Source organism: Micromys minutus (genome assembly GCF_963924665.1).
Source record: "Micromys minutus genome assembly, chromosome: 1".
Classification (NCBI taxonomy): domain Eukaryota; kingdom Metazoa; phylum Chordata; class Mammalia; order Rodentia; family Muridae; genus Micromys; species Micromys minutus.
Window position 1 is genome coordinate 70,122,578 of NC_137969.1, and position 58,010 is coordinate 70,180,587.

General features: G+C 41.1%; 2 protein-coding genes and 2 pseudogenes across 4 annotated transcripts; 3 read left to right on the forward strand and 1 right to left on the reverse strand.

Moving 5' to 3' along the window:
• Window positions 1–5,384: 5,384 nt before the first annotated feature.
• LOC308421506 (destrin-like) lies at window positions 5,385–5,870 on the forward strand. Its single transcript, XM_080917908.1, has one exon. It carries the CDS (start codon window positions 5,400–5,402, stop codon window positions 5,844–5,846), a length of 447 nt encoding a protein of 148 aa, XP_080774034.1. The 5' UTR covers window positions 5,385–5,399; the 3' UTR covers window positions 5,847–5,870.
• An 8,964-nt stretch (window positions 5,871–14,834) lies between these two features.
• Window positions 14,835–34,941, reverse strand: CD48 (CD48 molecule). Its single transcript, XM_080919959.1, has 4 exons — window positions 34,596–34,941; window positions 23,570–23,872; window positions 20,500–20,766; window positions 14,835–15,525 (listed from the first exon to the last, which is right to left on the reverse strand). The coding sequence occupies exons 1-4, from the start codon at window positions 34,666–34,668 to the stop codon at window positions 15,446–15,448; spliced, it is 723 nt and encodes a 240-aa protein (XP_080776085.1). The 5' UTR covers window positions 34,669–34,941; the 3' UTR covers window positions 14,835–15,445.
• LOC308429294 (prostaglandin E synthase 3-like) lies at window positions 34,923–35,976 on the forward strand (annotated as a pseudogene). The gene is made up of 3 exons: window positions 34,923–34,978; window positions 35,036–35,318; window positions 35,676–35,976. The product of its transcript is annotated as a prostaglandin E synthase 3-like (transcript).
• Window positions 35,977–38,141: 2,165 nt separating this feature from the next.
• Window positions 38,142–39,100, forward strand: LOC308429363 (dnaJ homolog subfamily B member 6-like; annotated as a pseudogene). Its single transcript has 2 exons — window positions 38,142–38,744; window positions 38,785–39,100. The product of its transcript is annotated as a dnaJ homolog subfamily B member 6-like (transcript).
• The last annotated feature ends 18,910 nt before the right edge of the window (window positions 39,101–58,010 follow it).

Sequence of the window (58,010 nt, forward strand, 5' to 3'; positions counted from 1 at the left end):
TTCACATTTTATCCCTGTCTCCCTGCCCTTAATCCTCAACAGGTTTTCTGTCCAGCAGTACGTGCGGCTCTATCATAAGGGACGTTAAAATTCGTGATGTTCCTCGAGGCTAGCTTCCTCAGCAGGAATGAAATCTTGCATGAAGACAAGAGCTGTCTCTCTGTGTGTTCAGTGTAGAATGTAACTCCACTCACAGCAGGTGCTCGGGAAGTACAATGGACCACAGTTTTGAACAACTAAATGATTGAATTTGGTTGGGTGAGAGTCAGCATCCGGGAGCTTTTTTTTCCACTCTGCTGATTGGGTGGGAGTCAGCATCTGGGAGCTTTTTGTTCTTTCTGCACGTGAGGACCCTGTCACGTCTGTGGTCACTACTTAAGGACGTTTGGGGCAAATCCCTCGGTTTCACTTCTATCACTTTCAGTAATTTAACAGTTCAGTGTAAAACTCCCCTGTGCCTTTTCCTGTCACTACTGTAATGGGAAAGAGGGTGTGATCTGGTCTCCCCACTCCCCTCTCCTTTACTGCATCGACTTGAAGCTTCTCAGATGATGTAGGGCAAAAGGTGAGGACCAGACCGGGTTTGGATTTTGTTATCTGGCCCTAACCTCTCTACATAGTCCCCAAGGCTTTGAATTTATTCAAGGGAGCCAACAGAGGGCAGCACTGCAGAGTTTATCTGAGCTGCGTGAGGACCTTCCGTTCCGAGGCTTCTGGACCTTTGTATCCTCTTAGCACATAGCCCAGCCACTTGAGTTCATTGAAGGTTAAACTGTTTGAGTGGCTCATTTTGTTTTATAGCATTGAGAATAGCACCGAGGGCTTTGCATCTGCTGTGTAAGTGCTCCACCACTGAGCTATCCCTCCAGCCTCGTCTACTAAGTATTTTGCTTGGTTTTTCCCATTACCTTGGAGTTTATTTAAACTAAGAAAAGGGCCATAATGTTTTTATGCCATGTATTCTTGCTTTTTTAATATAACAATTGTGACAAACAACAGAAAAAATGAAAGGAAACTACACTTGGGATCTGAAGAGATGGCTCAACAGTTAAGAGCAGTTGCCACTCTTGCAAAATACCCAGGTTTTATTTCCCAGAATTCACATGGTGGGTCACAGCAATATGTAATTTATGACACCAGTTCTAGAATTTCTGACAACCTCTTCTGGCCTCTGAGGGCACCAGGCAGGCTGCCTTGGCAAGCACTGCCTCTAGGGTAGACACAGGTTACAGGGTGAGAGCAGGCCCCTTCAGTCTTCACTTCTAGACCTTACTGGTTCTGCTTCCTAAGCCATTTCCTCCTGGTAGGTTTTGATCTTACAGACACAAAAGGCTGGGAACACATGAGAACGAGGCTTGGTTTTTTACCCTGAAACTTCTGGGGCGGGGGTGTGTTATTGCCTTAACACAAATAGTAGATTTCTACTCTAGTTTCATCTCACTCTACCCAAAGCAACATAGAGAAGGGAAGGGTTTATTTCATCTTAAAGTCTCAGTCCATCCTTGAGAACAGGCTGGAAACTCAAGACAAGAAACTGAAGACAGAAATCATAGAAGAGCACCACTTGCTGGCTAGCTCACTGGCTCACTCCAGCTTATGCTCAGCTAGCTCCTTATACAGCCGAGGAACACTAGCCTTAGGGGTTGTACTGTCACAGTGGACTGGGCCCTCCTACATCAATTGTCAAGAAAGACAATCACAAACAAGGCCACAGGCTATCCTGATAAAGACAATTTCTCAACTGAGACTCCTTTTCAGGTGAGATTCTTGGCAGTTTGACAGCTGCTAATGAGGGCAATGTCCCCGTGTCTGTGAGGTACACATTGTGTATACAACAACACATTGTTGGTATGCATGAGAGCCTATAATAAGCATGTCACATATGGCCTCATGTTCAGAGGAATGCTGCACTTGAGTTAATGCTCTGTTGACACCATCTGTAAATTCCCAATCATTTCAACCTGTGTGTGTGTGTGTGTGTGTGTGTGTGTGTTAACATACATTCATTAGGATAGTGAAGCATGCATTTGAGAGGAAAACATACATGAAAGATGTTGTCTCATTCACATACTACAGCATTCATCCCCTGAGCACAGCATTCTCTCGAGCTCACAGTATAGGGGAGTTCATTTACACTCAAGTGAGGTTAAATCAACCCCATTCCAGAAACTATTTGCCTTTATTGATTATTAAGTATAATGTGTAGTGGGTTTGGTGGGGGGTTGAGGGATGTTTTGGTTTGGTTTTGGTTACCATTTACAATTTTATTGTAAAACACAAATGCATATATAAACTAAAAAATATGAATTGGGTAATTTAAATGATTTCATTTATAAACTAAATGTTTTTCTATTTACATTTAAACAAGCATTATGATATATACAGTAAAATTTATGATAGTGATTTAAATTTTAGAGTTTTGTTAATAATAGTATTAAGTGGGGAACATAAAATATCTCAAGAACAAACTTCAGAAGAAAAGGAAACATTTTTAATTTAGATTTTAAATAGTTTTTTTTCTGTATTTTCAACAAGGGGCTTACATTTTTATTTTGCACTGAAGAGTAGAAATCCTGTGTGGGATGATGAGAACAGGAGAGGGTAGGCAAGGGCTGATGCTTATGGCCTGGGCCACCTAAGGTACGGATCTTCCTCGGATTTGCAAGATATCAGAATGGGTAGAGATGTAGTTCTTGGAGAGGGATGCCTGTGTCACCCTCTGAGGAGCATGCTCATTTGTGATATAAAAAGGCATTTCTTTTCTCATTACCACTTTTCTAAAGTGTGTCTTTTCATCCTATTCCTCCTCTCTCACCAGGAAAACTGGGGTGAGAAAGAGGTGCTATATCCAGACAGGAGGCTGAGATAGCCCGATTGAATGAGGCTGTCTGCTGCCTTAAGGAGGCTGGGATAGTCCATCTGCTGAAATCTGAGGTTGGAAAGGAATCATAGGATGGGCTGAGAAAGAGAGCAGATACCTTAAGCAGCATAGGCCAACTTCTGGTACCAAAGTCCAAATTTTATTGCTTGCATTTGCAGTGTGGATGAGGTAGCTGCTTTCCAACCAGCATTTCCAACCAATGTTCCTTGCATTATATCATTCTGTTTCCCAGACTGCCACATCAATGCCACACTGTTGACGAGAAGCAATCACACGACTATAGCTCATACAAAGAGAAAAGACATTTCTTCTGTTGACCAAGAAGAAACAACATAGTTTGGCGATCCAGTAGCATAGATGTTGACAATCAGGTATGTGAAGAAGGGAAGTGAAGGATCCCAGAGTCTGCACAGAACACACACAAATTGTCCGTACAAAGGAGATTTATTACCCTGGAGGAGGAACAAATGTGGGAGCTGCCTCTGGACCAGGCAAAGACAGCAGCAGGTGTTTTTACAGAAGTGGTTTTTGAGGAGAAAAGAGGGAAGTTTGTGCTGGGATGAGTTGGTAAGTCCTGATTGGACAGTGTAGCCAAAGAATGAATTTTGATTGCTGGCCCTTGATGTTTTGATAGTTGGATCTTGGTGATCAGGCTCAGGAATGAGTCAGTGGGCAAATAAGGGAATAGTCCTTAGAGGCAAGCTTTAGCTCCACAGAAAACTTCCTATGAGACAATACACAGCTATTATATTATCCTAAAATTTACAAAGAAAACAAGGAACAAGTCACCTCCCCAAAACAAAACAAATCAAAAACCAGAAATCAGCACCTAGGTCTATAATCATCTGAATTCCAGGTACCCAGATACCTGCATAAAAATACAATAAATAACAAACACCCAGGACAATGTGTCTCCACTAGATTCCAAGCAACCTTACCACAGCAGGCCCTGGCTATTCTAACATAGCTGAGGCACAAGGAAAAGATGGTAGAGATCCTTAAAGAAGAAATGAATGAATTCCTAAAGAAACCAAAGAAGACACAAACAGTGGGAGGAAATAAATGAAACTATTCATGACCTGAAAACAGAAATAGAATCAATCAAGAAAACCCAAACTGAGGTAATTCTGGAAATGAATAATTTAGCAATTTGAACAGGAACTGCAGAGGCAGGCTTAACCAACAGATTACAAGAAATGGAAGAGAACATCTCAGATACTGAAGACATAACAGAAGAAATGGACACATTAGTCAAAGAAAATGTTAAATCTAAATTTTGTGCCTGACACAAAATTGTAGGCATAATGGTTGTGAAGCTGACTTTTAATAAGGGTCCAACCCTTAATAAGGGCTCTAGCCCACCACCTAGTAGAGGTAGTGGAAGAGAAAAATTATTAGGATAGAGCAGAAGTTGACCTCTTTAGCAATAGTCTTTAGGGGGTGAGCTCAATCTTCTTCTTTCTCCTCCACCTCTTCTTCTTCTTCTTTTAAGATTTATTTATTTATTTTATGTATATGAGTACACTGTAGCTGTCTTCAGACCCACCAGAAGAGAGCATCTGATCCCATTACAGATGGTTGTGAGCCACCATGTGGTTGCTGGGAATTGAACTCAGGACCTCTGGAAGAGCAGTCGGTGCTCTTAGCCACTGAGCCATCTCTCCAGCGCAATCTTCTCTGGCAACAGTTCTGTCCTGTAGCAAACACCAAATACAACCTAGCAGCTGCAGACCAGTCCTCTGGGCATGCAGATGACACACATGAACTGGCAGCTATGGACCATTCCTTTTAGCACAAACTAGCAGTTGTAGTTCAATCCTGAAGGCTCACCAACCAGCTGAAGGTGAGGCCACAGAAGTGGCAAGCTACCACAGCAGCCTCACGAGCAGTTCTTGGGTGAGCTCCTCTCAGGGGCAGCATATAAGAATAGTGAGATGGAGAAAGCCAATCCAGCGCTCAGTGCTCACCTCCCACTGTCTGCGGGGTCATATTTATACTCCTTTCCCCTACCTGTCTGCTTTAGCAAGACATCCTTTCCCCTGTGTGCCCCAGCAAAACATCATTTGACATACTAAATTTCCAAAGAGACTAGAAGTTTCCACTTTACAAAATATTCAAGAAACCCGGGACACGGTCATCAAATCTAAGAATAATGGTAATAGAGGTAGGAGAAGAAACCCATCTCAAAGGCCCAGAAAATATTGTCAACAAAATCATAGGAAATTTTTCCGAAAGAAGTACAAGAAATATATAGAACATCAAAAAGTTTACATAATAATCTTTTGGAAAATCCCCTTTCATACATAATAATCAAAACACTACACATACAGAACAAAGAAAGCATATTTAAAATGGCAAAGAAAAAGACCAAGTAGCAGTCTGTCCGGAGTTCATGCCCGCCCTTAGTAAGCTCGAGCTGCCGCGTCCGCCCTGCACTTGCTCTCCCGTTTTTGCTATCCTGAGGAAGAAGGCCTCAGGAGTTCAAGTTGCAGATGAAGTATGTCGCATTTTCTACTACATGAAAGTTCGGAAATGCTCCACACCTGAAGAAATCAAGAAAAGAAAGAAGGCTGTCATTTTTTGTCTCAGTGATGACAAAAAGTGCATAGTCGTTGAAGAAGGCAAAGAGATCTTGGTTGGAGATGTTGATGTTACCATAACTGATCCTTTCAAGCATTTTGTGAGAATGCTTCCTGAAAAAGATTGTTGCTATGCTTTGTATGACACTAGCTTTGAGATCAAGGAGTCCAGAAAAGAAGAGTTGATGCTCTTCTTGTGGGCGCTAGAACAAGCAACTCTGAAAAGCAAAATGATCTATGCAAGCTCAAAGGACGCCATCAAGAAGAAATTTCCAGGTATAAAGCATGAGTATCAAGCAAATGGGCCAGAAGACCTCAATCGGACTAGTATTGCAGAAAAACTAGGAGGCTCCTTAATTGTAGCTTTTGAAGGCTCCCCTGTGTAGACTATCAGTCAGTGCCACGAACTGAACGCTTCCGTATTTAACACTAGCCTTTTACTATAGAAGTAAAGCAAATATATTAGGCCAGGATCTCACTGAGGGGAATTTGTCTTGTCATCTTTTAGAGTAAACTAAAATTTTTTATAGTTTCTACAAACACTACCCTACATAAATCTAGCCTCTAAAGTTTCATTGGTGTGGAATTAAATTCTTACTGGCCAAATGCCTATTTTCTTGAGGTGACTTGTAAAGATTTTGTTAAGCTCAGGATTTTTAATAACACAGTTAACAAAATAGTACAAGGCAGTGTGACGAGAACCCTAATCTTTGCTAGCTTCCGAAGTCTCTGTTTAGAAAAGTGAATGTGATCTGTGTATAATTTTGACCCAAATTCTCTAGTTTTCCTTGACTTAAAATAATGAGATAATTTTCTTTATAATGTGTACAACACCTAATCTATACTAACAGCAATAAGACTAAGCCAGGCAGTCTTAAAAATTATATCAGATGTGTCATGAGACTGTTTCAGACTTAAAATCCACGCAGATCTTGCAAGGCGCCATTGTACGGTGCTGGAATGCAGGAAGTGCCCTGCACCTGCCTCAAGAGGCTCCCTGGGCTGGGAAATGGCTTGGAGTGACGGTCTTAGAAATCATGGTATGTCCTTGGGAGAATGTTCAGTGTCTTGTAACAACTAATTAATTGCAAATTAGGGCTTGGTTGTAATCTACTTTATTAATGAAACTGACAAAGCAGTGTACTGATAAGCCAAGGTGCTTTCCATCTGTAATTTCTTCTTCAAAGCTGCTGCGTCTGGTGCAGTGGACTGTGGAAGAGTGTTGACTGTGTTTCCTCTGGGGCCTGGTGGGATGCAAATCCCTAGAGCAGTTTACCAGCTGTGTGAGATGGAAGCAGGTACCATGGATGACACAGGGGACTGCCCAACAACGCTTGGAAATGATTGTTAACATCATAGGCATGACACCGAACACTGTAGAGACGCACAGTCAGTTGAACTTAGTAGCAATGCTGGCTTTATGCAATAAAGGAAGCATCTGTAACAAAAAAAAAAGACCAAGTAACATGTAAAGTCAGAACTATGAGAATTACATTGTAGTTTTAGTAGAGACTGTAAATTCCAGAAGTGGCTAGACAGATGTGCTGTGGACTCTGAAACCACGGGTGCTATTCCTGACTATTATACCCAGAAAAACTTTCAATTGCCATGGGGGGGGGGAGATGAGATATTGCGTGTGCTCATTCACGCACGCATTCGCACTCACACACACATACATGCGTACACACCACTATTACCACCAACACCAACAACAAAATAAGAATCAACAAACAATGTTCATTGACGTCTCATTATCAATGGTATCAATTCCCAAATAAAAGACACAGACTAACAGAACGGGGGCAAAACCAGGATTTATCCTTTGCTGTATCCAGAAACTACACCTCAACATCAGGATGGGCATCCTCTCAAGGTAAAAGGATGGAAAATATACCAAGCAAATGGACCTAAGAACCAAGCTGGTGCAGCCATTTTGATACAAAACAAAACAGACTTCAAATGAAAACAAATCATAAAAGACAGGGAAGGACATTACATATTCAAAGAAAAATTCCACTGAGAGGACATTTCAATTCTTACCATCCCCTCCACACACATGTGTGTCACTTTCTCCAAAATTGACCATATACTCAGACACAAAGAAAGTCTCAAAAGGTACAAGAAAATTAAAATAACTCCCTGCATCCTAACTGACCAGCATGGATTAAAACTTACAAACTCATGGAAACTGAAAAATACTCCACTAAGTGAAAAACAGACCAAGACAGAAATGAAGGGTTAAAACTTTTTTTTTTAGAATTGAATGAGAAGGAATACACAGTATTCCCAAACGAAGGAGACAGAAAGAAAACAGCACTAAGAGGCAAGTTCATAGCACTAGGGGTGTGTGCGAAAAATCTGGAGAGATTGCAGAGTAGCAACTTAACAGCACACCTCGAATCTCTAGAACCCAAAGAAGAAAGTACACCCAAGAAGAGTAGGTGGCAAAAAATAGTCAAGTTAGGGGCTGACATTAATAAAATAGAAACAAAGAGAACAATACAAAGAATCAGTGAAGCAGAAATTGTTTGTTTGTTTTGAGAAAGCCAATGAGATGGATAAGCACTTATTCAATTTAACTAAAAGACAGAGAGAGGATATACAAATTAACAAAATCAGAAATGAAAAGGGAGACATAACAACAGACAATGAAGAAATCCAGAGAATCATAAAGACATATTAAAACCTATATTCCACTAAATTGGGAACCCTAAAATAAATAGATAATTATTCTTCATTTTTAATTTTTCCCTTTTATTGAAAATAGATTCTTTTCTAATATACCCTATGTTGTGAGAAAGATAAAGAAAGTGAAGAGTGGGGATATGTTCTATGAGGTGCAGTGTGGGGGTGCCTCTAACAGGTCCCTGTTGGGCATCCCTTCCCCAGAGGACCAGCCACATGGTGGTATAATATAGAATACAGTTTATTCAGGGCATGGGTAGAGGAGTTAAGATGGTAGTAGGAGCAGAGAAACAATGGGAGGAGAAGAGAAGGAAAGGGAGGGAAGGGGAGGGGAGGGGAGGAAATGGGAGAGGAGGGGAGGGAAAAGGGGGCTATGAGCACATGAAGAAGAAAGGGCAAGAAGGCAAGAGCAAGAAAGGAGCAAGAGAGTCAAGAGCAGAAAAGGGAATAGCAAGAGAGGGAGGAGAGGGCAAGAAGCCCCTTTTATAGTGCCAGGTAATTGTGGGGTGGAGTTTAGACAGAATCCTAACATCCTGTTTCAGATAGTTTTACCCAGGATGGTGGCTCATGCTCTGCCCCCTCCCATCTTTCCTTTTGTTCCACCTGGCTTAGCTCTGAGATTGGCTGTCACCAGCCCCAACCCAGCATTCTGTTTTACCTGCTTTTGCTCTTGGAGGGGTCAAGCTATCAGACCACTCCCAAGACCCTTGCATCTGTGGATCAAAGATACACACATAGTCTTGTTACCTTAACGTGCCTACTAGGCATAATTGCTGGGCACAGATATCTTCTGCTTGAAAATGCGTGCCCTTACCAATTTATTATCTCCATTTCTCCTTTCGCCCTAAACTAGTGACTTGTATCACCTAGCCCCTGCCAAACGTCCTTGGTCGTCTGCCTGTAGTGGAGGCGGCAGGCCCTAGCTGCCTCGGAGGTCTTGCATGATTGCTATGTCCTTCTTCCTCCAAAACACAGCAGAAAATCCCCTTTCCTTCTTTTGCATCAGCCTTTTCTCCTGGAACCTGGAAGTCCCACCTGTATCCAGCAATTTCCCCCTGTCCTTCTTTATTGATAAATCAAGGACCAACTGGGGAACAGGGTCATACCTACCCTCCCCTTACAATATCCTGATTATAGTTTCTCCTTCCGCTACTCCCAAATCCTTCCCACCGACCCTTCACTCTAAATCTACTCCATTTCTGTCTTTCATTTACAAAGAATAGGCTTCTAGGAGATAATAAACAAACATGAGAAAATGAAAATATAAGATAAAACAAAACCCCCTACATCAAGGCTGGACAAGGCAACCCAACAGAAAGAAAAGAGCTTCAGGAGTAGACACAAGAGTCAGAGACCCATGCAGAAAGCTGAGAGCTGTAATGAATATGTAGAGGACCTAGTGCAGACCCGCGTAGGCCCTGTGCTTACTGCTTCAGTTCCTGTGAGTTCATAGGAGCCTTGCTTGGTTGGCCTCATTCTAATGGTGTTCTCCATCCCCTCTGGTTCTCCCTGCCTCCTCTTCCATGGGGTTCCCTGAGCTCTGGGAAGAGGGATTTGATTGAGACATCCCATTTAGTCTCCCTCCCTCCCTCCCTCGCTCCCTCCCCTCTCCCCCCCCCCCCAACTCTCCTCTTTCGGGCTATGGGTCTCTGTTTCTGTTCTGGTTTGCTGCCAGAGGAAGCTTATCTGATGATGGCTAAACAAGGAACTGATCTATGCTTATAGCAGAATGTCATTAGGAGTCATCTTATTGTAACATTCCCCCCCCCCTTAAGGCCAGTGGTGTTTGGTTTTAATCCAGGTCTCTGGGTCATCCAGTCTCTGGCCCTTGGTCACACAAGCAGGACTCAGGCATGCAAATTAAGTCAAATCAGACATTGGTTTACTATCCCAAATTTTGTGCCACCATTGCTTCAGCCTATCTTGCAGACATGATAGACTGTAGGTCAAAAGTGTCGTAACTGGGTTGGTGTTTACACTTCTTTTTTGGTAACCTACAGAGTACCTTTCTGCACCAAAAACACCAGATCACAGGGACGGAGGTTCCATGCAGATGCCAGCTCAATTTCTCCATGTTAATGAGGTAAGTGGGTGTTGTCCTCCACGATGTCAGATTGTGGAGAGAAACCCATTCATTGCCTTAGCAACAGCCTGAGTTGTTCAGAAATTGCACTGGAACCCCTTAGCCAGCCACTCAGTTGAAATCAACCCAGACCCACTACGGAAAATCCCGTTTGGTGAGAAGTTAGCCAGTTAAGATTTTTGCATTTCCCACCAGAAAAGACTCCACCAGGATCACCCCCATGTACTTGAGGAGGTTCCCACTGCACTAGGTTTCCACACCATCCCTCAAATACTCATTAATTCCAGCCAGCTCTCCTCAACTTCTCTCCTTCAACCTTACATCCTATCCTCTTCCCCACAAGACACCCCTTCCATTTCTGTCTCCACTGCCGCTAGTCCACCCACAAAATCCATTCCATTTTCTCTCCTAAAGAGATCCATATGACCCCCACTAGCCATCCCCCCCCCACACCCAATTGTTCTAGGTCTACAGACTGCAGCTTGGCTATCACCTATACATGGCCAATAACTACAAAAAAAAAAAAAGAAAAAAAGAAAAAGAAATAAATGCACACCATATTTATCTTTCTGAGTCTGAGTTACCCCCTTGAGCATCCTTCTTAAGTTTCACTCATTTTCCTGCAAACTTCATGTCATTCTCTTGAACACCTGGCTAAGACTCCACTGTCCAAATGCACCATGTTTTCCCTATGCATTCTTCTGTTGAGGAACATTTAGGCTGCCTCTAGTCTTTGGGCGCAACAAACAGAGCAGCAATGAACAAGCATCCCTGTGGTAAGACAGAGCTTCCCTTGGGTATATGTCCAAGAGTAGTGCAGCTTGATCTTGAGGTAGATAAATTCCCAACATTCTGAGAAACTGCCATATTGATTTCCATAGTGGCTGTACAAGATTGAACTCCCACCAGCAATGGATGAGTGCTCCCCATTCCGCATCCTTGCCAGCATGCACTGACATCTGAATTATTAATCTGTGCCATTTGTGACAGGTGTAAGATGGAATCTCAAGGAACTTTCTATTAGCATTTCCCTGACAGATAAGAATATTGAACATTTCTCTACATGCTTCTTAACCATTTGAGTTTTCTCTATTGACAATTCACTGTTTAGACGTTGAGCAGATCTAGAACCTTCATCCCTACATTCTAGAGCAGTGGTTCTCAACCTTCCTAAAGTTGTGATCCTTATGTTTGGTGACTCCCAACTATAAAATTATTTTTGTTTCTACTTTATAGCTACTGTTATGAATAGTAATGTAAATATTTGTTTCCTAATGTTCTTAAGTGACCCCTGTCAAATGATTGGTCAACTTCCAACTAGATCATGACCCACAGTTGAAGAACCACTGTTCTAGAGTACTCTATAGGCTACCAAAAGGGAAACACAAGAGCAACTCAGCCACAAAACCTTTGATCTACAACCTGTCCCACCTACAAAATATGCTAGGGGAATGGTAATGAAAAGCTTGTGAGAATAACCATGGGTGACCAAGAACCAGATCCTAGATAGCCTGGAGATCTATGAGTAAACAGAATACTTCTGATCTAAAAAACAAAACAAAAAACAAACAAACAAACAAAAAAAAAAGCAAACCAATAGAATGACGCTTAATGGCCATCATCAGAGATGCTTCCTCTTGCAGCAGAATATTGTATTTGGATATGTATGTATGAGGATACAGAGATCCACAGCCACAGATTACACACACACAAGGGGTGGGGGAAAAGGGGGAGAGAGAAAGAGACAAACCTTGGAGCATACAGATCTTAAGTGGGATGTCTTCATCAAATTCCTCCCCTTGAAGCTAATGGTACCCTGTGAATGTGGAAGTAGGAAGAGTAAAAGAGCCAAAGAGGACAGAGGACATAGAACAAGTCTCTCTTAATCAGCTGAGCAAAAGTTACATGAACTTTCAGAGACTCAAGCATTAAGCATAAGGTCTGCATAGGTCTGTACCAGGTCCTCTGCATGTATATTATAGCTTTAATCTGGCACATTAATAGAACCCTTAAATGTGTGGATGAGTGGGTTTCTGATTCTTGTTTCTTCTCTTGGGGCTCTCTTTCTTCTGTTGGTTTGTCTTGTTCAACTTTGGTGTGATAGTTTTCGCTTCACCTTATTTTATTTTGCTATGTTTTGTCTTTACCTCTTTGAAGTCTGTTTATATTTTCTAATGAAAGACAGAAATAAAGAGAACTTGGATGGAAAGGGAAGTGGTGACTGAGAGGAGCTGAGGAAAGGAACACTGTAATTAAAACATATTGTATGTGTTTTAATTAGGGTTTTACAGCTGAGAAAAGATACCACGACTAAGGCAAGACTTATAAATGACAGCATTTAATTGGGGCTGGCTTAGAGGTTCAGAGGTTCTGTCCATTATTATCAAGTCAGGAGCATGGCAGCATCCAGGCAGGCATGATACAGGCAGAGCTGAGAGTTCAACATCTTCCTCTGAAGGCTGCTAGCAGAATATTGACTTCCAGGCAGCTAGGATAAGGGTCTTAATTCCACACTCACAGTGACACACCTACTCCAATGAGGCTACATCTCCCAATAGTTCCAATTTCTGGGCCAAGCATATACAAACCATCACATTCTACCCCCCCACACACCTGCCATAGACTTGTTCAAACATATGAGTCTATGGGCCCATATCTAGATATAGCAAAATTATAAAACACATTTAGTCCAACTTACAAAGTTTCTATAGTCTATAGCAGTCTCAATAATGTTAGAAGTCCAAAGTTCAAGGTCTCTTCTGAGATTCATCCAATCACTTAACTGTAATCCTCAAAGCAAGACAGGAAACCTGTTGGACAAACTCCAAACTCTACATCTCCATGTCTGACATTAAAACAGTCTTCAGATCGATCTCCAACTCCTTTTTCATCTTTGTTGACTGCAACAAACTTCTTTCCCTGAGCTGGTTCCACTCCCTGTTAGCTTTCCTCAGCAGATATCCTGTGGCTCTGGCATCTAGAACACCTTGGGGTCTCCAAAGCAACTTCAATGTTACAGCTTATTGTTTCAATGTCTGGGATCCATACATGATCTTCTGGGCTCCTCGAAAGAGCTTCTGTCACTTCTCCAGCTCTGCCCTCTGTAGCACTCTAAGCTCAGGCTGATCCACTCCACTACTGCTGCTGTTCTTAGTGATCATCCCATGGTACTGACATCTCCAATGCACTGCAGTCTTCCACTACAACCAGGCAACACCAATAGCCTATCATAGGCTCTCTTCATGGTCCCAAGCCTCAGCTTCTTTGCACTATCCCTTCAGTCCTGGGCCATCAGCTACAACTGAGGCTGCATCTTCACCAATGGCCTTCCATGGCCTTGAACAGTACCAAGCCCCAGCTACTCTTCATGACCCTTTCATGCCTTTAAAACAACAAGTACCACCTGGATGACTCTTACATATTACCAAGTACAGCTGCAGCAAGGGGTACAATCTTGACTATCTCTAGAATACAGCTTCTTTGTGATCTCACAAAACACTTTCCAGAAGATTTTACCTCGATGATGCTGGTCTCTTCTTAATCACCACTAATTTCTTAGCTCCAGCTAATCAACATCAATTGTCCCAGTAGTCCCTTCTATTTTTCACTCTAAAGCAGGAGCCACATGGCCAAAGCTGTCAAGTTCTGCTGCTTGCAGGAGCTGGAACAGGGTCCCCTTGTTTTATTACATTATCACTAGCTTTCTGCTTTTAAATTCCTTCAAAGCCTAAGCTTGGCTATCCTGGATCTTACTCTGTAGATTGACCTTTAACTAAGAGATCTTCAAATCTGTTTCCCAAGAACTGAGATTAAAGGTGTGATCTACCAAGCCTGGATTTAAGCTTTTCTTCACCTAGAACTTGCTCTGTTCTAGGCTGACCTTGAACTCAGAGATCTGCTAGTCTTTGCCTCCTGGGATTAAAGGATTGCACTGCCGTGTCTAAACCTAAACGTAGCTGGGTAAGATCTTGCCCCAAGGTCACTACTCCCTTAATTAAATTTAATATTCTTCAACATAGGATTCAGCTCCATTTCACTTCCTGGTGCTCCTTTAATATTTGAACCATGTGTTTTATATTTTTTTCCTTTGTCGGCTTGCTATGCTTGTTTAAAATGCTCTTCCTGAGACTTAACCAGAGAAAAATGTCTATGGTGGGTGTTTCTGAGACTTCCTTTGTCAGTGCAATTAATATAAATCTCTTGCCTGAGCCTCAAGCAGACTCTTCAGACAAGGGTGAAAGGTAGCCACATTCTTCACCAAAAACACCACAAAAATAGTCTCTAGGCCACATATTGAAATTCTCCACTGAAACCTCTTGGGCCAGGTCCATACAGTTCAAATCACTCTCAGTAACAAAGCCTTTGATATTCCTACTAGGATAGTCCATTAACCTTACTTAAAGAATTCCACTGCTTTTCAAATCCAAAGTCCCCAAATCCATATTCTTATAAACAAAAACATGGTCAGGCCTATCACAGCAATACCCCCAATCTCTGGTACCAACTTCTATTTTAGTTAGGGCTTTACTACTGTGAACAGATACCATGACCAAGGCAAGTGTTATAAAGGACAACATTTAATTGGAGCTGGCTTATAGGTTCAGAAGTTTGGTTCATTATCATCAAGGTGGGAGCATGGCAGCATCCAGGCAGGTATGGTGCAAAAGGTGCTGAGAGTTCTACACCTTCATCTGAAGGCAGCTAGCAGAATACTGACTTCCAGGCAGCTAAGATGAGGGTCTTAATTCCACACCCACAGTGACACACCTACTCCAACAAGGCTATACCTCCTAATAGTGCTACTCCCTGTGCCAAGCATATACAAACCATCACAGTATGTGAAAAGACTTTATTTTTAAAAGAGACATAAAAAATATTGGCATAATGTAGCCATATATTTTGGTAAAAAGAATGCATTTGCTTTTAATGTATGTAGGGAAACAACAAGGGTATGTAGAATTAGATGTTATCCACAGTTTTTACAAGGTTAATTTAAAATCTTTGTAAAGGGCTGGACACACAGACTAGTGGTGGAGCACTGTACAAGGTCCTGTGATTGTTCCATAGAGCATACATTCAAACCCTCACAGATGTTCAGTAACACACTTCTCTTTGTCACATAGAGCCAGAGCTGCTTCGCTGGTTAGAAGCACTTCTGGGGATGATGGCAAGATCCTGTGGCTTTGAAGTGTCCTTCTTGAGTGAAGCGAGATCTTGTCAGGTTAGCAGGATGCTGTGGATGACGGGTGCCATGATCACTAGCCAAGTTGCAATCCAATGTACTCCAGAAGATCTGGCTGAAAGAAGAAAATCCCAAACACTTAGAATTTGATCGCCGTGTTAAGAAGGCGAAGGACCCAGCATGGGAATGCACTTAAGCAAAGGGTTTCTCCCTGAACCTAGTCCCAGATGTTTGGGGAAATCCTCCTCCTTGCAAAAGCTCCACCTCTTCATTTGTTAAGATTTGGGAAATTCTTTAAAGGTCATTGGCTTGGCTGACTCTAGTGATGGATACTTACCCCAGTTTATCCATAGGACCAGGAAGGAACAAATCCCATACACTGCAGAACAATGAGATATAGCCATGCCAGGTGTAGATAGATGACCTTTAAAATGTCTGACTTTAGAGACAAAGGGACCACTTCTCCTTGTTTTTCTACCACACTAATCATTTGTACTAACTAGGACAAATGGGGAAAAGGTGACTAAAGGAAACCAGATACCAGTGAAGGGAGGAGAAGGAGAGGAGAGATCTGAGATCATCTGAAGGGATGACTGATAAAATGAGAAGCAGAATTGTCAGGCTTCCTAGGAAATTTTGGGCGGCAAAAGAATGTCAAGATTGGTTTAGCCTTCCTCAAATAGCTGGGAGGGTTGGTTTTATTTTCTCTGCAGCCATTTTTACTTTTAAAGAGACAGCATTACCCTCTTCCGGGTCTCGGAATGTTGTATCAACAGGAAATTGGCTTAATCGTGGTCTCCTAACCCAGTGTCTATCACACTGGATCTGTAGGGAGAGAGGAAACTAGGGGAGGATGAAAGTTGTGACCAGTCGGCTGAGAAAGTAACAAAAAAATAGAGGTCCACAGCCCATGTACAGAAACAGAGACAAAGAAGAGCCCTTCTCAGGAGAGTAAGCCCCGAGAAACACAAAAAAAGCATGTCTCCAGGACTCAGGCTCTCTGGAGATAAGTTATTATAGACGTTTCTATGATCAGAGTCTGTGCCCCAGTAACTCTAAGAACCTGACTCAACCACTCACCTTTAGTAAGCCAATTAAGAAGACCAAGCAATAGTGAAAGCTTTGGGAGGATTTGCTAAAGAAAACTACACTGGGAAGAGGGAAACAAGGTCCAGGAACATCCCCGCTATAACCCACACTCAGGTACTAATATGCAGTTTAGGTTTGCACAGAAGGCAAGAGGTTCACATAAGTAAGGAGTCTTAAGGTGTGGTTTTAATCTCTCCTGCAAGGTTTTAATCTCTCCTGCAAGGCGTTCTGGCAAGTTGTGATAACTGTGAAAACTCTTCCCTGGAGACAAGTCCTTCCTCTAGCAGCTGCCAGCCTTCATAGCCTTTTATTCTGCCAGTCAGATTCCTAGGGAAATTCCAATGTCTTGGGGTCTGTCTTAGTGTCCTAACACTGTGAAGAGACATTATATTCGTGGCAATTCTTATAAAGGAAAGCATTTATTTGGAGCTGACTTACAGTTTTTAGTGCACTATCAGCTTAGCAGGAAGCATGGCTGCATGCAGGCAGACATGGTGCTGCAGGAGTGTATATATGGCAGGCAGGGGGTGGGGGAGAGAGAAAGAGAGAGAGAGAGGGAGGGAAGGAGGGAGGGAGGGAGGGAGGGGGGGAGGGAGGGAGGGAGGGGGGGGAGGGAGAGAGAGAGAGAGAGAGAGAGAGAGAGAGAGAGAGAGAGAGAGGGAGAGAGAGAGAGAGAGAGAGAGAGAGAGAGAGAGAGAGGGAGGGAAGGAGGGAGGGAGGGAGGGAGGGAGGGAGAGAGAGAGACTGGACCTGGTTTGAGCATTTGAAACCTAAAAGCTCCCCTCACCCCACACCCCCATACACTTTCTCCAACAGGGCTGTTCCTCCTGATCCTTGTCAAGAAGCAACACTCCCTAATAACCAAACATTCAAATACATGAGCCTTTGGAGCCATCCCTCTTCAGAACACCACAGTGTCCATTGTTTTAATGGTCTGATAGCCAAGATGAGGGTTATAGTATCTCAAGCACTGTATTTGATTATTGTTTTCCCTCTTTTACCGTCTCCCAGACCTTTCCCCACCTCCCCACCCAGCCAATCCCATATCTTCAGTTTCTATCTCCTTAGAAAACAGGCAAACAAACCAGAATAAAAGGAACAAGCAAGCAAACAAAAACCCAACAAGACAAAGAAAAAGAGTGAGAAACACATAAAGACACATAAAACCATAACATATTAACAAAAGACCAGAAAAGGTTTTTCTTTAAATGCCCAGATAAATCAATCTCTCTCTCTCTCTCTCTCTCTCTCTCTCTCTCTCTCTCTCTCTCTCTCTCTCTCTCTCTCTCTCTCTCTCTCTCTCTCTCTCTCTCTCTCTCTCTCTCTCTCACACACACACACACACACACACACACACACACACACACACACACACACACATTCCAGAATACCACTGAGTTCATTTTGTGTTGGCCACCTACTGCTAGGCACGAGCCTTCCATTTATTATGGTTTGTAGACCCAGTAAGGCTTCACTGGAGAAAACTAAGTTTTCCTTTGCAAGTGGGTGACACTTGGAAATAGCTTCTGGGTTAGGGATGAAGGCTCATGTCCATTTCCCTAACAGTGCTGGGACCCCATACGGCTTGGACCTGTGCCGGCCCTGTATGTTGCCATGGTGTAGTGGCTTGAATATGCTGGGCCCAAGAAGTGGCATTATTAGGAGATATGGCCTTGTTGAATGGAGTAGTGTTACTATGGGCATGGGCTTTAAGACCCTTATCCTAGCTTTCTGTTAGCCAGTCTTCTGTTTGCCTTCAGATGAAGATGTAGGACTCTCAGCTCCTCCTGCACCATGCCCGCCTGAATGCTGCCATGATCCTTCCTTGATGAAAATGGACTGAACCTCTGAACCTGTAAGCCAGCCCCAATTAAATGTTGTCCTTTATAAGACTTGTCTTGGTCATGGTGTCTGTTCACAGCAGTAAAACCCTAACTAAGACACGTGGTCTCTATGAGTTTATATGTGCATCAATCCTGTTTTGTCTGGAAGGCATTGTTTACTTGGTGTCTTCCCCAATGGCTCTTAAATCTTTCTGCCTTTTCTTATGCAAGAGCTCCCTGAGACCTTATTCTTGAGGTAAAATATGCTTGCATCTGAAACAAATATCACAAATATAATATAAATAGGGCTACCATCAGGTAATTAGGCATAAGAGTAATTTTTTCCATAAGCCCTTGACTTTAGTTACTTTTGGTAGAAGTTACTCCCATTTTAGTTGTTGGCTTTGAGACAAGGTCTGGCTATGAAGACTACACTGGCTCCAAAGTACTTTATTCTCCTGCCTCCATCTCCCAAGTGCTGGGATTAGAGGAGACAACATGTTCCACTTTCAACAGCTACTGTTGAAATTACCTGTTCCAGATGGAGAGTACATTTGTCTCTTTAGAATATCTGTATGCTTGCCAGGAGAGTTATCCGGACATAACTTGGGTCACAGGAAAACATTGCTACTGCAGGCATGAGCCATTCTAGAAAACTGTGTATGCCAGGGCTGAAGGATAGTGCTTTTAAATATGGAGCATGGGGTAACTGGAGTTCTGGAGATTGTAAACAATGTCATTAAAGGGTTCCTCAAATCCAGTTGTTTCCAGAGTTAGAGGAACCCAAACTAATGTAGATGCTATTACTTTATCATTACTATTTATCATGTGAATAATTTGCCATTACCGGTGTTATGTAGATTGCATGGATCATTCATTTATTCCTTATAGCTTTATGAGAACGATTATTTTGTCTTACATTTGAGAAAACATGGCCTGGAGAAACTAAGCATCTTAGCCACTGATGTGACAGTTAAACTCAGTTGTCAATTTGGTGGGCTATGGAATCACCTAAGAGACACACATCTGAGAGTGTGTGTGTTAAGGTTGTTTCCAGAGCTATTTAAATAAGGAGGGAAGTTGTACACTAAATTCCATAAGCTGAGGACTCCAACTTAATGAAGGGTGGAAAGAAGGAAGCCCTCTGAGCACCAACATTCATCTCTCTGCCTCCTGACTGTGGACAATGATATGCAAAGCCATCTGACATCTCCTTTGCCGCGCCTTCCCTGCTGTGATGAACTGTATTCTTACCCATCCTATTTTATGTTGGTTTTGTATGGTGTAGCTGGTCTTAGCGACTCTGTGGGTTCTTCTTTTTGCCACCCTTTATCCCTTCCTGCCAATATTACCCACTAACACTAGATAGAAGAGAAAGAGAGAGAAGGAGGGGGGAGGCAGGAGGAGGAAGGGGGGAAGGAGGAAGGGAAGGAAGGAGGGGGGAGGGAGAGAGCGCTCTGAATCTAATACCACCAACCTCGACTCTCCAGAACTTAGCATTTATATGAAAAGTCCCTCTGAAAAGTTCTCAAATTCCAAACATTACACAGTTGCAGAAACTATCCAAGGCTGGCAAAACCATGCCTTTGCTAGAGCATGAGGCAAATCATAGTCAGCTGCTGTGGACCAGGACTGTATCAGGAGTGGTCCCAGATGTGACTGACTCTAAAATCTAGGACTTCAATGGTACCTGTGTAGGTCTGAATTAAAGGGGGGGTGACACTGTGTGAACAGGTGCTCCTAGGCAACACAGAGACATCTGAAGCATGACACCTAGAGTTTCTCTTCCTACGTTTATCAAGGAGCATAATGCTGGGACAGTCTCTACCCGTGGACAAGACTCTCGCTCCTATCCACCAGCCTCTTTCTCAGGCATCCGCCCTTCCTTACTTTCTTGCCGGGACTACTCTTCTACTTTTCTACTTTCCCTAATGGTCCTGATATCTCAGACTGCCCTATGGTTACTCAGGACTCAACTTTTAGGAAAGGTAAGGTGAGCTGGCTGGTAGGTAGCTGTAGAGTCAGACAGAAGCCAAGTCTCTCAAATGACAATGACACCTTCGAGATTCTCCACTACATCTTTGTCAGAAGGTAGAGTAGGAACCCCACACCTTTCTTCCTTCAAAAGAGACCAGTCATCTTGTGCCCACCTCAGCTCCCTGGGAGATAAATCTTACCCAGCGTACACGGTGGAATGAAGTACAGTGTGTCGTTCTCTCTGCTTACAGGATTGCTGACTTGGCAGGTGTAAAATGTAGACTTGTTTTGTGGGGTGATAGTGATTTCGAGTACATCTTCTGGACTCTTCTGGAGAAAGGGTCCCGAGTCCTTATACCAAGTATAGTCAACACGCTGGTCCTCTACCTTACATGATAGCTTCAGGTGACAGGAGTCAGTCAACACTTCAGTCTTCTCGATTTTTATGGAAGGCTTGGGTACAGGATCTGGAGAAAGTTTATTATAAGACAGTGTGTGTCTGTGCAGCATTTATGATGCTAAGGTTTAGCCAACAAACTACAAAGGGAGATAGGGAGGGGTCATAGTTGCCACTTAGGATGGCTGTGGACAAGAGACTCCTATAGATGGAGCCAGGGAGCAATTTTGTCTTCAAGTGGATGCTTTTTGGTGGTGATACTAAGGAAGATCCAGAAGGGGGAGCTCGAGGCTGTTATTTGCCATTAGGAACAAAGTGAGCTCATCTATGAGCCAAGTGCCCCTGGGGAGACCAGCTGGCTTCTGTATTTCCTGACTATCAGAGATCCTCGCCCAGTCCTCCAACAATAACCCACTTCAGCCACCAGTGAGCTACTCTGTCCCTCAAGAATTCTGGAGTTCAGATTCAGAGAGAATCCTAAAGGGCCTCGTCCTAAACACAGAGAAGCCAGAGGCTCTTCACACTGTCATTACAGAAAGCTTAAATCTATAAACCTGCCATCTTTGTCTCCATTGTGAATCAAAAGCTCATAAAGAAATTCAATTTGTTTAGTTTGCCCAGATTACATAATGCTTTTTTCTATGACTTTCTAAGTTCTTAATACATTTATTGGTTGCTTCAATCTGGTTCACCATGAATTGTTTCCCATGGAGTAGTCAGGGATCTAGCTTTACTTAAGCAGAAACCTCAAGGGAGAAAGTGAACTCTTTAGGTCACTGGTGGCTGTTTAGTTGTCCCCCACCCCAAACACAGACAGTGCCTATGACCATCTTACAAATTCTAGAAAGCCATGAGAAAAAGGCCAGAACACATCAATTTAGCTGCGAAACAGGTTAATTGGGCTTTTCCTGAGGAAAATGGAAAATGGATCCTGGACCCTGAGTTGTTTCTGAAACCGTTTTTACTTAATTCTGGGCCAAGAAGAAGGTAGTATTAAATCCACCCATTTTGAAAGAGCAAAAAAGATGTAAAAGGTGTCCACTTCTTTGTGGCCTCATAGATTTCTTTGTTCTTATCTCTACCAATGTAGCAGGAAGATATACTACAAAACAGCCACCAGTGGCTTACAGAGTTTTCTGTCCCTTTGGGGATGTGCATTTGGGTAAAGCTAGATACTTAATGATCCTACGGAGAAGAATTCTGTGATGCACCAGAACAAAGCAAAGTTAGTGAGTTTATTAAGTATTTAGACAGGTCACATAGAAACAGACATTACACAATTTAAACAAACTGTAAATAAGTGATTTTTTAATAAGTTCTGGTTGGGCGCAAAGCCTTGGCAGGATCTGTAAGGTCCTGAGGCTCAGAACTCTGAACTGGTCCCTATTCTTGTTCTTTCTCTTTTCAGTACTTCTTAACTCTTCTACACTCCCTTGGATTGCTTTTTTTTTTTTTTTTTTTTTTTTTTTTTGGTAAAGTAAGGAAGAGTTGGTTTTTGTTACTTCCCTCCAAAAACTCTTATCAAATATGGACAAATAGATATTAGTATTTTACACCATGGTGCTACTACAGCCACTGAGTAACTGACTAGAGGGATTTTTAAGGTGTTAAAAGGACATGTAATAACAATACATATTCGTGGGTGTACTTAGTGATAGTTCAGTAGAAATCGAGAAAGTTAAAATTTGCCTCCTCAAATGTTTATCACTCTTATGGGTTGGGAATCTTTGAGGTGTTCTTTTCCAGTTATTTCACAATACTGTTCTAAGGGACCCCGGAGATAACCCTTTCTGTCTAAATGTGGGCATTCTTTATCCGACTACTCTCCAGTGACTATGAAACCAACCTTCCACAAGTGAGTGAGCAAGAACACAGGAGTATTTGCCATTCTGTGCATTCTTATTTCCTTGAATCACAGCTTTAAACCTCTCTGACTCCAAGGATAAGGCCCTAATCTTATTTCCATATGAACGGGTTAGGCTGGAGCTATGAGTAGAAATATTTGTCACACTCAGTCTGATAGAGCTGTCCTTAAGAACTGTCTCAACTTATCTTTTTAATATCTTTTATTTTTCTACAAGTCTGATGAAGTCCAAGTTCAGACAGAATTGAGGTACATTCAAAACTAATTTAGGTTGCTTACAGGGTGGAATAAGGGGGCTGGAGAAGAAATAGTCTTTTTGATTTCCAGTATGGAAACCATACTTTTATGGTCTCCAGTATGGCTCCTCAGGAGGGTCTCATGTTGAAGGTTTTGTCATTAGTAGGCAGCATTTGTGGAAAGTGATTGGAATAAAAAGCTTTGATCTCATCAACTGATTGATTCATTGATAGATTTATAATTAAATGGACTATTGGGAAATGGTAGAAACTGGAAGGAGGGTCCTAATTGAAAAAGTGTTACTAGGAACATGTCTTTGAAAGGCATGTCTTATCTTTGACCTTTCATCCTAAAAATACTTCCTTCCCAGCCTGAGGTAAGCAGCTCTGGTCCATTGCCCGACTCTGCCATGATGCTATGCCTCCTGGAGTTCCTTAGCAATGAAGCCAATTGTCCTCGGTCTACAACCTTTGAAGCCATTAACCTTACCTTGTTTGAATTCTTTCCTTTGAGTATTCTGTCATAGTAATGAAAATCTGACACAATTTCTCTTTAAACCTTAGACTCACTTCAGAAGACATTTTAAATGGGCAGCAGTTATCAGTTTTGATATCTAGTGGATCAGGCTCACTGACAACTAGACATGTCTCCTGGAGAAATGAATTAAATGTGTTCTATTTTCTCTTCTCCCTCTCTCAGTCAGCTCCCCCTGACTTCCAGTAGACCAGCAGGGTGCCCGGATGTACATTTGTCCCTTGACTCCCAAACTTACCAAATACTTCGAGGGTTATTTTCCACTGGTCCTCGGTTTCATGTAACACTCTCATGTAGTAGGGACCTCTGTCCTTTTTCTGGACATTATAGATGAGAAGTGCGCCATTTGTTTCATCAAGATTGACTCTGCCTTTAAATGCAGACTGGAAGATATTCTTCTTACCACCATAGGTGTATTCTAAAATCTTCTGATCGGTAGTATGAAGCCAGGTGACACGTTTATACGATCCAAGTGGATCCTTAAGGATTTTCAGGGTTATGTTGCTGCCAGTTGTGACATTTACATCCTGTATGGAATGATCTGCCAAGGAAAGTCAGAGTGAGATCCATCTTGGAGAAACCAGTGCTGTCCTGTGGCCCAGCTTTAGCTTGAGCTAGTAGAAGAAAAAGTTAGAGCCTAAGAAACGGCTTGGCAGGACAGGGTGGAACAGAACTTACTGATTGTAATCCCAAATTGCTGCTATTATACAAAAAGACAAAGGATGCTAAGCTGATCCTGATACTATCTCATTCATAGCCTCTCAGGCTCTCTCCCCTTCCTCTCTATCTCTGTCTGTCTGCCTGTCTGTCTGTCTGTCTGTCTGTCTCTCTCTCTCTCTCTCTCTCTCACACACACACACACACACACACACACACAGACACACAGACACACACACACACAGACACATAGACACAGACACACACAGGCACACACACACACACACACACACACACACACAGAATTTAAAATAAATTGGTCCTAAATCTTCCTCTATGGGTCTGCTTCTTATTTGTTCAGTTGTATTGAATGCACACATTAGTCACAGACATCGTTATTACATCATTATAATCTAACAGACTTAATACACAAGTGCGAGTTGAACATAAAAACAAGCTGGACTGGAGGTGGTGGTGTGTTGCTTAGCTGGTAGAGTGCATGCCTATAATCCTAGCTTTCAGGAGTTACAAGCAGTATCTCAAGTTCACAAGTATCTCAAGTACCACAAGTTCAAAGTCATTTTTGTCATCATATCAGAATTATACTGACTACTCGGTGGAGACTCTAAATGCCAGAAATATCTGGATAGATGTGCTGCAGGACTTCAAGAGACCAGAAATGCCACCCCTGATTAGTATACCCAGAAACACTTTCAATTACCATACATGGAGAAATAAGATATTCCATGATAAAAACCAAAGTTAATTAATATCTGTTTAAAATTCCAGCCTTCTGGAAGATGCTAGAAAGAAAATGCCAACCTAAAGAGGATAACTACATCCAAAAAAAAAAAAAAAAAAATACAGGGAATAAATAATTCCAGATATGCAAAGTCAAAAGAACACACACATACACTCATATCCCACCCTCACCCCAACAACAACAAAATAATAGGCATGAACAAATACTATTCATTGATATCTTTCAATATCAATGGTCTCAATTCCCCAATAAAAGACACTGACTAACAGAATGTGGGCAAAACAGAATCCATCCTTCTTCAGCATCTAAGAAACACAACTCCACATCAGAGATAGACATCACTTCAGAGTAAAAGGATAAGAAAATATATCCCGAGCAAACAGACCTAAGAAGCAAGCTGGTATGGCCATTTTGATATCCCCTACAAACACAAGTACATTCACATTTGTAAAAGAAACATTACTACAGTTTAACCTTTATACACTAATAGTGGGAGGCTTCAAAACCCCACTCTAATGATGGGTAGGTCATCCAGACAAAAACTTAACAAAAGAAAATGCTGGAGTTGAGACATTATAAACTAAATGGATCTAACAGATGTTTACAGAACATTTCAATCAAACACAAAAAGAATGTATCTTCTCTGCACCTCATGGGACTTTCACCAAATTGACCACATATTCAGACACAAAGCAAGTCTCCAAAGATACAAGAAAATTGAAATAATTCCCTGCATCTTATCTGATGACCATGGATTAAAGCTGGATATCAGAAACATCAGGAAGCTTACAAACGCTTGAAAACTAAACAACTCTCTACTGGATGTAAAACAGACCAAGACAGAATTAAGAAATAAATTAAAGCCTTTCTAGAATTGAGTGAAAATAAGTATAGAGCATACCCAAACTCCTGGAAAACAGTTAAAGTGGCACTAAGAGGAAAGTTTATAGCACTAAATGTCTATAAGAGAAACATGGAGCAATCTTACACTAGTATTTTAACAGCATACCTGAAAGCTTTAGAACAAAAAATAAATAACCACACCCAAGAGGAGAAGACAAGAAAGAAACTCAGGGCTGAAATCAATGAAATAGAAACAAAAAGAACAATAAATACAAAGAATCAATGAAATAAAGAGTTGGTACTTTGAGAAAATTGACATGTTTTTATCTAAATTAACTAAAAAGCAGAGGGTGAATATCAAAATTAACAAAATCAGAAACATAAAGGGCGATGAATTACAAGAACACACTTTATAACTTATACTCCACCAAATTGGAAAATCTAAAAGAAATAGATATTCTTTTATACATTACCTTTAACAAAGTTAAATCAAGATAAGATAAGCACTTTAAACAAACCCAGTGAAATAGAAACAGTGTTTGAATTTTTAAAAAATCTCCCAACCAAAAAATGGTCATGGTCATATGGCTTTAGTCCAGAATTTTACCATATTTTCTGAGAAGAGTTAGTGACAATACTCCCAAAATTATTTTTTAAAAAGCCAGAAACAGAAGAAACATTGTCTAATTCATTTTTGTGAGGCTACAAATATCCTGACACTTAAACCATAAAAAGACTCAACAAAGAGAATTATAGACCAATTTCCCTTATCAATATACATGTAAAACTACTCAATAAAATACAAACTGAATCCAAGACACATCAAAAGATATTATCCACCATAAAGTAGGCTTCAGCCCAGAGATGTAGAACTATTATATCTTATCATATAATTATATCCTACCATATAATTAGCTGAAAGAAAGAAAAAAAACCACATGATCATCTCATTAGATACAAAAAAGTCCTCTGACAAAATCTAAACAAGTCCTGGAGAGATTAGAGCTACAAGAGATGTACCTAAACATAGGTAAAGGCAGATTATAGCAAGCTCATAGCCAACATCAAATTAAATGTAGATAAATTTCAAGCATTTTCACTAAAATTAGAAACAAGACAAGGTTGTCCTACTCTCTCCATACATATTCAATATAGTACTTGAAGTCTTAGCAAGAGCAACAAGCCAACAGAAGGAGATCAAGGAGACACACATTAGAAAGGAAAAATATCAAAGTATCTTTATTTGCAGATGATATGGCAGTATATATAAGTGACCCTAAAAATTCCACCTGGGCACTCTAATAGCTGATAAACACTTTCAAGCAAAGTAGCTAGATACAAAATTAACTCACAAAAACTGGTTGCCCTTCTATGTACAAAAGACAAACAGACTGAGAAATAAATAAGAGAAACAACACACTTCACAAAAGATATATTCAAATAATATATCTTGTGTTAATTCTAATCAAGCAGGCAAAATACTTGGATGATTTAAAAACTTCAAGTCATTGAAGAATTTGTAAAAGATATCAGAAGATGGATCCCAAACATAAAAGGATCTATGACTCCAGAGCTTTCAAAATTCATTCAAGGAACTGGAGCGATGTCTCACTGGTTAAGAGGACTGACTGCTCTTCCAGAGGTCCTGAGTTCAAATCCCAGCAACACATGATGGCTCACAAAATTCATTCAAGCCTTCATTTAAGAATTCATCCATCCTTCCAGTCCTTCAATCCACTTCACCATTTGTCTAGAACTTACCTGTAATGTCACAAAGCAGGCCCCCAAAAAGGCAGTGCTGCTGCTGATGTCTAGGATGATGGCCCTGGTCTCAACCCAGATGAACAGAACTCTTACCAGGTAAACTGAAACCTCAGCTCAGCCAGGCCTCAGATACCTAGTGACTTGGGTCCCTACTTTGTCAGGAAAGACACTATTGTCCTTCTCTGAGCCTAATGCAGGCAATATATACCTAGCCCCTAATTAGCTCAAACAGCCTATGTTTCCTAGAGACTCCTGCCCTGTCATATAAAATCTGCTTTCCTTCCTGCCAAGCCATTGCTCTCTACTCTCTGAGACATTTTGTACCACAATAAACTTTTTATTTCAATGGAGTAGTCTAGTTTGGTGGTTTTGCTGTACTTGCTTACACTGGCTGCTTTGTCCTTTGACTGATGCAAACAAACCAGACACTTGTTTCCAAGTTGCTTCTGGCTGATCCAGTCCATATTTGACCATCCTTCAAACAGAATCGTTTCAGTCTAAACAACAGATACTGTATAACCGCAAGCTTTCATACCTCTGGGTTTTGGAAGCAGCAGTGCAAGCAAGTGCCATGACCTTTTAAAAGACATAGACCAAGAGAACATTCTTGGGATTTTTGTTCTATGTTTTCAGATAAAGTGACATGTATCCCAGGATGACCTTAAACTCACTATGCAGTCAAAGGTGACATTAAATGACAGATTCTCTTGCTTTAGCTTCCCAAATGCTTGAATAATATTTATATGCCATTATGTCTACAATTTAAGTCTTTGGATATACATTCCACATTTATTCCCATTCTTAATTCTATGTAAATTAAATACGTGGCCCAGGTCAGTGATTTTTTTATTGCAATTTTGGTATTTGGAGCCAAATATTACCTTTTTTTCTTTTTTTTGGTAAAAGAGAGATCTGTTCTCTGATTCTAAGAATCTAAAGTTCTAAGTAACACCACCCTCTACCCACCAGACTCCAGTAGCATTTCCTCATTGGAGATAACCAAAAATATCTCAGGCACTGGAAAGAAAGTTGCCCACCCAATCCATGAAGAACTAACTTGGGTTATTCCAGACAGCCTCTCTGACAAGCCTCAGATGAACACTTGAAGATGGAAATGCTCAGGATTTGATGATAGAGGAGAATATGCCTAGACCCTTCCCATGTGGAAGAATTCAGAGAAACAGTTGTGAACAGGATGTTGTACCTTCCTCCTCAACCATCTGCATGTAACGATTCTAAAAAACTGACCTAATCACTGGATATGTCTGCTTACAAAATAAGGAAGTGGTTTGTTGGTCGTTAACGTCTTGATGCATCCATTTTTAATGGTTATGGATATTTCTGTTATTTTTAAGAAGGTAGATAAGACAGAACTAATGGGAATGACCTCTGGTTTTAATGTAATACAACAAAACAATGTGTCTAGACTCTCAAGACGAAGAAACAGTACTTACCCATAGCTTATAATAGGACTAGAAATGATCCTGCCTCTTTATTGTGTGATAGAAAAGCATAATTATATTCGTTGTGATAGCATATAATTGTATCCCAGCACTTAAAAGTTAGACTCAATAAAATCATGAGTTCAAGGTCAGCCAGTGCTACATAGTGAGCCCCTTAAATCACACACACACACACACACAGAGAGAGAGAGAGAGAGAGAGAGAGAGGCTGAGAAACAGAGACAGAAACAGACAGAGACACACAGAGAGACAAAGACAGAGAGGTGTCATAATCTCATATGAAGGAATTAATCAGGAAAGAGAAAAATACTCTGAAGAAATTCTGACTACTAAAACCACAAATCTTGTATTTTTAGTAAAATTCCTTAAAAAAAAACTAGAGCTGAGTCTTGAAGGCATTAATGTGGTGTCACCTGGATTTCTCTGATAAGACCATATGTTTACCAAGTTTACATAAACATACTTAGGAACTAAACTGGCAATAGATATTAAGATCCTGGATTTACGTCTTGGTGAATACATGCAGGATGATCTTTTCTGAGACAGGAAACATGATGATGTTAGTAGGCCATTTGACATGGATTCTAAGAAATGTAGAAAAGGAAATCAGCATTCTTCCAGGTGTTACGTGTAAATGGGAAGGGTCACAAAGCCTGTGGAAGGATGCAGAAGGGGAAGAGAAGGTCTCATTTTGTTTGCTTGACTTAGGGACTGAAATGACTTAAATTATAGTACAAGTCAAGATTCTCTAGAAGAACAGGACTGATAGCATGGTTTATTAGATAGATTTGTTAGAGTAGCTCACAGGCTGTGGCCCAGCTAATCCAACAATGGCTATACTCTAATAAAGAGTCCAATATGAATCCAGTATGAGGGTGAATGTCTCAGCTGATCTTCAGTAGACGTCAAAATCCTGAAGAGGTTAGCTCTAATCCGGGGAAGAGTGAGGACTAGCAAGGAAAGAACAAAAGCTTCCTCCTTCCTTGTCCTTTATACAGGTGCCATGAGAAAGTGGGGCCAGATTTAGGACAGTCCTTAACTCTAATGATCTAATTATCTCATAATAGCATCCAGCATTCAAAGACAACAGAAGCAAGATTCATTTAAATGCAATGAGCACAGGCTGGGTAAGGGCTGAAGGGGACAGCAGATGGCAGGTGACCTTTGCACTAAAGTTTCAGCCCTCTCATTTGCCAGAGAAGGTTCACATTTTTTTTTAAATTGCATTGGTCAGGGTGTTTTATTACAGCAATAGAAAAGTAACTAATGCAAACCATATAATATACTTTCAAAACACACTTCTTAGAAAAATACAAGCAAAGAAGTGAAAATACATAAGAGCCAACTCAAAATGTAACAAATCAATGATGGGATTTAAAAATTTAACAAATAGTCCTATTTGATTCACTAATGCATTTAGAGGTTGCCTTTTGTGCTCTTTTCTATAAGACAAAAGAAGCAACAAAGTACTAGATTTCTAGTTCCCTTTTATCTACAAATGAATGTCATATGAACTTAAGGCACAGCCCCCAGCTCAAATGGAATAACAAAGGCTTATTCTGAGTGACTATTACACAGAAATGTGGATTCGGCCCTAAATAACATGATAAACATCAAAGCAATTACAAAGCAAAAAGTCATGAATTAAAGCACTGAGCAAATGAATTGGTGAGAAAACCAGGTTTCAGCAAAGTAGGGGAGCATCAGCTGTATGTTGATGGTGTTACGGGCTGACATTCTTAGGTTTTGGATTGGTTGGTGTAGTGGTGGTTCTAAACTATACTGCTTTCAGCTCCTGAACAGACCATGCTTCCTGCTACCCGCCAGGGACTCTGCATCTCCTGATGAAACACACACACACACACACACACACACACACACGCGCGCGCGCGCGCGCGCGCGCGCGCGCACCAGTTAATTTTAAAATGCCTTGGTTCCTCAAAGACTCCTAAACTTTCACCTGCCTCCCCAGGCCCAATGCAGAAGTGGCCTGTGGCAGCTTATCAGAAAACTCATTTGGCTGGTTGACTTTATCTCCTGCTGCTATGGTGTTCCCTTCTTCACGCCCAACCTTCCAACTCTCTTGATTCTCTTCTTCCTGTCCTTTCCTCTCTCCTAGCCTAAGGAAACCTGGAAGTCCCAACTCTTTCTTTCTGCCCAGTCATAGGCTGCTGGCATCTTTATTGATAGATCAAAAACCAGTATCCTTAAACACAGATTCCTGATTAAATCAAAGCATCAGAACCACTCCTCTACAGGTAGGTTTATTGCATGTAAAAAGTTTTACCAATAATCAAAAGAAAAGTAACCTAGATACAGAAGGAAGGCAATGAAGAATTTTCACATTTAAAAAAAGGTGAAATAAATGTAACTATTGTAGAAAATTTAGCCCATCAGCAGTATTCAAAATCAGCTAGATACAGAGGATGGTCCAAAAAGAGCAGCTAGGATTGGTGAGTGCTACTGCTGCTGGCTACTACTGGGAAGTGGCCGTTTGGTCCGGGATGAGAGACAGGATGTGGACAGACTCACACGTAATCTGATTGTGTGAGACAAGGAAAAGAAAGGAACTGAGGATAACTATTAGAACCCTGGCCTGAGAAACTAAAAAATGGATGTGCTATTAATCGGTGCAGACAACAGGGAAAGAACAGAAAAGTTGGGGAGGAGAGAAACTGTGGGAAGTGGGCTCTTGTTTTTAGGGTTTTTTGTTGATGGTTTTTTTGTTTGTTTGTTTTGTTTTTGTTTAAGACAAGGGAATCTTCCTATTATCTGGCTGTCGTGGAACTTGTCATATGGACTAACCTGGCCTTGAACTCTCAGAGATCCAGCTGAGTGGGAGGATTAATGGCATGTACCACCATGCTTGGCTGTGGGAATATTTTTTACCCCTCCCATTAGATTCATCTACTAGGATTTCTGCTTCCTTTCCCTGGGGGTCAGCTATGGCGGTCCAAGTCAGGAATCCCAGCAGTTGGGAAGCCGAGGCAGTAAGAACTAGAGTTCAAGGTTGTTTTTGGCTACACAGCAAATGTAAGGTCAGCCTGGGATACAGAAGACCCCATCTCTAAAGAACAGTAACCATGTTTCCTCCTCTGGAAGCCGGATAAGGCTCCCTGGCTGCCTCAGTGAACAGAAAGTTGAAATGCAGGTTGCAAAGCTAGGTGAGAAACCACAGACAGCATTTGCTGGTCTGTCTTAACTGACTGTCACATGCATACGAGTCCAGACACTGGCCATGTGGATCAAAATGCCTGCAGATGACTCTGGGTTCCACCATGATCTTTCTACAAGTAGTAGAGGATCCGAAAATGAACAGTATCTAACGGAAACCGTCTCCAACTCATGAGTGAGATTAGCTGTGGCTATTATTTTCAGCCACTACTTCTGTGGGCACTGGTTAAGCAGAAATAAAAAGTCAGAACAATAACAACAAAAAAAACCCCGATGAGTCAAAGTTTGAATAAGTGTCTGGAAAGTCTAGAGTAGATGCTTGGAAAAAAAGAAGAAGAAGAACAGAAACTCAGATCTGGGGCGGAGGCAAGAGTTTGGGGCCTGTGAGTTCATCTATAACCCCCACTCCCATCTGCCTCATGCTGTGTGTGTCCCCACTGTTTCTTCACATTTAAATTGTCATTGAATCTGACTAGAAGTGCCTCAGAGACAAGGAAAGTAAGACACTAATGGCCATTTTGGAGTGGAGGAAACTGAGTCCTAAAAAGGCCCTACAGGCTGGGTATGCTGGCACACCCCTTTAAGACCAGGACTCAATAAGCAGAGGCAGTCCCATCTCTGTGAGTTCAAGGCCACCCTGGCCTACAGAGAGAATCCAGGACAGCCAGTACTACACAGAGAAACCCTGTTTCAAACAAAACAAAACCAAACAAAGTGTCCTATAGGATGGAGTCCAGATTTTAAAAACAACAACAACAACAAAAATAAAGGTTCTTCTCATACCCCAATATAATATTTTTAGTGCCCATTTCTAGAAGAAAGGAGGAGGAGGGAACAGGAGGTCTCCATTAGATATGATGGACCAGGAGCATGCGCCAGAGCGAAATGGACTCTGAGGACAGGCTGGTAGAGAAGAAATAACCTGGGAGACACAACAGTATCTGGAGAGCATAGGTGGGAAAGTAGACAGTCTAATGTATAGAGGTTAGTCTAGGGGTAATTCCCCTGTAATTGCACTAGAGCTGACTAAGTAAATCCGTAAGACTCTGACTATTAGGGTTTTATTAGTATTAATATATTTTATTAATATATTTTATTAAAAGCCATTTCTACAGAGAAGCCCAGGGAGCAGAGGGCATGCTGAATCATCTCCTTGAAACAGACAGCTCAGGGAACCCCAAGAATGGTGAGGAGAAAATTACCAAGAGTGCTTCTCAAAGTTTGTTCCTCAGGCAAACATTCCAAAGGGAAGAGGCTAGTCAGCTGCTCACTAAGTTATGGACATCTAGACCCGAAGGAAGACTCTTTTATTTCTTATTTTTGAAGTTTTTAATCTAATGGTCAAATGCTGTGAGTGTGCTGTGCTATGGGCACTGCTGATAAACAGGATACTCTCCCAAGGAGAGAGAAACAAACACGTCTTGAGCTGCCATCTGAGCCCCGAGGGATTCCAGGAGGGAGAGGCGTGAAAATGGAAGCCTGTGGCAAAGCAGGATGGGTTGAGGGTACACAGAACTCTAGACAGAAAGGCCCAGGGCTAAGAAGGACACTTCTCTCTAGGCAAACAACAGAACTCAGATCTGCCAGCTTGGCCTTAACAGTTAACCAATACTTCCCATCAGCTCCGATGTCAACGGCTCTAATACTGTCCTATGAGCTGAACCAGTCCACAGCGGTCAGTATAGCTACAGAGGACCTGCCGACAGTGTATCCCTGGACTTGCAGCCAGAATGCACCAGGATCAGCAGGCAAGGAAGCCGGCATGAGTGTTTAGTCACCTCTCCTCCACACAGGGCCAGCTCATCTCCCTAAGACTTGCACACCATCAATCAGTCTTACAATGTTCTTCCTTCTTCAGAGTCCTTCATTCCTGTTACCCGCTCTCACCCCTGGTGCTGAAAGTAAAGCCCCTTACGTGAAAAGTGTTTGTTTAGCCAAAGGACTACTAGCCTGAGAGGCAATGGCCTAACTCCTCAGCTGGTCTGGGACGAAAATGACTGACTAGGCAGCTATACTAGGAAAACAGGCTCAGGCCCCGCGGAGTGGGCCTTATCTCAATGTAAACCCGTTATTTTCTACTCCATTTTTAGAGAGACACCCTGGCTTCTCAGGCTCTTATTCAGACTCCCGACAGAACAGACCATTGCAACTTTCCCACAGTTTGGATCTGTCTCTGACACAGTCAACTAACTACCTTTTATTTTCTCTCAGGGCAGGGCTCTGTACAGAAAGCAAGTTTCCAACACCAAAGGGAACACATTGCTTCTAACATAAAACATGGCGAATAAAAACGGGAGCTCCTATTAGCAGAGAGCTTCCTCTTATGAAAAACGTGTTCACACAACTCCAGCCATGAGGTGTATGTACTACAGCAGTTCTACCTCTCCATCCCCCCAGATCCTGTTTCTCTTGTCCCCTTATAAAAAGAGGTGGGTTCCGGTTTTCCAGAGCTAAGGAATACTTCCAGGCCTTTCCCACAGTCCCACTGCGAACACCCAACCCAAGAGCACACCCATTTCCAGGGTTGAGCTATGCCCCCCCTTTCCCAACTCGCCAGGCCTTCAGCCCACAACCACAGCAACCCTGTTGATGGAAATTACCTTGAAATCCAGTTACCAATGACAGCGATAGCAATTCCAGGACCAGACACCATCTCTGTTTTCTGAAGCACATAATACTTCGAGAAGCTTCCCTGGAACACTGGAGACAACTGTAAGAAGGCAGGGCCTCTTCCCTTCGAACAGGAACAACCCAAAGCAGGAAGTTGTATGAGGTTTTGTTTTCCTCTCTCTCTCTCTTTTTAAATTACCATAGCAACAGGAAGGAAAACCACCCAGCCACCGCTACCCGGCACACTACAAGGGAATGAAATTTCAAATTTTCCTACCCACTAGAGATTAACAAGGAAAATAACTTGGCTTAAAAGAATGGACTTTTCCCGCGGCGGTGCCTTCTGGACATTGAGGCCCAGCCGCAGTCTCCGGTGGGGAGTGAGGAGAGGCCACGCCCAGACAGACCGCTAGAGCTGCTCGCCCTACAGAGGAGATTTTCGCCATCCCCCGCCAGCAAGGCCCGCCCATCCGTTCTTTCTCCCAGCCTCTGCCCTGTTCGCCTTGGAACCTGCTTCTGCAAAGTGGTTCGAGAAGGGACTATGTATTTACTAAATTTTGTGTTAAAGACAGTAAAGATCTTAATGTAAACCTTGAAAAACCCAAACTTACTTTCAGCTGTCTTGGAGGGAGCAATAATTTTAAGCATTTAAACGAAATTGATCTTTTTCGCCGTACTGATCCAAATAATTCCAAGCATAAAAGAACAGACAGATGCACTGGCGGCACGAGCTAGAGTTATCACCGAGAAAGGAGCCTCCCTTGAGGATATGCCTCTGAGAGATCCAGTTGTAAGGCATTTTTTCAACTAGTGATCAAGGGTGGGTGGGATCCATTGTGGGTGGTGCCATCCCTGGGCTAGAAGTCCTGGGTGGGGGTCTATAAGAAAGCAAGCTGAGCAAGCCAGGGGAACACAAGCTCCTGCCTCCTGACCTACTTGAGTTCCTGTCCTGACTTCCTTTGGTGATGAACAGTGATGTGGAAGTATAAGCTGAGTAAACCCTTTCCTCCCCAATTTGCTTCTTGGTCATGATGTTTTGTGCAGGAATAGGAACCCTGACTGAGACACAGATCAGTTTTATGTCGTTTGTAAAAAGGGGAATCCAGCCAGTCGTGGCCTAGGTTAACAAAGGAAAGAGCAGAGCTTGGTTATCGTGAACTTCAACAACTGGGAAGACAGGAAGGATGATTCAGATGAGGACATGTCTAACTTTGACCGTTTGTCTGAGGTGACGATCACATGCATGGTGATGAGGATGTAGACTGACCAGAAGTAGGTGGAGCGGATGATCTTTCACAAGACAGTGATGAAAAATGCCAGATCTGGAGTAAGGAGTGTTGTCATCACCTGGATTTTGAGAAAGAAAAGTAACTTCTGCAAGATTTCATGATTGAGAAAATCCCTGACTTGATAGCTCTAAAGGCAGAGATGATATACCTGCCTCCTCTAATCCACTTTTCAACCTTATTTTTTTAAAGGCTTCACCAAGGGTTGATTGTGTACCATTATATGGGACATTTAAGTCAGCGAAGATGGTATTCACATGCAGAAACATTTTCCAGGATTCCATGAAGCAGTTGAGATCCTAGGAAACTGCTTACAGCAGCTCTGAGGAATAATGCATTTCATCCAAGTCTTCTTTCTTCATCACACAGTTGCTTACACATTAGGAAAGCTCTCAGCTCAGGGAAAGACAAAGGTTTTAGAGCCTAGACCATGGACTTGAAGGAAGCAGAAACAAATTGGCTAGTATCTTAAACTGACACCCTGCCAATCTTCCAGGATACCTTTCAGAATTACTCCACTAAAGTTAATTTTTCACGAACAATGTACTTTACATTGTTGGATATGATCACTTGTCATTGTTCAGGTATATTTCAGCTAAAACCTAACTTAGATGGTTTTTGAAGCCTACACATTTGGTATTGTTTGGCTCTTAAGCTTTTACATCTCTTAGTGTGGAGGACAAAGAAAGCTGTGCATTGTTGCTTGAGAATATGTACATTTTAGACCAGATTTGAATTTGCATTGTCAGCATGGCAAATGAGTGGGAAATGTTAATACACTATTGGATGGCTTTATTTCCTGTTTCGATTTCAGCTTATGCCCTGGCTGGAAAAACCTCAATTTATGTTCGTGACAGTGAGGATGTTTTTTAAATGTCTACATTCTTTCTAATAAACTGTTGAAAGATTTTTTTTAAAGAAAGAAAGAAAGAAAAGGGATAGATTGTTCACCCTCGTAGTCTCAGGCATGTTGAGGCCATTTCTCATTCCAATTCATTGAGTTCAAATGAACTATTTTTTCACCCAGGACAGTGTGGGAGACTCGTGAGGTGAGTTGTAGTCCCTGAGACATCATAACTCTAATCATCCTAGGATTGAAGAGGTTTCTGATGATCAGAATGGAGGTAACCAACAAGATGTCTTCTGTTTATCCTGTGCACTGTCGAAGTCATCACCCCACAGTGTCCACACGGAAGAGATTTCAAGTCTTCATGTATTCTCCACATGCTGGAGGTTGGAGTAGTTCTGAATTTAGGACATTCCTCTACCCACCCTTTCCTTTTCTCCTGACCATTCACTCCAAGCTTTTCTGTGCCCAGAACCAATGAATCCAATGTGTCCCATGCCCTAGAGGTGATTTCCAAGCTCCCTAAGAAGACCTGTAGGATTTGGCTAGTCTGATACTCTTAGCTAGAATGGAAGAGCATAGCAAATTGTCACCTTTCTCCTATGTATTGTTTGCAAGAGATCCCAATGGGAGTAGACAATGAAGTAGGATGCTGATGAGCATTAGGTTAGTTGGCATTTTTGTCGATGTGACCACTTGCTCCATCAACATATACAAGACCATCAAGTGTACATATTCTACCATTCACGAGGAAGCCAAGACTTGAATCCGAACCAGGTTCTAACTGGGTCCTGCCTGGGCTGCAGTCATTTTTTTCTCTCTTGCCTCCTTGTTTTGCCCTCTGCCTGAAGTCCCTTAGTCCTCTTCTCTACTCATCAACTAGATACCCTCAAGGTCTGTCCCCTCTAGAGCTTCAGAGTCACCTTTCCTGTGTCTCTTTCTTCTGGCTTCCCTGAACTCTCGTTTGTGTCACTTAATAAAAATCTCAGCTCTCAAGGGAACAGTGCAAGCTCTAGGATAGACTGGAGACATTGTGAAAAGGTTTCTAATTAAAATGATTATGTGGATGTGGTTGCTTGAATACAAATGACCCACACAGACTCATGTGTGAGAATGCTTGGCCCATAGGGCATGGTACTATTAGGAGGAGTGACCTTGTTGGTGTAGGTGTGGCCTTGTGGGAGGAAGTGTGTCACTGTGGGGGCAGGCTTTGAGGTTTCATATGTGCAAGCTATGCCCAGTGTGGTACAGTCTCCTTCTGCTGCCTGTGGATCAAGATGTAGAACTTTTAGCTCCTTTACCAGCACCATGCCTTGCTTCACCCCATGACAATAATAAGCTGAACCTCCAAAACTATAAGCCAGCCCTGATTAACTGTTTCCTTTATAAGAGTTGTAGTTGTCATGGTGATTATTCACAGCAATAGAAACTCTAAGACAATAGCTATTATAGAAAACTTATCCCCCAAAGATGAAAAAGATGAAGTTAAAAGTAAACCATGGACGAGGCCACCGCCACCAGCACAGCTGTGCCAGAGCCACGAGGAGACTGGCCGCCTGACTTCCCCCTGGCTGGCCGCTGGGTCCTCAGATTTGTTCCAACAGACAGTTGAAATCACCGTGGGTTACTATGAAGTGCTGGGCGTGCAGAGACATGCCTCACCTGAGGACATTACAAAGGCGTATTGAAAACAGGCACTTAAATAGCACCCGGACAAAAATCTAGAAAATGAAGAAGCAGAGCGGAAATTCAAACAAGTAGCTCGGGGATATGAAGTATTATTGGATGCTAAAAAGCGGGACATCTACGACAAATCCAGCACAGAAGGATTAATGGTGGTTCAGGAGGAGGTGGAAGTCATTTTGACAGTCCATCTGAGTTTGGCTTACATTCCAGAACCCAGATGATGTCTTCGGGGAATTTTTTGGTGGAAGGGACCCATTCTCATTTGACTTCTTTGAAGAGACATTTGATGACTTTTGGAAACCGAAGGAGTCCCCGAGGAAGTAGAAGCTAAGGTGCCAGCTCCTTTTTCTCTGCCTTCAGTGGATTCCCTTCTTTTGGAAGTGATTTCCGGCTTTTGATACAGGCTTCACTCCATCCGGGTCACTAGGTCTTGGGGTCTCACTTCATTCTCGTCATTTGGCGGCAGTGGAATGGGCAACTTCAAATCAGTATCAACTTCAACTAAGATGGCTAATGGCAAAAAAAATCACTACAAAGAGACTTGTGGAAAAACGGTCAAGAAAGAGTAGAAGTTGAAGAAGACAGACAGTTAAAGTCCTTGACGATAAATGGTAAGGAGCACCTGCTACGCTTGGATAAACACACACATTTAACAGAAATCTTAAACCATAACTAGCACCATTTGAGGAATAACAGGAACTTTTTTTTTTTAAGATTTCAAGCAAACTCGACTTTCTGTATAACTGTACCTAATCTAAAGTATTTATAAAGCAGCTCATCAGAGCCCCCATTTGTCAGATTTTTTAGTTTGTTGTTGGGACCACAAAATAAGACCTTTCTTTCTTTCTTTCTTTTCTTTTCTTTTTTTTTTTTTTTTTTTTTTTTTTTTTTTTTTTTTTTTTTTTTTGGTTTTTAACATTGTTGTAATCTCTGTATGCACTTTGCTTTAAACAAAACGTGAACTGAGGTGAGCCCTGAGTAGTGCCAGGATGAGACTGTCTTTAACACCAGCATGGATCTGCTTCCCATGGCGTTGAATTGGGAGTGAGTAGTGTCAACCTGCTGTGAAGTTAACATTGCCAGAATCTTCTACAGAAATATTTCCATTTTATTTTCAGTATTTAGTGAGACAAGCTATTACTGCATCAATGGTAACACATTTCTGGTTTAGTGAAAATTAAGGATGTTTTCTAGTTGTGCATGGATGCTGGCAAGATTGTCAGTTTGACTATTGTTTAAATAGGTAATGTTTACCTTAGGTTTTAAAAATGCTAGTAATTTGGGTTTTTTTTCATTTGCTTTTAAAAAAAGAAAAAAATGTGAATGTATTTGGTGCATTCAAAAAAAAAAAAGTAAATCATGCATAATCTCCTTATTGGGGGAGGGGGAGGGGAGGTTAACTACTAACTTTCCAACACTCAATATTTCCTATGCTTTCCAATATTTCCTAATATTTTCTATGCTTATGTACTTTCAACTAGACAACTGGAATTCTATGGCATGTGTGTGTGTGTGTGGTGTGTAATATGTGTATACTTTATATGTGACTTTTTGTCACTTACTGTAAAGATTGTCCCTGGATATTAGACTTTCTTCAAGAAGAACAACAATAACAACAACAAAAAGATGTTGAATAGAAGTTCAGTACTTGCTGGTGTGGACACATAGATCTTCAAGCATTTCTTCTCTACTAGATGTCTAGCTTATATCTAACTTGTATTTTCTTAGTGATTCTTCAGCGACTAGTGGGAAATTGACTCTCTGGGTGGAATGCGGGGAAGGGATTCTATATTCTTTACTATCTTAATTTTAGAAGGGAATATTTCTAGTAGGAATTTCCCAGTTTTATATTTGTAATTTTGTATTAACAAGGTGTGCCAACTTATGGAAATTATATCCTTCCTTTTGTTGCTGAAGCATTTAGGGGGAACACCTGGCCTTTGAGCCCCAGTAACTAGGTTTAGCTGCCCATTCTCAATACTTCAATCAATAATATAATCAATGGTGAAAAACAAATAGAGGACAGTTCTTCAGTGTCCCTGTCTCAGGGTTTTATTGCTGTGATGTTGTGCCATGACTACAACAATTCTAATAAGGAAAACAATTATCTGGGACTCACAGCTCAGATATTTAGTCCATCGTCATCACAGAGAGAAGGATGGCTTTGCACAGGCAAACATGATGCTGGAGAGAAAACTGCAAGTTCTACAACCCAGTCTGCAGGCAGCAGGCAATGAGACTAACCACTGGGCCTGGCTTGAGCATCTGAAACATCAAAACCCACACCAGTGACACACCTACTCCAACATGACCACACCTCCTGATGCCACTCCCTATGAGTCTATGGGGGTTATTTTTACTTAAATCACCATAGTGGCCTCATTGAAAAGGAGAATTAAAATTGTCCAATTATCCTCAGAGTCTGTCTTTGGGAGCAACATTATAAGGTTTAGGTTTAAATAAAGTCCAGAGGTACTAAACAATTACACCATCCAAGACAAAGTGTGTCCCTGTCCACCACTGGCCCATCATTGTCTTAGCTTCACCATCTTGCAAAGAAGTTCAATTAGTTGTCAGCTCAGTGTTAAATCTTTTCCTGTGGAGAAGGACCCTCCTCTGGCTGACACCAGAATTCAGATCCCCCTCCCCAATAGGATTCCTATGGAGATTTAACTGGGATGCCATTGTTTCAATTTTCAGCTAGCACAAGGAAAGGATAAAAATGTTTCTGCCAGGCTGGTTATTCTCTGAGTCTGCCTTTACCCAACAGGGAAGTGTGGTAGATCTGGCCTCACCAAAAACAGACTCCTGTACAGCTCTCCAAGGTGTGGTTAAGCTGACTCTTGTTTTTGTTTTGTTGTTGGTTTGATTTGGTTTGAATTTTCAAGACAGGATTTCTTTGTGTATAACCCTGGCTGTCCTGGAACTCTGTAGACCAGACTGGCTCAAACTCACAGAGATATGCCCAGTGCTGACTTGTTTGTTATGACCTGGTGTTGTAAAAAATAAAAAAAAAAAAAAAAAAAAAAAAAACAACAACAACAAATGCAGATTTAGCCCAAGAAACCTTTAATGTACCACCCTGACTCCATCTTAAGGATGGAAGCCATTTTGTTAAAAAGTCAAAATAAGTTCATCTCTGGATGCTGAAAAATTCAAGCTTGACTGTGCTGTAACCTACTTCTGGAATTTTACATACCTCCACCCTCTGGATTTTGACTCACACCTAAAATGTACTCTGATAAGATGCTCTTTCAAATAATTTTGAAATGTTCAGCCACATTCCTATGTTATTAATAATATATTCATTATATATACATATGTAATATATAACTATATATAAGACTTATTAGAATGACTTATAGACTGTGGTCCAGTTAATCCAATAATGGCTGGCTATGAACAAAAAGTCCAAGAATCCAGAAGTTTCTCAGTTTACAAGGCTAGATGCCACAGTGGGTCTTCACTAGATACTGGAATCCTGAAGAAGTAGGCCATGAAAAAAAGCCATGAAGAAATGGGTTTGCTAGTGAGGGTGAAAGCAACCAAGCAAAGAGCAAACATGTCCTTCTTCATTGTCCTTATGTGGGCTTACAATAGAAGGTGTGACCCAGATTAAAGATGTATCTTCCTGCCTTGAGATCCAAGCATCTTCTCATATCAAAGGTATGGATTAGAAGATCTACCTACTTCAAATTAATAAAAAACATCCCTCACAGGTGTGCTCTCCATTTTTGTATTTTAGTTAATTCCAGACATAGTCAAGTGATAACCAGGAATAGCCATCACACATACCCACTGAAAGACCAGGATAAATCCTGACCCCCTATCAGGTAAAGTAGAAGACTCCTAGCAGGTAGAGTAGAGCCAAAAATGTAGGATAGCAGGTTCAGTGACTCTGTTTCAGGAACTAGCCGAACATAAAGAATTTATGGCCTTAAGGTCAGGGTGACTCTGTTTCAGAAACTGACTGACCATAAAAACATAAAAGTTAAATAACACATCATAAACAATCTTGAGAAACCGGATGTTCCCTTTGCGATTCTTCACTGGTAATTTTCATCTTATAGGCAATCTTGAGAAACCAGGTGTTTCCCTTATGATCCTTCACTGGTATTTTTGGTATTCTCCAATGATGCACTCCCATCGGTGTGCCAATACCTGAAACCTGAGTTTACAAAGAAGATACTGGAATGAGATGAACTTGTACGAGCCTAGGAAGGAATGGTGAGAGACTCAAAACTAAGCCAAGCAAACAAAGCGGACAGTGTTAGTGCAGTGTATTCTTATCCAGCTCTTTCATTTACACAGAGTCCTTCTCTAATACCCAAGGCCAATTCAGGAGGCCAACTTTGCGCTGCTCTTGCCTCTACTCTTCTTCCCTTCCTCCTCTCTCCTCCTCAGTTGAGTTCATCCTTTTGTGCACTGTGTAAAAGTTGTCTTTCTAGTATTCAAATATTGATATCTGTACCAGCACAGAGTTGAATACAAGCCTGATGTTGGTATTGTTATTTTTACTAGATCATCATACCTGCCTGAATATTTCATTAACCTTCTTCTCCATCGCCTCTGATTGGTTTAATAAATATCTGATGGCCTGTAACAGGACAGGAGAAAACAAGTGGGACGTCAGGGTGTAGATAGGAACTCTGGGAAGGAAAGAATTAGGCCTGGGAAATTCGCCAGTCAGACATGGAGGAAGCCGGACGTACTGGCCTATGGCAAACATGGACTAATATAGATGGAGTTGGGAACAAGCCTAAGCTCTAAGGCCTAAGCTTTTATAAATAGTCATTATTGGGAGCTGGCAGATTGAGATGGTCCAACAGTATTTGGCTCACTGAATGTAGGGCTAGAGATCCAAACTTAGGCAGACTAGGCATTAGGCCAACTCAGGCACAGAAACCTTGGAAGTGGTTTCCTAGCAACTTAGCAAACCAATGAGCAGCAGGTGGTAGAAACATCAGAGCAGCTGAGGTCCAGCTGGCCTGCAAGCCAGCTGTACCTACAGGCAAATGGGGCCTGTGAGAACCAGTACAGAGGTCAGGCCTCGGTGCTTATGGCTTACAGAAGTGCAGCCCAGAGCTGGACAAAGGGCAAGATTGGTGGATGTGGCAGAAGTCAACTCTAAATCAGAGGATGTACAGCCCCTGTTGCAGAGGACTGAATGCACCAAAGAATTCGGGATCTGGAAGTCCTGATCACAGAAGAGCCCCTGAGCCTGTACAGTGATGAGCAATGCCCAACGGGAAGAGTTTACAGAAGCATGAATGCATAGGCAAATGTTTAAGTTTGAAAATAGTAAAAGAGAAACAAATATTAAGCTTAAATAATCAAGTCTTAAAAAGAAGGAAAAAATAACAGAGATTTAAAAATATTTTTTCTATGTTAAAAAATGGCAGAGGGCATTTGGACCCCATATTGTTTCAATTATCAGCACAGAAATAATTATACGTTCAGTAATGGCTGCAATTTCATATATCCTATTTAAGATCAAAAAAATCTTCAGAGGAATTCAATCTAAAACCCATGGCACCACCTTGTGATAAAACTGCAGAATGGCAGAACCTATAGAGAAGCAATATACAAATTCTGTTTGATGATGACATTTTAGAGCGATGGAATACAATGTCTCATATGTTTCATGTTGTAGCATTTGGAAAATGAAAGTATGCACACACTTTGATATATCATACAATTGATTCATAATCAGAATTCCAAGGAGCTTCTGCCTTGAGTTTTGAAAAGGAAGATTCTGAGATTGTACATTTATTAGAGATAGTGTTAATCTTAGAGATGCCTTTGCAGATTGAAGCTCATGATGCTTTATGGCATATGTATCCAGTAGAGTACAATGTTTTAGACATTATAGCATAAAACATGTTACAGATATATCTTACAATCCTACAGAACAAGCGATTGTAAACCGATCTAAATATACTTTAAAGGAAATGCTCATAAAATGGAAGGGGATATGGGATTTCCCAAAGACAGATTAAATTCTACTTTATTGACTTCCAAATGTTTTAAATGTCGATGATACAGGTAGCACAGCTGCTGAAAAGCACTGAGTTTTAGAAAGGGCTCGTGAATTAAGCCAACCCATACAGTATAGGGTTGTGCTAACTTCAGAGTCAAAGTCAAGAAATGTGTTGTATTGGGAGAGAGGTTTTTGCCTTTGTTTCAACAGAAAACAAAAATATGTGGATTCCTTCAAAATTCATAAAGATTTTAAAACCTAAATTAAATTAAAAATCTAAATTTGATGAGGGGAGACCGACCTCCTGAAAATCTTGGCTGCATACCTGAAGGAAGAAACCAAGAAAAACAACAAAAGAGGTAGTGCAAGTGCTGATCCTTCTACATGGGAACAGCCTGAAGATGGGCTGAGACGTGAATGTCTCTGTACAGCCAATAAAGTCTTGCTGGCTACAGAGTCCTCAGAACTCTGAGATGCCATGACAACTTCACAGCCTAGCTAATATGGACCAGCCTCATAGACTGTTTCAGCCAGGACCTCAGCAATCCCTGCGCTCTCCAATCACAGAGGCTGGACAGCAAATGAAACAGCTAGCTCTCCTGGTCAACATCTCAGCTTTCTTAGGGTCCCCAAAAGATGTCATCACCCTAGAAAGGTGGCAAGTTCTGGTTTCTTTGGCTGGAGCAAACAGGTGGAAGGATGTTTTGCTGGAGCAGACATCTGAGAGGACACATGATGTTTAGAAAGAGTATAAATATGACCTCATAGACAACGGGAGGGAAAGCATTGTTTTTGCCTCTCTCCGCCTTGCTAGTCTTTGCTGACAACACACATGTATTGGTTCCCTTTACATTATGTTGCTGAAAACAAAAACAAGACATAGAACTCTCAGCTCTTCCTGCACCATGCCTGGCCTGATGATACTGGACTGAAGCTCTGAACCTGTAAGCCAGTCCCAATTAAATGTTGTCCTTATAAGAGTTGCCTTGGCCATGGTATCTGTTCACAGCAGTAAAACACACAGTAAGACACACAGTGACTAATAATATATCAATGCACACAGGACTGCCAGAGCCCCCCTTGTTCCATAAAAGGATTTATGTTTAAAGGGTATTTTTTTCTTTACTATTACTGTATTTTCATATTGGAGCTCCCTGTTGATATATTTTTGTTGCAGAGAGTAATCTACCATTGGAAGAGTACTGAAGATTGAGCCTGATATCCTAAACACAGGTCTAGCAGAGGAAAATGACACATCAGCCCTATAATCACCCAAACATTCCAGGACATTACAAACACTCCCACCAAAGGAAGAAAGATGACTAAAAAATTCAATCAATCACCTAACCCCAGATGTACAAGTCCCAATGCAAAAAATATAATACACATAAGAAACCAAGGTATCAAGTCTTCTTCAAAAATCACCAACCCCTCAGTAATATCTGCAGTGAGAGTGACTTGGATGAAATCCCACACAAACTATTCAAAAGAATGATTGTAAATGTTTTTGAATAATTCAAAATGACACGAATTCCTGAATGAATTTCAAGAAAATATAACAAACAGTGGATGAAAAACTAGAGTCAATATAGAATATGAAAATTTATGTCCGATAAATTCAATAAAAAAACTAAAAAAAAAGTTAAAATACTGGACATGAAATTCTCAATAAGCCAAATAAAAAGATGCCAGGAATGCCTCACTAAAGGACTAATATCAAGAAGGACACAATATCATCACTTGAAGACAAAGTAGAGAAATTTGAGCATTTAGTTCCTAACAAAGTCTAACCAATAAAAAAATGTATAAACAGGTCGTGTGAGATCCACAGGACACTGTGAAAAGATGAGATCTGAGCCTAGAAGAAATAAAAATTTTATGCCAGTGTCATAGAAAACATTCTCAATAGAACCATAGCAGAAGTGTGACCCAGATCTAGGGGGAAGATGCTTATCTACATAAAAGAAACATTTAGAAGACTGAATAGATAAAATCAGAAAATAAACTCCCCACATCAGATTGCAGTTAAAATACTTAATATACGGGATCAGATGATAACTTTTGAAAGCCACAAGGAACAAACACCAAGTCATGTATAAAAGCAGGTAATATTAGAGAAATGAAATTATTCTAAAGAGACGCCATGTTCCTCACTTTGGTGATCAGGCAACATCACAAGGTAAACCAATGAATTGGATTTTCAACCCAGAAATCTCATGCTAGTAGAAGGAAATGACTGAAGCTAGCCAGAGGGGAATCTTGTCTCCTAGAAAGCTGATGACTTGTCACCTTGCAGGAGAGATTTGAGATGACATGATAATGGGACCTGCTTGGCTGTGCATAACTGTGGTGCTCTGCCTAAGCACAAACTACCTGTCAAGATCTCAGAGATGGACTAGGGAGGTAATGAGGGTCACCAAATCGGTGTCTGTATCGTCGAGGTTGTCTGCATTGTGTGAAGGTGTGTCTCCATATTCAGTCTGGAAGCCTGTACCTCCAGAGAGATAAATGTTGGCAGATCTTGGTATGGTTATTTTTATGGTCCATCACTAGCCTCATATTTTGCAAATATTCATCTTTCCTCACTAGCCTAGAGGCAATGTAGGTGGAACTTGAGAGAAGGGGAGGGAGAAGGAGAAGAAGGAGAGGGAGGGGAGAGGGACACCTGGAGAAAGAATGAGACAAAAGAGATTCAGTAGTAGACATGGTTTTAAAGACAAACCAGAACAGAGCAGAGAGGTAGAGTGAGCCGTGTGGCAGGACTCAGTGCCAGGATTAGTTGGTTAAGCTGGATAACTGGCTAGGAGACTGACCTAGCTAAAAGGTCTAAGCTTTAAAATATTAAAAAGCCTTGGTGTCATTACTTATATCATTGGGAGGTCTGAGAAAGTTCCACAATAATTGCCACATTGGATAAATCTTTATTTTTTGATTGATTTTTTTTACCACAAAATCATCTCATTTTTAATATTTTATTTTATATCTTTTAATTAAAATATAATTACATCATTTTCTCTCTCCTCTTTTACCCCTCCAACCCTTCCTAAGTCCCCTCCCTCCAGCTTCTTCCTAATCACCCACATTCCCTTCCTTGATTACTAGTAACACACACTACTATATATGTGTATGTGTGTATTATGCCTATGGATGCAGATATACATAGATATAATGTCCTAAGTCCATTTTTTGTGGTTTGTGTGTATATGGTTTCAAGAAATAAGAGTAAGAAAGCAGAAGGTGAAGACAACAACAAGAAAAAAAAACAATATTCCTCCTTTCTGGAGTTTTTCAAAAGACTTCTACCCAGTGTCTGGTTGATGTATTTGTGGCTTCAATAAACAGAAACCTAACACATTATTTTCACCTTTTCTGAGACTGGAACCCTATTAGGCTCTCACTACTACAGTAGTGGACAGTATGACATGTTTTCTGAGGCATATGCACATAGGACATTGACACTAAAAAAAAAAAAAAAAAGGAAATGGCCTAGTTTCTGGGACTTATGGCCTATTCCTGAAGCTGGTGCATTATGGCCTTATTTTCAAAATTAGGCCTGGCCCTTAAATGGCGACAAATGAGGTTTATGCCATCCTTTCAGCAGCTTGCAGGAGACATGGATACTGAGTGTTCTACATCTGGAGCCAAAGGCAACAGGAAAAGAGAAATTCTGGGCTTGGCTTGGACTTTTGAAGACGTCAAAGCCCACCTCCAGTGAAAGACTTCCTCCAACAAGACTACACCTTCTAATCCTTTCAAATAATGCCACTACCTGGTAACCAAGCATTAAATCTATGAGCCTATGGGAGCCATTCTCATTCAAACCACCACAGACAGCATCTCTCCACACCATAAGCTTACCTCCTTTACAGCTCTTCTTGTAAAACAGTTGATTGCAGCAATGAAAAAATTTAAAATCGAAGAAGTCAAATCTTTCAACAGTTGGAGAAACAAAGGCATTTTGGAGTGGCTGAAAGAAACCCTGGATTAGGGAAGAAGACCTGGATAGCCAAGGTTCTGTGTAAGTAACAAAGAGTTTTGATGTGGCCCTGAAGGTTTGTGAGGGGAAGTCATGGGCTGATTCTTAAAAGATAAGTGTTGTGCTCTAAGTCACAAGTTAGAAAGATTATGGCAAGAAAGAGAGAGATTAAAATAGAAACAAGAGCATAGTAGAAGGTTGTGGGATGGGTCCACCCTAGTTATAAAATAAAGACCATAATGAAATCTGGGGTGATTAGAAAGAGAAGAGGTCACAACGGGCACAGCTTAATACTTGGCTGTGTATAAGGATAAGAATGGAGAAAAGAAGTTGGTTTCTGGCTTGAATAATCAAGGTGGCATAAGGGATGAATTGGAGCTTGTATAAGATATGGATATGCATATATGGAGGGAGAGAGAGAGAGAGAGAGAGAGAGAGAGAGAGAGAGAGAGAGAGAGAGAGAGGGAGGGAGGAAAGGAGGGAGGGAGGGAGGGAGGGAGGAAGGGGTAGAGAGGGGGGGAATATTACATACCAGATATCCGAATAAATTATGGTCAAGTCATGTCATATCCATGCACATTAAGAGTTTCACTTAGAATATATAAAGTGAAGGTGGTTAAGGAGGAAATCCCCCCAGAAATACCAACATTCGAGGGATGTCAAAGAACATGTAAATGAAATTGATAGAAACTGATTTTTCAAAGTAGAAAGAAAGCTAGAACATTTCAAAAGAAATTGGTAGAAAATTAAAAGATTGTAAGACCTGAGTGACTTATCAGGGAGGTGACAAGAAAGGCCAACAGTAATAGTAGACAAGGACAAAGAGAAATTCAGACATACTGATCTCTAGTTATGGAAGGAACAGCAGGCCCTGACACGGAGCACCAGACAAAATAGTAGGGAATAAAGAGAATCTTTCCAAATGGGACTTCAAGCCCTGCCTCCGAGTGTTCATGGGTATACCATGTACTGTTGTGAGAAAATAAAACTTAAAGTGGCAGACCAGTGGCCCACAGAGTAAGCAGACACTAGAAAAAGCCTCCTTCCTTTCTGATTTGCTCATTGATGCCATAGGGGACATTGTCATGGGAAAGGTTTTGGAGTTGAATGTTTGTCCAAGAAAATTAGAAGCACATGTATTTTGAATCTCCAAACCTGACAGGCCTTCATTTCTGAGCAAACTGTGACTACCTCAAGGATAGGTAGGGATCTAGTTGTGATTGGATCTCAGATCCAGAGATACCAAGTGCGAGTTGTGCTGCATAAAGAAACTAAGGACAAAGGCATGATGGGAGATGCAGCTTAAGCTCTGGTAAGAAGAGAGAGCAGTGATCATGGTGGTACATGCCTTTGACTGTAGTACTTGGAGGCAAACCTGCTTTATACAGAGAGTTTCAGGCTTATCAGAGATGCATACAAAGGCCCTGTCTATAGGAAGATGGATGGAGATAGATAGATAGATAGATAGATAGATAGATAGATAGATAGATAGATAGATAGATAGAAGAAACCAGATAGACATACATGAAGAACTGAGATGTTGATGTTGCCAAATATAGAAATGAGATGTGATGAGGTTGTGCAGCTGTGTGCATTGGAATGTAGCTGAACAGCCCATTCATAAAATAGTATAGTGAGCCTAGTGCCTTGAACCCTATTCGGAGTAACTCTACTTTGTATCAAATGACTACTTAGAATCTCTGTGGGCCAGGCTTCATCCAAACAAGCCATCCTTCTCACAATGTCCCTGACAAAGGAAGGATGAAGAACACATATGGGGAGAGCTTGCCCAGACTCTGTGCAATGTTATTTAAGCTTGGAACCACCTCTGCTGCTTTAAAACTGGGTAGTACTGTGAGCAGAGGTTTGTACCATTTCTGCTCCCGCTTGGAATCACAGAAAATGAGCTGGAGGAGCTAGAGGCTTTAGGAAAATGCAGCTGTCTAGTTGTCCACTGATCTCTAACTCACCCCTGATAACTCCTTCCACTGATCAAGATAGTCTTGTATGAATCACTCTTTGGGCTATTGGTACTGTCCCTTCAGAAGCAGATGTTAACTTCACATGCCCCAGGGAAAATCAAACGCTTAAGAATATGAAAATAGCCAGGAAACATGAAGAACGCCAACTCATACAGGAAATTTGAAAATTGTAAATTAGGTAAGACTATTGTTTCCTTCAAGCTGAAAAAAAATAATTGAATTAATAGATTCCAAATGGTTTTTAAAGTAGTGAGACACACACACACACACACACACACACACACATATACACAACTGATAAAAGTATTGATTCTGTCATTTCAGAGGGAAATTTAGTGTTATCTGAAATTTTAACTGCACATTACCTTTGGTAGTGCGTTCTACTTGCAATAAGCTGTACAAAAATACAATATACATCAAGAGAGATAGCTCAGATAGTGAAGTACCTGTGTGTAAGCATGAAGACTTGAGTTTAGGCCCCCAGAGCATGCATAAACTCTACAGTGGCGAGACAGGTTAAAACACAGCCTTTGTGAAAACAGCCAAGATGGGTCCCCAGAACTCATTGAGCTGAGCTAGCCCACGAGCCCACTAGCCTAGATGAGTTGCTAAGCTTTGGATTCAGTGAGAAGAGAGACCAAGGAAGACACCCAACATCAATACCTGCCTCTATACGCACACTCACATTCATACAACATGCATACATATACACAGAGAGACATATGCACAGTTGCACAAGTATAATCTCACATACAACATTCAAGTTTTTGATTGTTTGTTGAGACAGGATCTGTCTACATAGCTAAGGCAGTGCTGGGGCTTGCTATTTAGACTGGGCTGGCCTTGACCTCACAGAGACCCATATGCCGTATTTGATGTAGTTTATAATAAAGTTAAAAATGACCTACAAATGCCAACAAAAAAAGGAAACTAAATAAACAAATTCTTGTATAAACAAGATCTCTTCTAGATTACAGGGGAGGAATTGATAGACAAAGCCATATGGCACACTTATTTCTGTTAAAATTCGTGTGTGTGAAAAAAATTATATTTACTATGGTTATATAAACATCGAAACAGCACAAATAAAATGGCATAAGACCAGGCCCTAGTTTTTAGCTCAGTATTGTGCTAGAAGGATTGAATAAATGTTTAGCATTTATTATTTGGTTTTTGCCACAATAAGCGTATTTCTATTTTTAAAAATAAACTTATTTTATGTATACAGGCATTTTCCATGTACATATGTATGCATGCATGCATGTATATCGGTACATGCATGTCTGGTGTCAATGGAGGCTAAAAGGGACATATAAGCTCCCTTGCAGCTGAAATCACAGATAATTCTGAGCTATCATGTGGATGCTGGGAATCAAAGCCTGCTTCTCTGAATCCCGTTGGACTTGATAAGCTATCAATTTCAGATAAATCAAGATATAAAACATTATTTTTGCACTTAATTAACAAATAAATAGGTAGAGCCTGAATTTGTGTCTGTCTGTCTTAATAGTCCATGGTGTAAAAAGAGGAAAGAACCACTTTTGGACTCATCCCCTCATCCTGCATTTCTGTTTCACCATGCCCCGGCTTCCACACAAGGAGGAAGGCTCACGGGCAACCAAGAATATAGAACCAAGACAGATCTTGGTTTGTCTGCTAAAGCTTCTTTCCCACAATGCCAGAAACCAAGTCTCAAGAGCTTTTAAGAAAAAGGGGGAGAAAATATATCCCCAAGAACAAGAGAAGAAAAGAAAAGATGATGACAAAAACTTATTTTAAAGAGAGAGATACCAAACCGAGGGATGAGGAACAGGAGCTGGAGGAAGTAGAGATGTCACATGGTCTGTGTACTTTGGGTTTATGGTTACTTCCATAATTGTCCTAAATAAAACTGTGGTTCTTCTTCAGCATGTTAGAGTCATCTCTTGCTTCGGCTACACATTACACATCACTGACACCCCCTGGGTTCCACTTGTAATAAACTAAAACATCTCCAGAAATCATCAAATGTCTCTTGTAAGACAAAACCACCCTCAGCAGAGGACTGCGGTGTAAACATCCATGTTAGAACAAAGAAATCACTTGGGTTTCAGGTGTGAGGGCAGAGACCTGTAATCTTTGTGCTGAAAATGCTGAGGCTGAAGATCATAGGTTCAAGGCCAGTTTGGCCTTGAATCTACAACTTTTTTTATCACTGGTTTGTGTTTGTTTGTTTGTTTGTTTTTGCTTTGTTTGTTTGTTTTTAAGAACTACTTTTGCTCTTTAAAGAGAAAATGTTCTTCAGTCATTCAAACTTGATGTTGATGATCTGTCCCTGTCTTACTTAAGACACCATGATTGCTTAAGCAACATGTACTTAATAAAATTGTGTAGTATAATCAATTTAAGCTTATCCCCGACTAGCTTACAAATAAATGAGACTCAGACTATGGTTATTTTATTTGGCTTTGAAATCTATTGGTGGTAACACCTAATCTACTCTTCTTACTACTGACCTGGCCACCTCCCTAGTGGTGTACCCCCAGATTCTTGCTGTTTCTCCTGGCCAAGTGCTCATGGCCCATCTTTCCCTGGTGGCAGCTTCCTTTCTCCCTTCTTCTTCCCCCTTCTCCCCTGGTCTCACTTCCTCCAGCCAGGTCACTTCAAGCTCATCTACCTCTAATCCCTCCAGTAGCTAGCTGTAGCCAATTTTATTTAATGAATAGTTTTAACTCAAAGAACAGATTTCCCATAGCAAAAGCTTATAAACATGGGACATCACTCATAGGCCTAGACCTTCAGGTATAGAATTTAGCAACATGATGCATAGCAATAGACCAAACCTCTACCCAGTTGGATTTGTGTTTAAAAACATGTGTGAAAGCTCCAATCCATATAAGAGTTGCTAAAATACGGGATTGTCAGTAGAGCACATTTCTAAACTCAGGTCTTCGATATTTCGAGGCTGGCATTCTACCTCTGAGGCAGCAAATAAAAGCTCAAGGTGAGCCCTTTCTAGTGGCATTCTCCTGAGCCTGTGAGTGAGGCTACCTTTAGAACCTCTTCACTTTTACCTGATCTAAACTGCTGTGTATCTAATAAGCTGTGCTGGCTAGGTTTATGTCAACTTGACACAAGTTAAAGTCATCTGAGGGGAGGGAACCTTAACTGAGAAAATATCTGCATAAGATCTGGCTGTAGGGCATTTTCTTAATTAGTGATTGATGGGAGAGTGCCCACCCCATTGTAGGTAGTGCCATCCCAGGAATGGTGGTCTTGGATTCTATAAGAAATCAGGCTGAGCAAGGTGTGAGGAACATGCCAGTAAGCAACAGCTTTTCATGACCTCTACATTAGCTCCTGCCTCCTAGTTACTGCCTTATTTGAGTTTCTGTCCTGACTTCCTTTCACGATGGACTAATGATATGAAAATGTGGTTTTGCATTGCAACAACAGAAACCTTAACTAAATCATAAGCAATATGACCCAAGAATGGCTTCTTCCAGGTCACCAGCACTTGACCTGGGTTTCACCATTTCTTTTTAGTCTCTTCCATGGCAATAAGGAAAGTATAGATAGGAACTGGATTCTCATTATCAGTAAGCCAGTGTTAGAATATCCTATGTGTCCATTCTAAATCAGAACCAAACCTTACAGTCTATCCTGAATTATTGCACACCCTCTATATATCTGAAGAAATCTTAACCCCATAGCTGATGGCATTAGGAAATAGAACCTCTAAGAATCAATTAAATCAACAAAGTGAAGTTCTCGTGAAGAAGTTTAATGCCCTACTAAAGAGGCCTAGAAGATCTCTAACCTTTTCCACCATATAAGATTCAGTGAGACACTTAATCTGTGAACACAGAGGTTAGCCTTACCAGACAATAAATCTACTAGCATCCCACTCCCCAAACTGTGAGAAATAAATTTCTATTATATATAAGCTATTTCATTCATTGCATTTTGCTTTAAAAAGCCAAATGACTAAGACAACTCCATTTCTGACATTTCACTCAATATGCTTAACTTTTGAGAAAGAGATATTTAACCAATGCTTTTAAAGAAGCTGTATAGTAAAGACTAAAGACTATTACCTTAGGCTGAGAATGTAGGTCAATGGTAGAGTCAGAGACGGGAGGGTAAGAGAGACAAGATGGGGGAAATAAAACAAGGAAGAGCAGGAAAAGGAGAAAAAGAAGGAGAGGAGGAGGGGGAGGAGGAGAGAGAAGAAAGGTAACCTTATAACTTCACTGGAAGAGAGGACTAACATTTATCCTTGGACTATGATAGGTGAATTTTTGAAATATCATGCCTAAGAGAATTGTTGTGTGGTTAGCAAAAAATGCACCAGTTATCCAGTAAAATGATCTGGTGTAAGGGCTTTGGATCATATGCCATATCAGCTCAAACTCCTGAAGGGTTAAATTTAGACCAGCCTTAAGCATCTTAATCCTGCCCATGTGACAATATTCCAACACTAGCTCTACACTTTGTTGTGCTTTCCTGATAGACAATACTCAATGTGTACCATCACATGTCAATCATGAGTAGAGAGCAATTGAAATAGGTGTGCTTAGAATCCTTCTGCACTTAGCTCCAGTGTCTCAGCCACTTTAGTCTTTAGTTTAGAACCATTCTCTGGTTGTAAACTAACCCTACCAACCCTAACCACAATGTCAGTCAGTTTCTGTAACTCATGTGTGTCCTCTTACTGAATTATGTAACTTGACTGTGGTTTGAGGATGTCCCTCAATGTGTAAGTTAATGTCAAGAAATAAGAAAATTTGGAGGACTGTCCCATAATTTTATGGTTAGCTAGCCTTCACAGATTATTTCTGGAGGTTGGTAGAGTGTAGAAAATGATACCATTGACTTCTCCCATTTTGTATCTTACAGAATGAAGATGAACACAGCCATCAGAGCTGGGAATTTACAATAATGAGTCTAGAGAGTGACTTTCTGTTTCTCTATGTTGGTGGAAATTTATTTCTATGTCTGAGATTAGACAAAATTGCTTTTGAGACAGATCAGGGAAATCTATCCCTGCCTAGGCACTGAAAGGTATTAAACATTAATAAAGCATTACTGACATCCACTGAAATCATTGCCACTTAATGATAAGTTCTTCAAGTTTATATTATAATCACTCTTCCTGATGTCACACACAAAAGCACACACATATACACACATATATATTCAGTGTGTAATATATATATTACTGGAATAAAGTGGGAAATATATATATTACACACTGGAAACCAGACAGCATCTTCAGCAAATGGTGGTGGTCCAACTTGATCTCTGCATGTAGAAGAATGCAAATAGATTCATACTTATCAAGCTGTACAAACTCAAGCTCAGTTGGATCAAAGACTTCAATGTAAAACCAGACACAGTGACCTGATAGTAGAGGAAATGGGGAATAGACTTAAGCATGTTGGCACAGGAGAAGACTTTCTGGACAGAACATCAATACAGCAGACACTAAAATCAACAACTTACAAATGGGACCTTATGAAATTGAAAAAACTTCTGTAAGGCAAAGGACACCATCAGTAAGACAAAGAGACAGCCTACAGAATGAGAAAATATTTTTATGAATTCTACAACTCATAGAGAACTAATACCCAAAATACATAAAGAATCAAGAAACTAGATATTAAAACACCAAATACTCCAAATAAAAAATGGGGTGTAGATCTAAATAAAAAATTTTCAACATACGAAACTCAACTGGCTCAGAAACAAAGAAATGTTCAACACCCTTAGCCATCAGGGAAATGCAAATCAGAACGTTCACACCTGTCAGAATGACTAAGATCAATAATAGAAATGGCAGTTCATGCTGGCAAGGATGTGAAATAAAAGTATCATTCATCCATTGCTAATAAGAGTGCAAATGTATACATCTATTATTAATATGGCAGTTCCTTGGAATGTTGAGAATCAATATACCACAAGATCTGTTGGTAGCCGTTTGTGCTGCACCCAAAGATGGAGATGGCTTCCTGCCAATGATTCAGCAAACAGAGCTGTTGTCCAGCCCGAGGGACGTAGTGCGCATGTACCACACATGTCACAGCCAGCTCTTGGGGCATGCTAATGAGATACTGGAGGGTGCACCAATCAGGTAGCAACACGAGTCTCCTGGGCATATATAAGCAGTGCACTTTTCTTCCACGTGGTCCCCTGCTCAGAATACTGTACAATAAAGGTTGTTCACAGAAGAATCCTGTTGCCGCGCGTCGTTCTTGCTGGCAAGACGTTAGGCGCGTGACAAAGATCCAGATATTCTATTCTTTGGTATATACCAAAAAGACTCTTTATTCTACCACAAGAAGATTTGCTCAACCATGTTCATTGCGTCTCTGTTTATAATAGAACTGCCAAATACTGGGAATAACCTAGATGTCCCTCAATGGAACAGTAGCTAAGGAAAATGTGGTACATTCTCACAGTGTAGTATTACTCAGTTGTTTAAAAAGATGATAGTATGAAATTTGTAGGCAAATGGATGGAACTAGAAAAAAAACTTTTCCTGAGTGAGGTAACCTGGACCCAGAAAGATAAATGTGGCATGTATGTAGATATTACCCACAAAAAGAGGATAGTTAACCTACAACTTGTATACCCAGAGAGGGTAGGCATAGAGAAAGGGATTATGGAAGACACATGATCCTTCATGGAAGTGGGAACTATAGTAGATTTATGGGTGGTCTTGGGACAGTAGGGATGGAAACAGGAGAATCAGGTATGGGGGAAGGAAAGACAGTGTTGGGAGAGGGATTGTAGAGAAAATCATCTAGACTTTAGGGTCAGTGTAGGAGTAGTATAGAAATCTAATGCAGCAGAAACTTATTAAAATATATAAAGGTGATTCAAATGAGGTCTCTAAATAAATGAGGTGTACTAAGTTCCAGCTGGTCATCTCTTGTCATGCATTGTTACCTGGGCTGCATTATATAATAATTTAAGTTATTAGCCAAAGGGCCCCATGGAAATCCCCAAAACCCCCCAGGCTGTTGCCAAGGAAATAGGTTGCTCTTTATCAACTGCCAGCAAGGTCCAATTGTTGAAGACAACACGCATACACCTCACTGAACATAGAGAAGGCAACTGGTGCCTACTTAGAACATTGATCCCCATGTTCTGGTGTCTTTTGTATGGAGGGTACTCTGCAGGTTACCCAAAGGGAAATGCAGCCACAAAACCTTTGATCTACAATCTATTTTGCCTGAAAAATATGCACAAAACTTGTGGGATTAAATCAATGTTTGGTTTGACTAAGGCCCATTATATATATATATATATAAATGGAAGCCATTCCAACACTGCTTCTGAGACCAAGAACAACGACAACAAAGATAACAATGACTTCTAAAGATATTCTGCTGTACTCACAAGTCAGCGTCTTATTCAGTCAACATCAGAGAGGCTTCATCCTGCATCCGGTGGGAATGAATACAGAGACCTGAAGCCAGACGTTATGCAGAGAGAGAGAAAGCCCTTGGAACGCACATCTCTGAGCGGATTATCTCCATGAGATCCCTTCCCTTCAGAGCTCAGGGAAGCCTGCAGCAGTAGAAATGGGAGTGTGGGAGCTTGAGCGGATGTAGATACCAGGAAAACAAGTCTCTCTAAATCAACTGAGCAATGACTTCTCTGA

What these genes read in the sequence shown, in the direction of transcription:
- CD48 (XM_080919959.1), bottom strand. Translation starts at nt 34,668, where the DNA reads ATGTGCTTCAGAAAACAGAGATGGTGTCTGGTCCTGGAATTGCTATCG. An exon ending in ATTGGTAACTGGATTTCAAG is followed by an intron (nt 23,873 to 34,595) that starts GTAATTTCCATC and finishes TTTCCTTGGCAG; the next exon opens with ATCATTCCATACAGGATGTA. An exon ending in CATTCCACCGTGTACGCTGG is followed by an intron (nt 15,526 to 20,499) that starts GTAAGATTTATC and finishes TTCTTCTTTCAG; the next exon opens with CCAGATCTTCTGGAGTACAT.
- LOC308421506 (XM_080917908.1), top strand. Translation starts at nt 5,400, where the DNA reads ATGAAAGTTCGGAAATGCTCCACACCTGAAGAAATCAAGAAAAGAAAG.